Consider the following 60,948-nt stretch of genomic DNA (forward strand, 5'->3'; position numbering starts at 1 on the left):
AGTATTAGAAATTTTTTTTAAATTTTTATTTTATTTTTTTTAATGCAATATATGTTTTTTAATGTTTGTTAATATTTGTGAAGGCAAGAAAGAGACTTGGAAGTATTTTGAAGGAAATAATTAGTGAGAGGAAGGAAAAGAATTTGGTTGAAAGTGAAAGAGATCTTTTGAGTTGTTTATTGAATTGGAAAGGTGAAGGTGGAGAAATGTTATGTGATGATGAAATTGGAGATAACATTATTGGAGTTCTTTTTGCTGCTCAGGATACCACAGCTACTGTCATGACTTGGGTGGTCAAGTACTTGCATAATGAACCTAAACTTCTTGAATGTGTAAAGGTATGATCAAAAAAAGAAATTAAACCAACTTTAACCTAAGCTTTCTTTCTTTCTCTTTTTGGATTCTACTATGGACCACCTTGAAATATGGTTTATAGTGGATCAATAATTAAAAATCATTTGAAACTCTAACAATACGACGTTTTTCGAAAGTAGAAGCTCTGGTTCTTAGGGGAAGGGGCTCTGATAATCCACAGTTCGGTCGTGAGGTAAGTTAAGTCTGGCTAAGAATTGTTCTCACCAGGAAACGAACTCGGGTTCTTCTGAACGATTCGTCCTAAGGGGGCTCATTAATCACTTGAGTACAATATCTTTGTTAAAATGAATATAAATATAGTTTTGTTAATGTTTAGTTTTTGTTTTTCTTCTTGTTTTTGTTAAACCGGCATCAATCAAGTCCTCAACTCACTTATGTGGACGAGGAGAATTGAGAACTTCTACTTTTGAAAAGTGATGTCTTCGTCGTTAGAATTTCAAATGATTTTCAAGTATCGGTCGACTGTGGTTGAGATATTTATGTCAAGTGACACTATAATTTGTGGTAATGCTTGCTTTGTAGGCTGAGCAGAAGGCAATTCACAAAGAAAATGATGGTAAACTACAGCTGAGTTGGAATCAGACTAGAAACATGCCAATTACCAATAAGGTATAAGCAGTTAATGAAATGCTTCAAATGTCATACTATACTATGCAAAAACAATTTATCGGTCGATGTCAACTCTTTAAATGAATCTTAGACTCTTAGTTATTAGTCTTTGTAATTTTGCTTGGACGATATCCTTATAAAACAAGTAAATGAACAAATGCAAGAAATTTATGAGCTGATTCTAGTGTTTATTAATAGAATAAGCATATTTCAGATTTGATTTTGTGGTGACTAAGAATTAAATAATGTGAATTTGATCAGGTTGTGTTAGAGAGCATGAGAATGGCAAGTATTATATCATTTCCTTTTAGAGAAGCAGTAGCTGATGTAGAGTACAAGGGTAAGAGTAGAATACTTGCTACATTTCCAAAGTATTTAAAATGAGAATTTTTATCTTTTTGCCAAATTATCCACTATGAAAAGTGACAACTATTTTAAGCCTTCCTCACAAAGGTTAGTTTGATCTGCAAAATATAAGTTTTGGATAAAACAGTACATGACAGAACAACACAAAACAAAATTTAGAATATTGAACAAATTTTGTTTTATACGATATTTGATGGACAAAATATTATTTTGGTATTTTATATAACTTATGCATATGATAAAAAGTTGTATGGTGAATCAATGGGGACAAAAATTCCAACTTTTGTCCAGTCCGTTGACCCTCAATATGTCCAATCTCAACAACAGTTTTAAAAACAAACACAGTACAATTGAAATTGTCATGTAAAGTCCCTTATTGTTTAATAGATGAAACGCGCAGAAAGACATACTTTACTAAAAAAATATGATCATGCACATGAAAAAGATGACTCACATGCATAAGAATATTATGAAACAGGATTCCTAATACCAAAAGGGTGGAAAGCAATGCCATTGTTCAGAAATATTCATCATAATCCAGAATTTTTTCCAGACCCTCACAAATTCAACCCTTCAAGGTTTGAGGTATAAAGGAGTCAACACTCTATAAATTTTTTAAAATGTAGTTTTCTCACACTCTTTCAAACATGTAAATATTTTGTGATTTTTTTTATACAGGTTTCACCAAAGCCAAATACTTTCATGCCATTTGGCAGTGGAGTACATGCTTGTCCTGGCAATGAGCTTGCTAAGCTGGAGACACTAATTATGATCCATCATTTGGTCACCAAGTTTAGGTATTCTTGATTATTCAAGAGAAAATAAAATGTTAAAAAAAAGAAAAGACAAAAAGAATAATGAATGGATTATAATTAACAACCTAAGGACAGTCTAAAAGCATGCTAATGATGCTAGTAATTTTGTGAAATGTGATTAGTGAAAATTTTATTTTTGGTGTGTATAGGTTGGAAGTGATAGGATCACAATGTGGGATTCAATATGGCCCATTTCCACTGCCTTTGAATGGACTCCCAGCCAGGTGTTGGAGAGAATCTACCAGCAGCTAGAAAGAGTATCTTGTGAAGAAATGATATGACATCATTGCTGAAAAACAATCCACTTTCCAAAGTCACAAATTAATCTTCTTTTTTTTTCTTTATCATTTCTATATTAATTAAATGTATAATTTTTTTCATAGGTGGGCACTTCAACTTTTGCCCCCTCTATCCTACAAAGTCCCCTGCAGGCATCCATAAAAAGTATTGGAAAAGCCTCAACAAGGGATGTAACTTTCATTTACTCTGCAAAGCATGAGAATTTTATCACCATTATGAATTAATTAAGGGTTATTTTTTTCTTTCTCTATCTCTGTTGGTGTTTTTTTTTTCCCCTTCTTTTAGTAATTAGACTTGCATATTTTAAATTTAGAAAAATATGAAATACTGAATTCAATCTGGGAATGTTGTATATTAGAGTATCTGCATCTACTAGTTGAACTGTACTTATGAGACCTTTAATGAACAAGATTTATCAAATGAAAAAGAGAAAGAAAAAAATAAATAGAAAAGGAAAAGAATCAAAAGCATTATAAACATAAGAACATATTACAAAAATAGGATAAAATAAGTTTTTTACTTTATAAATATCTCAAATTTTATTTTTAGTTACTATAATTTTTTTTAGTAAAATTTGGTCTCTCGACTATTTTCTGTCACAACTTTTGCTCTTTACTTTTAAGTCAATTTTGGGAATACGTTAATGTTCCTAAAGTCAAAATGACTTAATATAAATAATAGATTAACATTTTTAATTTTTAATTTTTTTTAACAATATTCGTATAATATATATAAAATCTTATACACGGGGATGAACATTTTACATGTAAAGAAATGAATGTTTAGTATAAATAACACATGGGATGAATAATTCAAAATATGTTTTAATATATGAGGATGAATATTTTACAAATAAAGAAATGTATTTACTATACCATAGTGTTTAAGTTTTAAAACTCGAATGCCTCTTATCTATGTATAAAAGTTTATGATTTTACACGTTCAAATTATAGAATTCAAACACTCATTTTATATATATCTAAAATTTAATGATTTTACATGTTCAATTTCTAAAACTTGAAGCCATAGAACTTGATTAAAACAAGTTTAAGGGTCCGTTTGGTGCACAGGATAAGAGACAGGATAGGATAACTGTATCATATCTTGCCGCAATCCAGTGTTTGGTGATACAACAAGATATGATAAGTTAATCATGAAGCTTATCCAATCCTGTCTCTCTAGTTATAATTCTTATCCTGAATTTGAGCTGGGTTACCAGCAGGATAGGATAAGAAAAAAAAATTATTGATTTATTTTATAAAATATATTTTAAAATACATAAAATAAAATTAATAAAATATAAATAATAAAATAATTAATTTTTAAATATATATGTGATTTTCTCACAGGAGTAATTTTGTAATTTATATATTCTAAAAAATCAAAATTTTACTAAAATTATTAATATTTTAAAGTAAAATGATTATTAAAAAATTGACAAATAGGAAACTGATTTATATTTTTTATTTTAAAGTAAAATGATTATTATATAAAGTTATTTGATTACTTATTTATATTTTTTATTTATAAAATTCAAAGTATTACAAAATAATTTTAAAAAAATAACAATTGTTTTACAAGAGTAATTTTGTCAAATGAATATGTTATATATCTTATCATATTATTATGAGTTTAAAAACAAAATATAATAGTTATCATGATTGTTATCCTGTGTGCACCAAACACAGGATATGATAACTGAGTATAACTGTTATCCTGCTGTTATCCTATCCCATCCTTATCCTGTTTTATATCCTATCATGTCACTATGCTATCCTGCGAACCAAACGGGCTCTAAACGTATAATTTTCATAAACACCGGGTCCACCGCCATTGCTTACGAGTATTTACTATATAAGTTTATTTTATCTTCTGATTGTTTTAAAAAAATTATATTTCCAGAAAAAAATAATCAACTTTCTTCTCTCTTTTTCCTCTTATTTCACGTGTTACATCAACAAACCCTCTCTTCACCGCATTAATATGCTTATGACTGTTTTGCTTCTTATGGAGTACTTAACTCTTGTTTGTGGTGCAATAGATGAACAATATGTTAAAGTCACTAGGGTATCTCATGGAGGGAACATTTGGTTTTATACGTTTTGGTTCATCTATATTATTTTGTTATTCAACATCATCGTTTTCCAATTTTGTAAATAGACGTGTTTGTAAATTGATTCGAAGTATTGTATGACTATTAACCGATGTTTTTAAAACTTGATTTGAGATAACTATTCAATCACATAGTTTAGGTAAATATATTAAACTATTAATTATGACTATTGAATTAACGTACTTTAATGAATTCATTATTTCCAAATTCAACTAAAATATTAATGAGTTTGGTTGTTAATCCATGTTTGTTTTACTCTTTATGATATTGATTGATTGATTTTCAGGATATTTAAATTAGGTTTTTATGTGTATTTTACTCATGAGTCAAAAAACAAAAATATGTATTTCACTCTATTTACTTGGTCTTATATCTTATTAGATGTCAACAATGAAAAATACACAACAATTAAAGCTGATCAAACAAAAAAATACACCACAATTAAGATGGTTTCTCTCCCAACCCCCCTCAATTCTTTTCTACCCCCCAAAAATCCAAGTTTGCCCCTTGCGGTTTGAAACATTTTTGCCAAAAAACTTCGGTTTGTATTCACCGAAGCCAAATATTAGACCATTTCGGTAACTGCAAACCGAACATTAGCGTTTTCGGTACACAAAAAATGAACGTCAGTTTGTTCGGTATCTGCGAACCGAAATGTCATAGATTTTGGTACGTTGGTCGCTGGAATTAGGACATTTTCGGTAGAAGTTTACCGAAATAATTGTTTCGGTACCTGCGAACCGAAATGTTCTAGATTTCGGTAAGTGGTTACCGAAATTTATCAGAATGTCAGCTTATTTCGGTTCGTATAAACCGCAGTACCCCCCAGGGGCAAAAACGGAAATTCAGGGGGTAGAAAAGAATTGAGGGGGGTTGGGAGAGAAACCATCCACAATTAAAAACTTGGTAGTTGTAGTATTTTCATTTTGCAAATTGATTTTATGAATGGGCTGCTTCATGTTCCTATTGGGCTTAAAGTGAAGGTGAATATGCTCAGGCCCAAAGCACCTCAACTCATACATAAGATCTTGGATAATTCTCTTCCAACCCCGTGATTTTTTTCAATCTCTCAATTTTCTAATTTTGTCCTTGTAAAAAAATTCGGTTTGCAAAAATAAAAATTTTTCTTGGTGCAAATTCAGAAAAAATTCGGTTAATAGAAACCGATTTTTTTTTTCAAGTATGGGAAGATATGGTAGGCACATTGAAATGTGTGTAAGGATGAGGCTCATCCTATGGGCTATGTCCACTTCCCCTCATCCAATTCATTTTTCTTTTTATATCGCTCATCTAATTCCTATAGCATTGGTTGTTGAATTCAATTTATCATTGATTGGAAATTATGATCCAATGCTAAAAGACTATGAACCTTAAGATTGCACGAATAATGGAACGAGTAAATAGGAATCGGGGAGGAATTGAACCTCCCGGCCGGCTAGCCCGCGTTCCAACCGATTCGCTGTGAATTAATATTTAAAAAAGTTATGTTAACATTTGAAATTATGCATTTAACTTAAAGTTGAGTGCATAAATTTTAAGACTAGCTTTCTTTTCTACTATAAAAATGGGGTAAATTCTAATATGGACGACTTCATCAAGTGATCCATGGTGGACCAGTCATGAATAACATTATAACGATTACGAATTTTACAAAATCCACCGTTGGATTGAAAGTTTATATCATATAGACCATCCATAGAAAAATTAAAAATCATTTGATATGTTATTGAGACACACCAAGATTAACAGTTTATTAAATAACGTAAATCTTGATGGGTTTCAATAACATATCAAATGATTTTCAAAAAAATTTTAAAAATTTATGGATAATCTAAACGATATAAACTTTTAATCCAACAGTGAATTTCGTAAAATTCATATTCGGTAGATCATTTGTCCACAGTAGACCACTTGTGAAAGTAGTCCACCGTAACATTAACCTAAAAATGGAGAGAATTCCAACTCACCGTTAACTTTCACCTTAGTTTTTAACATGTGTCTTTAGTTTAGATCACATATTTAAGTTTTTCATTTACATTTCTATAAGCTTTAATGTTAACAATCCTTATAAATTGAATTAAAACATACAAAAAAGTATAAATATATAAAAGAAACAAAATTAGATTTCATAATATAAATGGTTAGTTGGTTCAATGATGATTAATACTGAACTTGGTACGAAAAACCACAATTTGATTCTCGCAACTGTGATCGGGAGGGACTAGAACCGATTGATGTCAGAATTATCTCCCGAACCATATTAAGCGATCAAATAGACTAGATGAACCTGAGATATGGGTGGTAAAAACAAAGATCTTGTAATAGTATTTTTTTTGGCATAAATCGAATATCTCTACACTTCGAACCCCAGACATGATTAAGTTTAAAAAGACTCGCTTCATCTAATCTAATTGATTTATAATTTTTCCTTGAAAAGATATACTGTAGTAATTTTTCATTACTGTAACAATTACAACGATTAAGTTTTTTTTTTCCTACGTAACGTAACGGGAAAGAACGAAAGATTATAAAATCAATAAGTTATTAATACTGAAGAACAACCGAAACCAAACACATTCATTCTCTCAACTAACCAAACCAATTCGGTAGATTTTGTTTCATTCTCTCAACCATGGCTGATTCTTCATCCAACCTCAAATCAGAAGCTATAATCGATTTGATGAAGCAACACTTTTCCACCGACGCTGGCAAAGAACTCGTTAAAAAAATTGGACTCGTTTATCAATTTCAAATTGCTCCTAAGGTTCCTTTTTTCTTCTAATAATCTCTTTGCATTTTAACCTAATTCCCAAATTATAATATTGTTGTGAATTTTGTAGAAAATTGGAATCGATGAAGTTATCTATACTGTTGATCTCAAGAAAGGAGAGGTCACTAAAGGTTAGTTAGTATTTTCAATTCAATTGTTCCTAATTTCTTATGTATTTGCAATAAAATCTCTATCATAAACATGGTTTTCAATTCTGTTAAGATTTTGATTACTAGTATTATTGATAATTGCAACCATTATGTCAACATTTTTGGGTCTTTGTGTGTGACTGTGTTGTTATTGCAATTGTAATTACAGATGCATTGGTTGCAATTAACAGTAAAATTTTAATGATGTTAAGGCTGATGATTTAGCCACAACCGTTATGTTAATGCATGGTTTGTTTGGATTGGCTTTTTGAGGTTATCTACTGACATAAAACTTGTGAAACTGTTTGAGAGAACTTATGAAATGTATATAAGTTGTTTTTAGCTTATTTCCATAAGTTCTCCAATATATCTGATGAAAATAGCTTATACGGAAATAATTTGGCTTATTTTGTTTTGTGTAAAAGAAATAGTTTATTTATAAGCGCTTATATGATAGACGCTTATGGTATAAGCTTGAAATTAAGCTATTTATCCAAACAGGGCCTGGATCTATTAACATGCAATTAAGTTAGTAAAGATAGAACAGGCATTTGAAATTAAGTATCTCATTTTATGCTGGTTGGTGACTTCCATATCTTCTGTGGTTACATGCTTCCAAACTTTTAGATTATAGATTGTTGTCTAGGTAGCTGACTAATCAGTAACTATTACAATTTTTCTTTGAATGAGATGCTTGCTTGCTACAATCTTTTTACTATTTTTACTACAATTATACTTAATTTGGCCAGTTTTATTGTTTTCTCCTACAATGCCGTCATATATGATTATTTGGGTTGTGTCTGTTTATAGGGCCATATGAAGGTGGAAAGGCAGATGCAACTTTTTCATTTAAAGATGAGGACTTTGTTAAGGTTGCATTAGGGAAGATGAACCCGCAAATTGCTTTCATGAGGTTCGACATTTCAACTAGAGATTTGTTTCCCTTTCACTTCCTTCGCTATGGCTTTTCTTTGTTTATCCGTTCACTTCCTTGTATCTGTTGTGGTTGTGTGCGAATACAGGGGTGCAATGAAGATTAAGGGAAGCTTGAGTGCTGCTCAGAAATTTACTCCCGATATCTTCCCAAAGCCTTCCAAAATGTGAGCATAGATGTCTGTCACTACAGCGATCAAGCAAAATATATATCCTCAGAACCTGAGGAGTATGTCTGTAGTTAAATACATCTATCATCATTCCTAAGGTTGTAGAGGGGTTCATGAGAAAATACATCTATCATAATATAGATAGTGTTCTGCAAATCTTCCAAATGAATTTTATAATAATGTAATTGAATGTTTCAAGTTTGAAAATTTATCATCATGCATCATTTTCATATGTGTCCATCGTTTTTTCCTTTAATACTTGGATCAATGCATCGTTACTTGAGCCTATCGTTAAAATCTGTACTTGTGAATGCTGGGAATAGTGAATGTCTGTGAATGCTCATTTCCCAGTGGAACTATAATGTAATTTCACAGCTGAAACATATTGTTGGGAATGGGATTATGAGAACTAACTTGTGTTTAGTGTGTTGGGGAAGTACTATTTTTGGGAAAGTGCTCAGAATTTTAATCAATTTTTTTGAGCAAACTAGGGTGTAGTTAAAGAAGCCTATTCATAGGTTGAAATTGAAATCTGGGTTGTTATTACTGTAAACCTATCTGTCATGGTCTGTGCTGGTTTGACGTATGTGATATGCAAAATTTTAAAATGTAAATTATGTTTATCCTTCTGTTATCAAATGCATATCAGATACTACTTAATGTCATTTATCAAGAATTTAATTAGTACTTTACTCTTTTTAGTCAAAAAAAATTAGTACTTACTCTTTGTGCTGGTTACATGTGATATCTAGAATTTTAAAATGTAAATCGTGTTCATCAAATGGATATCAGATATTATTCACTTTAGCATAAAATGCATATCAGTATAACTTAATGTCATTTATCCCTTTACAAATACTAACAGACAAACTTAATTAGCATTTTATAACTTTAGAAATCACTTTCTTTCCATTTTTTTGACCAAACTTTAGAGAGATAACCTTAAGAATAAGAATAAAATCTAGCATTTTACTGTACTCCAATTCTTTCATAATCAAGGCAGTTGACGGAGTACGATACCCTATGAAAAGTAATATATCATTAATAAAAAGTATCCATTTTAATTAATTAATACTAATGGGAAATAAAAGAAACAAAGCATAATCTGGGGATTTGATTTCTCATTGGATAAGACTTTGGATGCATTTGCAGTGGATCTGACTACTTGACTAGCTGACAAATTTTAAGCTTTCTCAAATGTGAAACTTTGACTCTCTTCACTTTGTTTTCCATCAGAAATGAATGTCCTGAATATTATGTATGTACGTTTCAAAAAAGTTACCATGTAATTTTGGACGTTATGAAATCCTCATAATTGTGAGTCTTTTTTTTTGACAATCATAATTGTGAGTCTTTATCTCTAATAAACCCAATTTCCTTTTTCATACCTACATACATACATACACACTATTCTGATCCTCTATATAAGTCACAGCTGCACACACACTTAGCTCCAACAAACACATTTGAAGCAATGGATTCTCTTCCTTGGCTCAGTCTTTTCTGTCTTTCATTTTTCCCTCTTTTAGCTTCCTCTGCCTTGCTCTTTCAGGTATGCATAAACGCTTCATAAACAACCTTAATTTAGATATGTGCATGTATATAATATAAATATTAATGTTGTTATAGGGATTCAACTGGGAATCAAGTAACAAAGGAGGGTGGTACAACTCTTTGAAGAACAACATTGGTGATCTAGCTAATGCAGGAATTACCCATGTTTGGCTCCCTCCTCCATCTCAAAGTGTTGGTCCTCAAGGTAATACATATTTACTGTTCTATGATGATCATTGTCTGTTATTCATTTTCAAACGCATGATCAAATTTCTAGCAGTTGTATGATCATATAAGGTTGTTTGTGGTACCGTTGTGATTCTTAACATAGCAAAGAATCAGAGTTAAATATGTTTGATAGATCACAGCCAATTTGAAGTCCTAGAGACATCAAATAATCTTATAATTTGATTTTAGTGCAGATTGTGATGCAGTCACTGTCGTTCTACAATAGAGGCCGTTTGATGAAGATTAGACGGCTCACATTCTTCGTCTTTTGAATTAAAGTCAGATATTTTTTTTGACTATGAGCCGTTTGATCTTAATATAGTTGTTTTGATCCCATGATTGCATGGAACACAAAATTCAAAAACCTTGATGTTGCAGCCCACACAGTTTTTTGTGAACTTTATATTTAAACCTTATATCAGATAATATGTTGGGTATGACTTATAGTTTCTGATAAGTGGGTACAATTTGGGTGTAATGTTGTAATTTAGGCAATATTATTTAAATACAACCTATACATTGCTCGAAATAATAGAAAGAAACATGTGTGCTCACTGCTCATTGTTTGCGTTTTTCGTATCTTTATTCTTTTGAACCAGGGTTACTTTACTATTCTAACATATTATCATATCCTTGTTTATTTGAATTCAGGGTATCTTCCAGGAAGGCTTTATGATCTTGATGCATCAAAATATGGTTCAAAAGATGAACTGAAGTCACTAATTGCAGCTTTCAAAGATAAAGGAATCAATTCTGTAGCTGACATTGTGATCAACCACAGAACAGCAGACAGAAAAGATGGTAGAGGAATTTACTGTATCTTTGAAGGTGGTACTGAAGATTCAAAACTTGATTGGGGTCCATCTTTCATTTGCAAAGATGACACTGAATATTCCGATGGCACTGGAAATAATGATAGCGGAGAAGGATACGGAGCTGCACCTGATATTGATCATCTTAATCCTCAAGTACAAAAAGAGTTATCTGAATGGATGAATTGGCTCAAAACTGAAATTGGATTTTCTGGTTGGAGATTTGATTTTGTCAAAGGTTATGCTCCTAGCATAATGAAAATTTACATGGAAAATACTAAACCAGATTTCGCTGTTGGAGAGAATTGGAATTCCCTTTCTAATGGACAAGACGGAAAGCCTAACTATGATCAAGGTGAAGCTAGAGGTCAACTTGCGAATTGGGTTGAAAATGCGGGTGGTGCTATTAATGCTTTTGATTTTACTACCAAAGGAATTCTTCAAGTTGCAGTACAAGGTGAACTTTGGAGGTTGAAGGATTCAAATGGAAAACCACCTGGTTTGATTGGTATAAAACCAGAAAATGCTGTGACATTTATCGATAACCATGATACAGGTTCAACTCAGAAACTTTGGCCTTTCCCATCTGATAAAGTCATGCAGGGCTATGCTTACATTCTAACACATCCCGGAACACCATCAATAGTAATTTCTCTAACCTTTTACCTTTTAATATTTTCTTGCGTTGGTTATTGAATATGTGCATGATTATATATGGTTGTCGATTTTCTTTTTACGCAGTTCTACGACCATTTCTTTGATTGGGGACTGAAGGATCAGATAGCAAAATTAACTGCAATTAGAAAGCGGAATGGCATCAACGAAAAAAGCACGGTGAACATTCTAGCAGCAGATGCTGACGTTTATGTAGCAAAGATAGACAACAAGGTTATTGTGAAGTTAGGACCAAAGACTGACGTTGGAAATCTTATTCCTCCAAATTTCCGTGTTTCTGCATCTGGCCAAGACTATGCTGTATGGGAATGACTTAATTGAGTGCAATTAATATTATGCACCACTGATCCACTCCTTCATATTAGACATGACCTTATCATAAACTATATACATAATGTCTTAACTCTTAAGTAACTTTAAATTTGTATTTCCCATAAAATAATAATTGTATGCTGTATGACTGGTTTTTGTCCATGATGTATTATTTCAGTAATAAGAATTTACTTAACAACTCTAATGAAAGATGTGTTAGAGATGCTCTTTGGTGGCCCTATGATCATATATATGATTGCTGTATAATTGTTTTTTTAAGACAGTCCATGACTATTAATATCACATAATAACTTGTTAATCACATACTGTGAAAAAAACAGACTTTCCAAACGCAGGCCTAGGCTTTAGACTTTTCTTTTTAATCAGCACATCATTTAGACTTAATATTAAAAAATGGGTCATGCTAAACAGTGCCCCAGAGCACATGTTAAGCATACTAAAAAAAGAAATTAAAATAAAGTTTATATTGAAAAGATAACTTTTTATACTTTTGATGCATTGAATGCACGCATTTCAAGACAATTTCTATTTTAATATTTTTAACCAAACCAGTGCTCCGGGGGCATTGTTTAACATTTTCCTTATAAACACATAAATAATATTAAAAAAAAAAAATCATTATCATCATCAGCCTATTCCTCCCTCTGTTTATTATTTGCTACTTTTTTTTTAGTGCTGCTGATTGAAGATAATCAAAATGCCATATACTGTTGATTATAGATTATTCTGATATTTCTTACTTTTTTTTTAGTCCATTTGAGTATAATAAAAATGTCATATCATGTTATATATTCCTTACTTTTCAATTTACTTTTGTTTTCTCATTTTTTCAGTTTTGATGAAATTAGGCAATTCCATGTATTTAATATATAAATAATATGCTGATATTCCTTACTTTTTTTTTAAGTATATTTTGAGTACTTCATATGATATGATGATATTAATTAATAAACACATGTGCTTAAATACATTGAATTAAAATTGGCAATGATAGCAATAACAAATGAGAGGTTCAATTGGTGTTTTTGTGAAATTATTGAGAGAATCCTAGAAATCTCTTGAGTTCAGATATAGCATTCTCTTTATTTTCTACACTTGAACTCCATGATTCTCTCGAGTCAATTTTCAATTTAAAGTATTGTTTTTTTCCATGGTAATATATTATGCCGGTATGGCGCGGTGGGTACTAAGCTACCGTATCCGTACACATATCTACTCATTTTTACGGGAAATTACCTATGCTCGTACATTTTTTTCCATCCACTAAGCTCGAAAACCGGTTGGACCAATGTAATTTACCTTTTGATTTCCGGCCATTGAAAAGCTTACTTTTATGGTGTCAATTAACTTATGTGTTTCAAATATGCAAATATCATACCATGACAGATTTAACTTATTAAGTAATGAAGAAATCAATTGGTGATTTTCATATACCAACACATCAATGCTTATTAAAAAATCAAAAAATACTAACATATCAATGGTTTATTCCAAAGTGGATTCCTTACCTTATACTTACGTTTGATTTGCTGAAAAATAAAAGACCGGACATGAAAACTTCGGTTGTACTATGTTTTTAAAACTATTCCACCATTCATGATATTCAAATCTCAAACTCAAAAAATACCTTTGATTTGGTAAAATCTCACACTAATCTTTACATAAAGTTGTTCAATATATCAAAAGGCTATAAACAATAAAGAAACATATTATTTTTATTTTTTTTTTTTGTTATTTTCTCACCAAGGGTGATGAACTTAACTTCATGTCCTCAAAAAGCACATAGTAGAAAATCATTCATAATATTGCAAAATCACTAACATGTACAAGTATAGTAAACTCTTTGAATAATCTTTAAAATGCTCTTTGAATACATAACAATGCATTGTAGTTTCTCAAAAAGTGATTACCCTGAATGAGTTTAATGTGTTTTTCTTCTTCCAAAGAACATAAAAAACCGTGGAAAAAACGACTTTTTCTTCTTTTTTCCACTTCTCGCATCCGGTGGAGATCCATTTTCATTGTTTGCATGAACATAAGATTTTTGACTTGAAAAGTAACTTACAGGAAAAGTTGCACTATGATTTGGATTAAGTTTACCGCCATGACTTGTGTTCTGGTTTACCGATCTTTGGCCTACTTCGCCCTCTTTTCTGCGTTGTCCATGTTCTGATCTCCACTTTCTTAATTTTTGTTCTGCACCTAATTTTCCTTCCCTTGCCTTCTCAGCTTTTCCCATTGCAATCTTCAAAGATTCTCTTCTTGCAGCCATTTCTTTGTTCACTTCATTCAACTTCTCCAATGTTTTCAGTTCATTCTCCTTAGCTATATCAATCTCAGAATTCGCGGTCGCAACTCTCACATTGGCTTTTTCTTCTGCATCATGAGCTTGTTTCGTAAGATGATAGTACTCTTCAACCGAAAGTATCACACCATTCGATGGATCCACTTCATTGTTGTTGCTTCTAGCCGATTCACTCTCTTGCAATGCTTTAATTGCTTGTATTGCCAACCTTTCAGAAGCTCTTGCAGCTTCTATCTCCTTTTGAGCTGCAAGTAATCTACTATTCATTGTAATTGCACCGGCCTTGGCTCGTTCTGCTTCTTCCTGTACTCTCCGAAGCACTTCGCGAGCTTCTTGAGCAAGCGAGTTTGCTTTATTAGCCTCTTCGTCCGCTTCTTTTAGTTTCTTTGGAAGCTCAAGGATAGTGTCTTTGCCTTCTTTTTCCTTCATATGAACAAAAGTGATGTCCGATTTAATTTTGTCCAGATCGGCTTCAATAGATGCAACTGTAACTGAGGCCATTCCCTCTCTTTGCCTCATCGAGTTGAGCGATGATTTCTCTTGTTCGAGTTCTGATCTTAATGATGTTGCAGTCACCTTTAAGTAACTTACCTCAGAAGTAGCTTTCTCTATGTTAAGCTTTATTTCCTCAAGTTCTTTTCTGGCTGATGCAATTGCTTCTTGTATTTCATTGTGTGATTTCTTCTCTCGTTTCTCTTTCGTTACTCCTTCATCGCCTTTGTGGTTTGACTTTGATTCCATATAGGCATTTAATTCGGCTTTCAAATTAAGCAACAATGTAAAGGATTTCCTAAGTTTAGATTTAAGATCCTTAGAAAACAAAATTTTCTGGTTGAGTTTTTCTAGTTCTTCTTCTTGTTGTTTAAGTTCCTTCTCCCAATTGAGAAAATCTTGATCTCTTGCCATGACTGTTCCTATTCTGTGTTCTTCTGCTTCCATATGTGCAGAATGTGCCGTTTCCAAAGACTCCTTGGTGGCAATTAACTCAATAGTCAAATCTTCTACTGCCTTTTCTACTTGTTTTGATGCAGCAACAGCTACTTCGGCTTTGTTGATAGCTTCGCCTTTTTCATCAACTAAGGAAGCATATTCCACACGCAACGCATCTAGCTCCTCTTTCACCGATGTTAACTCGGTAATTGCAGATGTATACCTTGCTTTAGCAACCTCAAGCTGAGCCTTGGCCGCCACGCTAGAATCTTCGGCAATACCTTGCTCCATCTCTTCCACTCTTAGCTTTGCAAGTTCTGAGTCTTGTTTTGCTTGACGCTCTTCGGTTTTTGCCCTCTCTAGGTTCAGTTTTAGTTCTTCTATTAGTCTTTTTGTACTGTCAAGCTCCTGAAGTGCTTCGACTTTTTCTTTTTCAGCCACCTCTGATCTTTTCCTGTACTCCGGAATCTCATCGTGCGCTTTTTCAAGCTCTTGTTCTACATGCTTGCGTCTCTGAAGTCAAATAATAATGAAACAATTGAAATTGAAACGACAAAAAAAATAAAATATATTTCTTCAAGAAGAAGTCAAGTATTCAGGAAATTTTGAGCAAAAGGGAAATAAATTATAAAAGCAAGATTGATATATACCTCTACGGTGACCATTCTATGAGCCTTCCAATCTACGATTCCTCCGAACTTAGAAACAGCTTCCTTAACAGATTCAAATGGAGATGCTGTATCGATTATGCCTCTTTTTTCAGCAATTTGCTTAGCGTCTGTAGGCGAGTCAACAGCGCCAACAGCAACATCAGAGCCCTTGATTGTAGACACAATAGCCTTTAGTTCTTTGAGATCATTCTCCAACTCTTTTGTTTCAGAATCCGAAGCCGATAGTTCCATCTGATTATCAACAGCAACATGCTTCAGAATGTTCTCTATATCTTCTTTTTTTTTTGACAAAATGTTCACTATATCTTCTAAAGATTGTTCAGAATCTTCAACCACAGGTTCCTGATGTTGACTTTGTTCTGTTACATGAACTTCAGCATTTGATGATGAAGCTAAATTTTCTTGAGGTGCATTAATAAGTACGGTCCGAGGTGAATCTGTTAGAATTAATTTATTTAATAATTAGTTACACACAAGCCATTCTCAATACACATATTTTAATTATAATGATCATACTTTAGCGCGGAAGCCAAATAAAACATGAGTATGCATATAATAAACAACCTTTAGGGTCAATCTGCAACCCTTCTGTTACAGAAGAGGATGTTGAGAGTTCCATATGATTATCATCAACATCGCCGCCGCTAGCAGTAACAGTTGAACCAACATCTTGTTGTCTGTTAAAGGTATCTTCTAAAGCTTCAGGTTCAGAATCTGCAGCTATTGGAAGATACTCATCTTGTTCTTGAACTTTTTCTTCTGGAGTTGAAGTTGAATTATCATTGAGAGGATGTTCATCTTCTTGTCTTATAGATTGATCATCAGAAGCATTTGCATTTGTTGACTTTGATTCTATTTCAGATAAATTATTCGCTTGAAAATGAGTTTCATGTTCCACGATATTGTTATCATCAGAAGAGTTGATGGAAGCTTCATTGGAAGAGTGATCAATTGTGGGAGTTATTATGATATCAGTATTTTCTTGAGTAGTTTCAGCTAGCGAATTCGGTTCAACATTTCTCGAGGAGGATTCTGAGGAGGTTGGTTTGTTATCAACTTCCTCCATTGGTTAAAAAGCAATCCGAGAGTGCCAAAGATATCTAGAAGACAAGTGAAAAACAAAATCAACGCGCGTAGAAAAAGTCATCATGTAGAAGTTTCAAATTTAAAATGAACGAATCGAAGCAATAATGACTGAATGGCTGAAACTAAGTGAATCGGCTACCCTGCCAATTACAATACCTCGACAAAATGACAATTAGTTTACCTAAGGATCCATACCGGTTGAACATCAATTAATGGAAAAATAACACAATCTTATAATACATGAAAACCTAGTAATTCTTCCCTATGTATACATATTCAAATTGAAACCAAAATTACTATCACTATTCACGACGAAAACGAAGAAGACATAATATATTAATATATAAGATCATGAAAAATAACATTTCAAATAATAATTACATACAATAGAAGCCAGATTAATTTTGCCATACCTATAATAATTCAGACATATATATTAACCCTTCCTGCAAGCTTTCAATTCTTAACCATGCAGGGAAAATTCTTCAGGAAGAAGAGTTTAATCAATTTTGATCTGAAAAATTATTAAACCATATGAAAAATAATTATATGATTTATAAACACTAATCCAAACTTTGCAAACCAGAAAAATTATGGCTATAATAATTATGAATTTTTTGCAACATGGACATGCAAAGAGTGGACAAGGGGAGGAATTAAAAAAAAACAAAGAACAAAAAAAAAAAAGATTAAGCCTAAACTTGGTGCCTTGAAAAAGAAGCACAAAAATAAAAAATCAAATAACAGAAGGATGAAAAGCAAACAACATACCCTGATTAAGCAGAAAGGAAATTGATGATTGATAGTTAGCAGATATTAATGATCAGTGAAAAATTGAAGGAGGAAAAATTAAAATTAGCTTATGGAAAAAATGAATTAAAGGAGGAAAAATGTTGGAACTAAATTTAGAAAAGAAAGAGTCAATCAAAGATGCATGACATGTATGTACAGTTAGTGGAGCCTACAAAACCAAGTTGTCACATAAACAAAACAAAAATGCTGCTATTACCTCATTCTACAATTCTATTGAAATTATTTGGTTTGGTTTCTTCATCTTTTGTTGTATAACATTGGCTGCTACCTGAAAAGTCAACCTACTCTTATATAATGTGCTTTGGATATTACTAATATTATATAATTTTTTAGAAAACAATATATTATTTTTTGAAGCAAATAATATTATATTTTTAAATTATTTTATAAATAAAATATTAAACTTTAATTACAAGTATAAAATGAAAGTTAGTTTTGTTGTGTCATCACCTCATTGGCCACGCCACAGTAGCTGCCAGCCACTATTTGACATCTTAAAAATTTGATTTTTAAAGGAAAAAACTTAATTGGTGTCTGTTACACAGTGATGCAAAATCAAAAACATTATATTAGGGCTAACATAAAACTTTGAGGCCTATGGAAGAGTGTGAACAACAAATTTATTTGTGTTTTAATAAAATTATATTTTATTAACATTCAAAAAGACCCATAGGCTCGCCCTGAGCCAGTAGCAGTGTGTGTATGGGTAGTGAGTGTGTGCATCAAAACTATAAAAAGTCTTACACCACAACCTCTAATATGTTAATTTCATTTTAAACCTAGCAATCCACCTCAAACACATACGTACTAACTTGAGCGTCAAAACATTTGCAAGTATATTCTCTTCATCAGGGTCGAAGACGACGATTACAAACAATCATCATTGTAAATCATCATCATCTAGTCCTTTGTCGTTGTTGTGAACTCAAGTTTCAAAACAACTTTGCAGAATAAGTACACATTAATAACCTTCTTCGTGTACCTAATGTAGAGCTTTCATAATTTTGATAGTAACTTTAGAAATACACTTAAAGAAGATGCGATAATTTACTTCACGGACAAAATCTCTGGATGAAGACATAATGTTGTAGTTAATAGTCTATTGAAGTACTAAAGTGGAATATAGAAATCTTTTATATTATAAGCTTGTATACACAAGCAAACTCTAAATCCTAATTTGTTTTTCCTGTTTTCCCTCCATTTTATCTTGCAATTTTTATTAAAAAATAATATAATTTTGTCTTGACTAGGATTCGAACCTGCAACCATTCAATGCAAGGCAATATTTCCAACCATTATGGCAAGTATACCAATTGTAATTAAAATTATGTGCAATAATTGATAAGCACCATCAATTTTAAAAGTATATCATATCAAAATTATTGTTGACTATATTATTCATCACGAAATATTTTTATGTCTTTCCTGATCAATGATTTTTTTTCTACCGGATCATAAATTTAGAGAATAATTATCATGTGAGATTTGGAAAGTTATTATCACGTGTAATTTGAAAAGTTATTATCAAACTCAATTCTACTAAATCAATTTTTTTTGCAATACAACCAAACACAACCATAGTCATGTCACTAATCACATTCATTATTTTGTTTTTAATATTGCAGATTTAATATTAACCGATGATCAATTGATATAATATGCACTAGCAGACCAATTGTGATTTAAATTATGTCCACAAAGTGTTAAGCTCCATCAACTTTCATAGGAAAGATTTCATACGACAATTAAGCACCATCAATTTTCATTGCACAATTTAAACAATTAAAAACCGATAATCTCTTATATTATAAGCTTGCTAACATAAGCTAACCCTAAACCAAATTTTTTCCCCTCATTTTCTCTTTCTTTTTATTGCAGCTTTATATTAAAAATATACAGATTTATCATCGAACCTGCATCTCTTACTTACAATAAAACCTTTCAACCGCTAAAACATGTGCTTCAATTATGAAAGAATTTAGGAATCCTAATATGTTAACCCTGTTTTCAATAAATTTGAACGGCGGAATTAATCACAATTTTTATTTATTTATGGATGTCTACTTAAGTTTATGTTCTTGATTACGTCTTTAATTTTTTTTTAACCTTTAATTATCATCAATTTTTTAACCTTTATGTGAATATATGCCTTGACAGGAATATTTTTGTTTTGATGATTGACAAAAGAGTCCGAGAATGACAAGGATGCAAAAAGCGGAAAAGAGGGTCAAGCTTTTCAAGACATGAGTTATATACTTATTAAGTTATAATTCATATATTTTTAGGATCCTTATGTGAGTAGTAAAAATAGCTCTCATGAAAATATAACACACACTAAAATTATTTTTGCATAAATTGTCTTTGGAAATTGCATATTTTCTTATGGCTTTAAAAATATTTGTGAGCATGATTTTGAACAAAGTCATAATTATATTATAGCAAAGGAAATGCTTTTCAACGTGCTACTAAGCAGGATGATATTTTTTTTCTGGCACACAAACATTTATGCATTAACTGTCTCAGCATGATTTTCTTATATGGCATTATTTGTTTCCTTTCTTAAAAGAGACCATCGATTTTACAATATGCATAATCGTTTTTGCAAAGAGATCAATTGGATTAATTTCTTTCTTTTTTCATAATATGACCGTTGCATATCATTCATTTTGGCATTAACCAAATTGTATCATTTGCATTAAAAGGTTTCGTTACCGTTGGAGGAATTCTTTATGGATTTTGCATCTCTCATTTTTCTCTTATAAATAGGTGCCTTATGCTAGCTTATTAAAAAACTTAATTTGGCATAAATATTCTATAAAAATATTACTCACCACTCTCATTATCGTTACACTTGCTAATATATTTACTTGAGAGCTCTTTTATACTACATAGTTTATCTTGTAGTACTTGTGCTTCAATTTGTTATATCTACACATTTGGTGTAATCTTTCAATCTTGTAATTTCTATTGTATTGGGTGTGATCCCAAGGTTTTCAAGAGAGGTGATATCTCTTAGTTTAGAGGCTCTTGCACAAGGGAGGTGATATCCCATTGTTTGTGTTGAGAGTTCTCGATTGTAAAGGTTATTAGCTTATCCTGTTATAAAAGCTTGGTTTAGTGAAATCTCAAGGTGCTTTCCTTGGGGACTGGAGTAGGCCCTTTGTTTTGGCCGAACCAGGATAATTTCTTTGTGTTTTTCTTCTTACCCTTTCATCTCTTTTATTTCTCGCTGCAAGTAATTTTTTATTTGGTTAAAATATTTTAAGTGCTTATTTTTAATCAATTTTTGAGTACACAATTCACCCCCCCTCTTGTGTCGTTTGGAGTCACTTGACTAACACTTTAGTTATCAGCAATTTTTTTTTAATAAGTAAACAAAACGATGAGATTCAAAAATTATTTCAAAAATATATAAAATATAAAATAAGCACATAAACAAATATAGAATAATTAGTCCATGAAATTCTCTATACTACTCTTATTGAAAATGCTCTTAGAATTTTTGTATTTTATTTTTTATTATTACATATTACACCTAATTAGACCCATGCACCGCATGGGTCAAAGTTCTAGTATAATTGAAACTTTTATTGTCTAGAATACTTAAGTATCATAAAGAAAAATATCATCTAAATAATTCAAAATCTATTAATGTATGTGAAACACTAGATCATGTTATTGGTACATAGAAACTTCAACATTCAAAACAAGCTTCAAAGTAATAATCTATCCAAAGTTGAACTACATCAACTAGAAGGAGTTTACATCAAATCATAGTGAAGAGATCACAAGAAGCATTCTTGCTCCTTTTTTCTTCTTCAAGGAAACTCTCCGGTTTGGTACCAGGTTCAATCTTGAAAAGCGACAACATCACCAATGTGAGCCCATTTAGATTAATTTTTTTTTGAGATTATGAAAAATAATTTATGCGAATAAATAAATTTTTATATTAATTTATAAATTTTTACTAGCAAAAATTGTATGTTCATAAACTATTATTTCATAAAATAATATATTAATTTTTTTTATTTGTTTAAATTATTTTGCATAAGTTCAAAAAGCTCAAATTTGAAGGGCAAAAGTGGAAATAAGCTTTTTCCATCTCCTTTCTTGTCAAGTTTGAGAAAAGTACTTCTCTCTCGCAGTTGCTTCTCTTCTCAAATACCAAACGCACCTTAGTCAATAATCAATTACATAAAACTTTAGCCAAAAAATTACGTGTTTGCATTATACTTAGATTCATTTTAAAAATCATGTGTTAAAAATCTTGATGGTAAAAAAGTCTCTGTAAAAAAGTCTTTAAAATTTCACAAAATCAATATAGTCCAACAAAATCTCATAAAATCATCAAGACTTTTTTTTTGCCAAAATTGTCTCATGAAATCCCAATCCAATACACCCCCTAAGTATAAGATTATGTATGATCTTATTATAATAATTAAGTGATTGATAAATGTGATCGATCGAAACCCCATTTTTGTATAGAATTCCGATTCCAATCGATCGATCATCGCGATGTATCAGTGGAGGAAGTTCGAATTCTTCGAGGAGAAGTACGTTTCAAAATGCACGATTCCAGAGGAAGAAGATGAAGATGAAAGAGAGAAAGATAGGGAGAGGAAAATCGAGTGCTGTTCGAGTGGAAGGGGTAAGGTGGTTACTGGTTTTGATGATGGAACCGTTTGCTTGTTCGATCGAGGTCTCAAATTCAATTACGCTTTTCAACCTCACTCTTCTTCTGTTCTCTTTCTTCAACACCTCAAGGTTCTTCTTCTTCTTTCAATTTTTCAATTCCTTCAATTTGAATAGCTTTTGTGGATGAACATTGATTTTGGGAGAGGTGGGTAGTAAGTTGTAGAAAGTGGAAATCAAAATCATAGGTTAGAGGTGAAATTTGATTCATTCAATTGCTTCAGTTTTTGAATTGTTTGTTTTGGGTAAATGGGTTTTTCATTTTGATTGGTAAATAGTAATCTTTACTTGTTTTAATTTGATCATCTTTTGGTTGCTTCAATTTTTATTGTTGTTGTTGTTGTTGAGAATATTGCTTCATTTGTTAGAATTATTATCCTAAATCCCATTTTTCGTTGTTGGCATTGTGAAAATCGGTGAAAGGATTCTAGGGTTTAGTAAGGCTTGTTTGGAATTGTCTTATTTGAGCTTATCTATGGCAATTTTCATAAACTTTTTTCAGCTTATTTTCATAAGGGCTTGTGCTATAAGCTGAATATAAGCTGTTTATACAAACAGGGCCTTAATACCATATATATATATATATATATATATATATATATATATATATATATATATATATATATGTATGTATGTATGTCACACGAGTGTTTATATGTTGGTTTAAAAGAAAAGGTTGGTGTAGGACTTTTGTAGTTTAAATGCTTTCTATACTAGTCTTGATTTGAACTTAAAACAGTGTGTTTTTGTCTGTTGATTAACCAGCAACGCAACTTCCTGGTAACAATTGGGGAAGATGAACAACTTACTCCTCAGCAATCAGCTTTGTGCCTGAAGGTTTTTGACTTAGATAAGATGCAATCTGAAAGTACAAGCACGGCGAGTCCTGATTGTGTTGGGATATTGCGTATATTCACTAATCAGTTTCCTGAGGCAGTGGTAATGACACTGTTATGCACGCTTGTTACTCTTTATCTTTAGAGAAATTATATTTATATGGTAATGGTAAATCTGGTTAGCAACACAGTTTGATTACTTCTGCCCCTCTTTTTAATGATTCTGGAACTACGATATATTGCAGATTACATCTTTTATTGTCTTAGAGGAAGTGCCTCCTATACTCCTCATAGCTATTGGCTTAAACAATGGTTCTATTTACTGCATCAAAGGAGATATTGCACGGGAGCGTATCACCCGTTTCAAGCTTCAGGTGGAAAACCATTCAGACAAAACTCATTCCTCAATCACTGGTCTTGGGTTCAAAGTGGATGGTCAAACACTTCAGTTGTTTGCGGTAACCCCAAGTTCTGTGAGCTTGTTTTCATTGCATGATCAACCGCCAAGGAGGCAAACGCTTGATCAGATTGGATGTGGTATAAACAGCGTTGCAATGAGTGACCGTTCTGTATGCAACCTTCGTTCCTTTCTCTCAGTATATTTTTATATGTTATCATATGCATATCCTTGCCGAATGCTAAATATTGATGTATGTTAACATGAACAGGAGTTTATAATTGGTCGGCCAGAGGCAGTATATTTTTATGAAGTTGATGGACGCGGTCCTTGTTGGGCTTTCGAGGGAGAAAAGAAGTTGGTAGGATGGTTTCGTGGATACCTTTTGTGTGTTATTGCAGATCAAAGAACAGGAAAGCATACTTTCAACATATATGACCTGAAGAATCGTTTAATAGCCCACAGTGCTCTGGTTAAAGAAGTTTCTCATATGCTCTATGAATGGGGTACCATCATACTCATAATGACGGACAAATCAACCTTATGTATTGGGGAAAAGGATATGGAAAGCAAGTTAGACATGTTATTCAAGAAAAATCTATATACTGTAGCAATTAATCTTGTTCAGACTCAACAAGCAGATGCTGCAGCTACTTCTGAAGTTCTGAGAAAATATGGAGATCATCTATACAGCAAGCAAGACTATGATGAGGCAATGGCCCAGTACATAAATACCATTGGTCAGCTTGAACCTTCGTACGTGATACAAAAGTTTTTGGATGCTCAAAGAATCTACAACCTCACAAATTACTTGGAAAAGCTACATGAAAAGGGGCTTGCTTCTAAAGATCACACCACACTTCTATTAAACTGTTACACCAAGTTGAAAGATGTTGAAAAACTAAATCTATTTATTAGAAGTGAAGACAGCATTGGGGAACTTAAGTTTGATGTGGAAACAGCAATCAGGGTTTGCCGTTCTGCCAATTACCATGAGCATGCAATGTATGTTGCAAAGAAGGCAGGGAGGCATGAATGGTACTTGAAGATTTTGCTTGAAGATCTTGGTAATTATGAAGAGGCCTTGGAATATATTTCTAGTCTGGAATCAAGTCAGGCTGGGATGACAATAAAGGAGTATGGTAAAATTCTAATAGAGCATAAGCCATCAGAGACAATTCAGATTCTCATTAGGCTTTGCACAGATGAGGGTGACAAAAGAGGTCGGTCAAATGGTGTGTATGTGTCTATGTTGCCATCTCCTGTTGATTTTCTCAGCATCTTCGTTCATCACCCTCATTCCCTTATGGATTTTCTTGAAAAATATACCAATAAGGTCAAGGACTCGCCTGCTCAGGTGGAGATTAACAATACCCTTTTAGAGTTGTATATATCCAATGAATTGAACTTTCCTTCAGTATCACAGTCTAACGAGGGTGCAGATTACCTTAATGTAGCATCAGGAAAAACTTTGAATGCGAGCGCCCAAACCAATGGAACTATTGCTGATCACAAAAGTTCAGAAAAGGAAAAAGGCCGTCTTGAAAGGCGTGAAAAGGGTCTACGCATGCTTAAGAGTGCATGGCCTCCAGAAACAGAACATCCACTTTATGATGTTGATCTAGCTATTATACTATGTGAAATGAATGCATTCAAAGATGGGCTTTTGTATTTGTATGAAAAGATGAAACTCTATAAGGAAGTAGTTGCTTGCTATATGCAGGCGCATGATCATGAGGGCTTAATTGCATGCTGCAAAAGACTGGGTGATTCAATTAAAGGAGGGGATCCATATCTCTGGGCAGATGTACTCAAATATTTTGGTGAGCTTGGAGAAGATTGCTCCAAAGAAGTAAAAGAAGTTTTGAATTACATTGAAAGGGATAATATTTTGCCCCCCATAATTGTCCTTCAAACTCTGTCAAAAAATCCTTGCCTCACACTTTCTGTGATCAAGGATTACATTGCTCGGAAACTTGAGCAGGAATCAAAGATAATTGAGGAGGACCGACAAGCTATTGAGAAATATCAGGTTGGATCTTTTTTCTTAAACATGGTTTGATCTTAACTATATATATATTTTTTTTGAAAGGTGACCTTAACTATATCTGATAGCTTATGTATTGTATTTGTATGTCCGTCCTCAAATAGCCGTTTTCCTTGCTTTTAGTCTATATATGTAGCCCTGTTCTTGTGACTAAGTTATATTTTTAGTTTATTTTCTTTGAGTAAGCTTTTGCTTGAGAGATATTTCTTAATATCATCATGGCATTTTAGAAAAGTTAACAGTATCATAGGTAATCTCTTAAGGGTGGTTTCCTTATTTAATTATGATTTAGAGTATAAGCAAGCATACACAGATTGTTCGTAAATCATTCAACATGGATTACATCACATATCTCACATTTTTTCTCTTCCCTAAACAGTTTCTGCTACTCCGGATAATTTCCTCATAATTAAACATGAACAAGAATTTGGATATTGAACAGAAAATGGAGAAATTGGAATTTGTCATTCTTGAACTCTCTGAGCGAAGGAATGAAAAACACTTATTTGAAATTAGAGCGTTGACCATTAGGTGACTTTGGTCATTTAATGTGAAGCAGACATATGTGCTTTGCTATATATCTGTTATGGTCAGCATCTCCATATATGTTATAAAGCAAGCCACATGTTTATAATTTGTGTGTGAACTGAATTTTTGTCACCTATATCTCTTTTAGTTCCTGTTGAAGATACAGATTAGTGTTTAGGGATGATAAATTTGTAAATACAAAAGATTAGTTTTATAAGAAGTGATAATTTCTTTTAAATAATTCTTGCCTAATGCAAGTTTGTAGTGGTAATTGTACTATCTTAGTCATTTGCTATTTTTACTGTAAACAGCATGGAAGGATTTTTATTAAGTATTCTCTCTGTGCAGGAAGACACACAGACAATGAGGAAAGAGGTTCAAGATCTTAGGACAAATGCGAGGATTTTTCAGCTTAGCAAGTGCACGGCATGCACTTTCACCCTAGATCTTCCTGCTGTGCATTTCATGTGCATGCACTCATTCCATTTGCGGTGCCTTGGCGATAATGAAAAAGAATGCCCCGAGTGTGCCCCAGAATATAAGTCTGTCTTAGAAATGAAAAGAAATTTAGAGCAAAATTCTAAGAATCAGGACAGATTTTTCCAGCAAGTTAAGAACTCCACAGATGGGTTTTCTGTCATTGCTGAATATTTTGGAAAAGGGATTATCAGCAAAACAAGCAACGGATCCACTTCGGGTCTCAGATCTGGAAATGCATCATCAAGTAGTGGCTTCTGAGGTTTACTATTTGCGCCCTTCCTTTCAGATTTTTGCTCCATTCATTACTAAAAAGTTGGTTTCTAAACATTGAATGAACCTGATTAATTTCCGGGTTTTCGACTTCTCCATTATTACTCCAGCAGCTTCAATTTTCTTGAGTTTATATTTTTTTCATAATGTGCTAGCTGTTATATGTTACTCCCTCCGTCCCTAAGTATAGGAACCCCTACCAAAAAACACAAGTATTAAGAAAAGTTGTTGGACTAATAATTTTGTTTGACTTGTGTTAAACTATTACTAATTTTCTCTTTATATTTAATGTATTCAATGTTGTTTTTTATATTTCATTACAAATCAGTGGTATTAATCAGGGTTATATTTGAAAAAAGAGTTATACCGAGGAAAATGGCTCACATAAAAAAAAAAAAAAGTTTCCAAATGGTCATTTTGTTGGAGGCGTTAGAATCTAGTTTTTACGTCAATTCGTTTTGGTTAAGTGAAATCGAAATGTAGATTAACACGTAAACTCTAAACTCGTTGAATTTACTTTATATTAAAATAAACATATAATACATATTTTAACTTATTAAATTTTAAATGTAATCTAAAATTAATAATTATTTTTAATTTAGAAATTTACGTGCTATGAATATTAATTAAAGAAAATATGACAAAATTAATTTTAAATATTACTTCCTCCGTCCCAAAATAAATGACCTAGTTGATCATTGTCACGTTTACCAATGTACAACTTTAATCGAAATGTAGAAATTTGGTGTTTGTGATATATATATATATTTTTTTGGCTTTACACCACCAGTTTAATCTGGTTCGGGGGTCAATTCTGGCATCAAGTGGTTCCAGCCACCTCCGAACGCAATTGTGGGGGATCGAACCGCGGTCCTCCCTACGAGTTCAGCGCCGATAACGATTGGTTGGTGTTTGTGATATTTGATTATGAAGTTTGGTGCTTGTGAATACAATAAATAACTGAGGTAAAAACGTTCTTAGAAGAAAATTACCTAGAGGTTCAATTGTTTTTGTGAGAGAGGAAGTTTCTTAGACGGTGTAGAAATTTGGTGTTTATGATATTTTTTTTTTTTTTTTTTTTTGACAAAGTGATATTTGATTACGAAGTTTGGTTCTTGTGATATTTAATTATGAAATTTGGTGCCTTTAATAATGTAGTTTCGTGGGTTGATGCGTCTCATATATGTTCACCGACTACCATCATTATTAGTTAGTAAAAACTGAGGAGTGTTGTAACTTAAACGTAGCCATTTCAGCCAACTCATAGCTTCCTATATGTTAGGTTTTAGGTTTTCTAGATTTGCCATTCACAACTAATGTGGTCAATCATTGTGCTGTTATCTTTCTCTCATGGTTAGGAAATCTGCTATATATGTATCGGGTGCATTGTTGTCAAATATCGGCTATGGTGGATTGCTGAATTTTTAACAACTGACGTATCAAATTTGTGATGGATGGTAGCTCAAAGTAACCTTTTTTTTGGCTTTGAGCCATGGTCTGCCATCCGCAATCGATAACATTGACGGGCTGTATGTTTTATTGCATTTCATTTTCTTTCCATTTGCTGTCGTGTTTTAGTAACTTGACTCTCATGCAAAGTTTCAGAAGGGTTGTTTGCAATGGAAAACACTTTTCTTCATGCTTCCTTAGCAGACTTTGCTTGTTGATCTGTTTTTTAGTTTAAAAAATTTGTAGGATCTGTTGTGTACACTACACGAGGTTGGAAAAAATTGTGCAGCATGGGAGCAATGTATAACTTCACCGGAGACAATTTAGTCCCCCACTTAACCATTTGCGCGACTGACTTCTGATTTTAGTGGCTAACAAAGAGGTTGTAGATCTATCTACTGGATGCTTGATCTTGATGTTGAAATATCAACCCTATATCAACTTCATGAGGCCCCTTGTGGTCCCTATTTTTTGGTAAGTCTTGTATCATTAGAACTACACAAATTGAACTCAGCTAAATGGCAATTTTTGACACATGTTAATCACACAACTAATCTGCCAAATTCCTAGCTGGAAATTTTTTAAAATTTTTGCTTCTTTTGGCCATGATTTTGAATTATCTTTCCCTCCAATTCACAAACTCGCTTATTGGGCCTAAGGCAAGAGTCCAGTCCAACCATATTAACCAAGCCCGGTCCGGATTGTGCAAAATAATAAAAAAAAACGCATCCGGCCAAACAAAGACAGCGAATAGCTCTCATATGTCGTTTTCATCTTCTCCTTTCTCACATGTGCTCTCTGAATTCATCTTCTCCTTTGGGCTATGAACTTTGAAACAATTTTGAAATCAAAAGTCTTCAATCCCTTATCCATGCAACATCTACTTCTCACACTGTCAAAGCTTCAGAAATTCCATTTTAATCCCTTATCTCTCTTCAAATCCTCCTCTAATTTGGGAATTTTTTCTCATGTCTTTACAAGATGAAAAACCCAATGTTGAATAATACCCATTTTATTGATTCATTCTCTGTTGATTTTGCAGGTTTGGTCAAGGCGCATGCAGTTTGGATTTCCCTCCAAAGGGATAAGATCAGATGAATAGGTAAAAGGTAACTTTGAATTTCAATTTCAGATTCTCCCGCCTTCAAATTCAATCGATTTATTCATTTTATAATTGAAATAGGGTTAGAGGTTTTGTCTATTTAAGCAGTTATGTAGTTTTTTGGCTTCTCCATCTGTTATTTTATGGATTTAATTTCATCATCTGATTTTTATGCTACCTGTTTCTTTTTTGTCTATGTTTGCAAATTTATTTTTCTTCTCAATCTTCTCAATCGAATCCTCCAACCTGTTTCAAGACCCATCCAGCAGGTAATTTCAGTTTTGTTCTTTTTCCAAATCCCTAATTTTCTTTTCGTTCCTCTTTCTAATCCTCTTTCTGTTTTTTTTTGTTGATGATTATCCTGTTTCTGTTGCCATTGGGTTTTATTGTTCATTATGATGATTTTGTTGTTTTTTTTTAAATACAGAGATTTTGTTGATTTCGAAAGTTGGTTGCTTTACTGCTCTAAAAAGTTAGACAGGGGTAAGAGCTTAATTGTTTTGCTAATGATAATTATTTTCATGTTTCTTCATCAAATTTTAGTTTCAAATCATATCATTTTTCTTGCTTTGGAATGTTTTATTGTTTGTCAGGTTTACAAATTAGGATAGCACATTAACCCTTTGGAATTTAACTGATTTCTAATATGGTTTTGTTTATTTAAATCTGCAGCTTAGGTTTCATTAAGAAATAAGTATGCTTTCAATATTTTATGAAATTTTAAACACAGCAAGACTTTTTTTTTTTGCTCATTATATAACTTATTTGAGGTCTTTTATTGAATTTATTTTGTACATACTTCTTGATGAGAATACTCTTTTATGCATTATATTGTTCAATGTGATGAATGTATTTTAATATTGAATACATTTATGATATATTGAAAATTATACTTGAAGCACACGAAAAGTGTGAATGTTAATATTCAACCAATGGGAAAGCTATTTTGCTAGCATTATTCTAATCCAATTTCAACTATTTGTTACAAGAATATATGTTTCAATTAATCTCCTTAATTGCGTATTTTATGTTTTCTTAATCTCATATATTAATCTAATCTCATATATTAATCATGATTTAATTTTTTATTTTAATCTTGATTTGCATGAGGATATAGCTTTTAACTAGACTACATTTGTTGACTGAAAGGCATGGACTGAAACCAAAAGGTATGGATAATAGGGCTCAAGCCATTTAGGAATTTCAGTGCTTTATGCCCATTGTTTGACCAAGGATTTGAGGGCTCAAGCCATTCAGGTTATTCTATGTTACTTGATGATAAAACTTTAAAAAAAGGATTGAACCATTACTTGATTACTCAACCTGAAATGAATTTTCTTCACTATTTCATGAGTATGTGATAGCTGCATTTGGTAAACACATGGCTACATTTACTAAACCTGAAATTGCACTGATATGTGAACTTGATATCTATTAATTCTATTAGCATTTTTGGATGCTTGAATTTTTTAAATTGTGATTGCATTTGGACTGAAATTGATTTAAAACTGCATAGTTCTTTCAAATTGCATAATTTTCTGTTCATGTTATTTTTGTTCAAGTAAAAATTGACTATTATCCTATTTGACTATTTAATTATCTTTCCTTATATGTTCATTTCTTATAACATGAATTTTTATGTTCTTTGATTTGACTATCTAATTATCGGTTCAAATTAGTCATTAGATGTGTTTGAGTTGGCCTTGCATTTATAATTTTTAAAGTTTAATTTTAGTTGATTTTACTCTCAACACTTTGAAAATCTTACTAACAGTGTTGTTTGAAAAACCTTTGCATAATTTAGATGCTTATAGTAGTTTGATCCCTAAACTTACTACCTCACAACACAGTTACAATAGCAAGTAACAGGGGATTATTGATCTTTATATCAATTTAATGTCAGGAAGTACCTTAACCATTCAATCGAACTATTGTGCATTCTTCTCTATATGCATTCACTTTGAGGTTAATCTAATTGGCTTAAATAAATTTGAGAGTCCCAAATCAGTTCATATGGACTACTTTTACTTAATGGTTTTGAGATTCTGATTTTTTTTTTTTTACTATTTTGTTACACTCCTAAACTGCTAAAAGAGGCTAAACTATTGAAGATTGTTTTTATTTTCGATATGAATTCATGTTTGTTAAATTTCATGGATTTAGGTTATCCATGATTGTTATGATGTGTGGTAAGTGTCTGATATGGTTGAGTTTCAAAATAAATATCCTTTAAATCTTTATCTTCTTATTCATACATGACATATTTTTATTGCATTTTTTGTATGATAAACATCAAAGCATTTGGAACTATTCAAAGGAAATGCTTATTATTAAATAAATCTCAATAATTGATGTATACAAGTAGATGGATTGTTTCATTTATCTACTTATTAATTTGCAGATTTTGATAACATGAATTATGAGATGATATTTGGGCAGGATCCCAGCATCAACAAATATTTGGTCTGATATGAACTTCACATCTATGTATATCTATTTGGTTTTGAGAATTTCAGAAATTGTCTTTTATAGTTGTTTATCTCTTTTCTTTCTCTACAAACTTCTCATTTGATTGTTTTGGATCACCAATGATATAAAAAAAGTGCAATTGTGTGGATTTATTGGAGTGTTTGTTATCATCATGGAGGGTTAGAGAAGGTCGACGATGAGTGACAGAGGTTGCAGGATGGAGGTCGCAGCAACTGCACACAATTGGTTTCAAGACAATTTCACCATTTTCTTTCTTCTTTTTGTTGCTGTTTTTTTCTCCTAATTTTGTGTGTATCATTATTTCTGATTTGATCTTCTTTTTTTTATAGGGGTGTACGTTTCTTGCAAGACAACAATTGGGGAAGAGAGTAACAATCATGAACTCTTGAATGTTTTAGGCTTTGGACAATTGTTGAATATAGTTTTAATGTTGAAGAATAGATGCAGTTACAATCACTGTTTTTTTGTTTTTGTAATATTTTTTATATTGTTAAGAGGTAGAGCAAAAATTGATCCACCAGGCTGTCTGTCCTAGGTAGCATGTGAGAGCTGCTCCTTCTTTTGGCGTGTTAGTTAAGATAGCATTGAAGCCGAACCTAACGTGGCTGATGCAGCTGTAGTTTTCCTTAGATTAAAAGCTGCATTACAATGTTGCCACTGCCATTTATCCTATCATTTTAGATTGAATTTTGAAGTTCATAATTTAGTAGGTGTATGTGGGAGTATTGGCTCCAAAATTTGGATGGGATCTATCCCCACATCAGCAGCTGACATGGTCTACTGTAGTATTAAGGCCATTGGAGAACAAGATATTTATTGGTGAAAAGCACTAAAGCAATAGAAACGACCCCATTGTCTACTAATATTACTAACGGCAATGAATGTTTATTTGTTGTTTCAATCTTTCTATTGTAATTATTTGTATTCTTCAAACTCAAATTTATTGTAATTATTTTTACCTTAAACGTGTTTAGTCTGACTGTTACCTAAACTCTTCTCTATTGTAATAAATAATTAATGAAGTGCAAACTTATGTCGAATAGTTTCTGGCCAATAATGTTTTTTTTTACTAACATATATATTGCACTGTTATTAAACTAAATATTGCAAGTTTTTATTAAACCAAATTGAATGTTCCCGTGCAACCCGTACCACAAGTTGGACCGGGTCAGATTGGATTCTTATAATTTTTAATCCAAATCAAATCAAATTGTGAGTAATTTTATTTTTGAATCGGATAAATTTTTGCCACAAAATCGATTCAATCCAACTTAAAATTTTATGCTTATCTTACACTCCAATTTCTTTAATATTTTATTTGCAATTTTTAGTATAACAAATATTTTAATTCCAATTTTATGACGTTCAACAAATCCAATTTCTTTAAACATCAATTGTTTATGCCTCATCATGTTCTTTACTTTTGTTTATAAAGATGTTTGTTTTCAAGGAGGTCAATGTAATTTCCTCTTTGTGTATTCAATAGGTTCGAAGTATTTACTTATATATTTGTTTTTTTACTAATACATTGATTTAATGAATTCGTCTTCAACTAAATTTATCTTTTAAGTTTTTTTTATCTAATGTATTGTTTTGATGAATTAGTATTCAATGAAATTTATTTTAGTTTTCTATTTTCCAAGAATATTAGAGCATGAATTTCACGTTACAAGTTAATGGAGTAATATTTCTCACTTAATTAGACTAACTACAATTTAGTAATTCTAACTTCTATGTATTATCGATTCAATCTTATCCAATTAGATTGATTGCGACTTAATAATTCCAATTTTAATGATAAAATGGTTCAATCTCATCTAATTACATTAATTTTTACTTAGATATTCTAACTTCTTAATACAACAGAGTAATATAATCTAAGTTTTAGTATCAATAAATTCCAAATTTTATATCTCCAAAAAACACACGGGATGAGTGACATTTCAACCTAACTCAAGGAGGTCAATTCACTTCCTCTTTTAAAGTTCGAAGTATTTACTTATAGATTTGTTTTTTTACTAATACATTGATTTGATGAATTGGTCTTCATGAAATTTATTTTAATTTTCTTATCTAATGTATTGTTTTGATGAATTAGTCTTCAATGATTTTTTTTATCTATTCCTTAAGTTTTAACATCAATAAATTTCAAATTTTATATCTCTAAAAAATGCACGGGGAGCTGAATGATTTTATGTAGTCTTTGATGAATTAGTCACCTCTATTTTTTCTTAAACCATAGTGTTCGTCAAATGATATTGTTCGTGGGTTCTCAACTTTTGCTTTTCGTTTTTCAAGATGTATAGCTATTTGCATAGACAAATTGAAACTTTAATTCTTTGATTATGAAAATTATCAAAGAAAATTTATCCTTAGTTCCGGATAATTTTTCACTATCAAGCATTTCCTTACAAGCATAAGTAGGATGTGTTTGGGACCACAACAAGACCAAATTCTTATGGTTTTAGACAACACAAATATTTCCCCGAATTGTACCATCAAAACATCTTCAAGAAATAGGAATGAGGGGTCTATAGATGGTTTGAATTTGTTCAGAATGCTAACATACAACATGGCGCAAGAGTTCGGTTTACTGTCTTAGATCCACCTGATTATTTGAATGTTGATATCATTAATCAACATCAATAATTATCTTCTTCAAAAACAATTATGTTTGATGTGTTGTAGTTTATTATGATTTTCAGTTCTAACTCTATCTATATTAATTATCTGAATGATACTCTGAAGTTATTGTTTGTTATATTGTCTAAATGATATATTTAATCGGATAATTCAATCGTTCTCGCCCGTGCGTTGCACGGGTTCCTAACTAGTATAATATACACACAGGAATGCATCCTCCCATAGTCCCATTAAATAAATAAATAAATAAATCAAACACTTCAGATAATGGGACATATCATTACATCAATATTATGCCATCACATGTTGCTCACTTGCTGCTGTAGCAAGTGAATAGTTTTTCCTTTCACGACTCGCAAAAATAAAAAGCAACCATTTACCTGGTGCGCTGTGAACTTGATCACAAATTTTCATGGAGAAAACAGTTCATATTGCTATTGTTCCAGGTGCTTGGTATAGTCATTTAGTTTCTATTCTTCAATTCTCCAAGCTACTTGTTCAGCTCCATCCAGATTTTCATGTCACATGTTTGATTCCCACACTTGGGTCACCCTCAAGTGCCTCAAAGTCATTCCTTCAAACTCTTCCATCAAACATCAACTACATTTTTCTTCCACCTGTGAACCCCAAGGACCTACCCCAAGGGATTCCAATATTAAGCCAAATCCATCTCGCAGTCTCACTCTCTGTGCCATATTTACATCAGGCCTTGAAGTCCTTAACTTTTAGGAATCCCCCTGTGGCACTGGTGGTTGATTCTTTATCTGCCGAAGCACTAGATTTGGCTAAGGAATTCTACATGTTGCCTATGTTTACTTCCCTGCTTCAGCCACAACTTTGTCTTCCTACTTGTATTTGCCCAAATTGGATAAGGAAACATCATGTGAGTACAAAGATCTGCCAGAGCCTATTCAAGTACCAGGTTGTGTACCATTTCATGGTCGGGATTTCGTTGACCAAGCTCAAGATAGATCAAGTCAAACTTACAAATTCTTGCTCGAACGTGTTAAAAGATTTTGTTATGTTGATGGGATACTTTTTAATACCTTCCTAGAAATTGAAAAAGGTCCTATAGAAGCACTGATAGAAGAAGGAAGTGGCAACCCTGCTGTGTATCCTGTTGGACCTATCATTATCCAAACAGAAACCAAATCTGGTGATGATGTTAATGGGTGGGAGTGTCTAGCATGGTTGGATAACCAACAACCTTGTTCAGTTTTGTATGTTTCTTTTGGGGGTGGTGGTACACTTTCACAGGAACAAATTGTTGAGTTGGCTTTGGGTTTAGAGTTGAGTAATCATAAATTCTTATGGATTGTAAGAGCACCAAATAGTTCAGTCGATGCCGCATATTTTTCGGCACAAGATGATGTTGATCCTTCACAGTTTTTACCATATGGATTCTTGGAGAGAACCAAGGAGCAAGGAATGGTTATTCCATCATGGGCACCCCAGATTCAAATCCTTAGTCATACTCATAGATCAGTTGGTGGTTTCTTGAGTCACTGTGGCTGGAACTCAATCCTTGAGAGTGTGATGCATGGTGTGCCACTAATCACATGGCCTCTGTTTGCTGAGCAGAGAATGAATGCGGTTTTGCTAAGTGAGGGACTAAAAGTGGGACTGAGGCCTAGAGTTCATGAAAATGGCATTGTGGAAAGGGTTGAGGTTTCTAAGATGATCAAGTGTCTCATGGAAGGAGAAGAAGGCCGAAACTTGCGCAAAAGGATTAATCAATTGAAAGAAGCTGCTAACAGTGCACTTAAAGAAGATGGGTCATCTACAAAAACTATTTCTCAATTAGCACTTAAGTTGAGAAATTTGGCTTAGGAAAACAAGTTTTATGGAATCTTAATGTCAGAATCTTTGCAATGACAGTCGGTCATTGTGTCGATTCTCGGCACCAAAGGTTTACTACGTGTGATTTTCTGATATGGAGTGAGATCCTGAAACTGATGAAAATATGCAATTAAGATTGTCTTATCTTCAATATGTATTGTGCACCCATTATTTGATATTACATGATTACTCCTCCCAAAGTACTTTCTATTGGAAATTATATCTCTGGTTTTGTAATGTTATGATTTATCATATCTAAATTTCTATGCATATTATTTACCTGAATTAGGACACTTATCTCATATTTATGTCATTTATCATTGCCTTTACCAAAAACGAAATTTTGATTCTGGTGGGAATAATTCTTAATCAGGTTTTACATATCTCGTGGTCGAACTCTGGATTACCGGGGTCCCCTTCCCTTGAGAACCAGAGGGTTAATACAACAAAAAACGAAATTTTGATGAATCAAATTTAAACTATTCACACATATAAATAATCTACACGAAAAAGCTCTTCACATGAATGTTTCTACATACCATATGAAGGCATAAGATATATGGAAATTAAGGAAAACAAATTAAGCAAAAGAAGGAAAAAAAACAAAAAGGAAAGAAAAAAAATGTTGCATAATAATCTAATCCATCAAAAGAGATCCTGATTTTCTAGGATCAGTAACATTAATCTTCCAATGATGATCAAGTGATCCCATCTTACTAGATCTTCTTCTTTCCCAATTCAACTCAGTCCTACGTTGTCTTGTCAACCTACAAAAACCTTGTAACTTTTTGTCCATTCCATCATGAAAATTCCACCAACGTTGGTGTGCTACATCACTAGCATAAACCCTTTGATCCACAACATCCCAGTTGCAATCATAGTCTCTATAACAATGCCAAGGTTTCAAACCAAGATAATGAATTGCATATAGTTTTGGAGGGTCAGCACCAAATAGTCCATTTTTCACACTTGCTTCAATTGTTGTGTTTGCCCAAAAATTCTTTAAATAGTTTACTCTTCTTGGAAGTCTATGCCACCATACAAATATCTCATTTAGAAATCCTTGATCACCTCCATTGTATGAAACGATGTCGTAGCGCCGGCTCATGAGTACACTGCAATGAAGTAACATTTGTTGGAAGATGAGTTACAAGTTCTAATTGTACTTTTTTAAGTTTATCGTATATTTAATCTATGTGGTGTGTATTTAAATTAAACACTCTAACACACTAATTTTTTTTTGCTATATAAAACTGTATTTTAAATTTGAACTGTTTGATCTCAAATCAACAGTCATAATTGATTACCACGTGAAAATGCGTTAATGGTTGATTACTACTTGATTAATAAAAAATTACCTGAAGGTGCAATTGGAGGGCTCAATAACCATGATGCCAGAGTTGAAAATGGATTGATCATTCCCAGTGGCAGACATTTGAGGAAAATTGAAGAGAATATCAAGATTTCGAAGTACAACAATGTCGGAATCTATAAAGATAATCTTCTCATAATCAGTAAGTTGCCATAACCTAAACTTACTATAATTATACTCATTGTAAGTTCCATTCTCCGCTCTCGGGTTTCGAATTCGGGTGATAGTTCTAGTCTTCCAACCGGCGGAAGCCAATGCGCGTCGTTTGCGGACGGAGATGGAATTGTCGATGAGAAGTATAAGGTCGCGTTTGGTTCCGGTTTTTAGAAGGCTTTGTGCTAAAGTTATTGCTCCACAAACGTAGCTTTCTGAAGAGTGTAGTACTGTTGCATATGCTTCACGTTTTGCTCTTGTTTTGCTTCTTACGTTTTGTTCCATTTTGGTTATGTCGTATACTTTGTCTGTCCCTGCAAAATTCAAACTATTTTAATTTTATTATTCTTGTTCTTTTTTTTGGTACAAATTATTCTTGTTCTTTATTCTTTTAAGTAAATTCTTTGGTACATTTAAAATTTGGTTGGTACTAAAATTCACTCAAAATATTATTTAGGTCTTGTCTCAAACCTTGCATGAAGTGTGTCTCGTGAATTTAGATTATATGTGGTCACATTTTTTTATTAAACAGTCTAGTGACTAAACTCGCATGCCCTTTTGTCAAACAAAAAAAAAAACTCGCATGCCTTATAGAAGTGAGGACTTTGAAGTTCGAATCTCGATCCCTTCATATTTCGATTATATGCGGTCATAGTTTTTTATCAAGTAGCCTAGAAACTAAACTCAAATGTATTATAAAAATGAGGAATTCAAGGTTCGAATTTCGGTCCCTCCATAAAATGTCATACAACTATCTACTAGGCTGAATTAACAGGACATGCAGTCACATGTTAATCGTAGAGAATTCAAATTTTGGCCTCTTCTAATTTTTCTTTTCTATAAAACAATTGAAAAAATAGCTTTGGTTGTAATGTAAGGAAAGGATTTTATTTTGACCAGGGTTTAGTTTATTCCAATGACAATAATTTGAACACAATCTAATCATATAATGCAATTAGGTAAAGATATGACACTCTTGCTAACAAAGATATGGAAAGGGTTGCTTAAAAAACAATACTTTGGGTAGACAAGAATGTTGAATTGATATAAACAAGCTTATACTGAGACAAACACCAAATTCATGTTGGTGACACAAGAAGTACCTACTAGCATAACAAAGTCAATATATAGTGGTTGGTTAGGGTCATACATAATTTAGTGGTTAACATGTTATCATTTTTCCTTAAAAACAAAAGTTACTGTATCAGTTTTCAAGCACAGGTTAAATATGCTCGTACTAAAATTTTAACTGTCCTCTGTTTTCCCACAAAAAAAAAAAAAAAAAAAAAAATTAACTACAAAAACGAAGTTCAGTGTATTTAAGTAAGGTGAAAACAGAACAATTGACACACAAGCGCCTGTAGCTCAGTGGATAGAGCGTCTGTTTCCTAAGCAGAAAGTCGTAGGTTCGACCCCTACCTGGCGCGAATATTTGATTATTTTTTGAAAATTTTACATTTTCTAATATTTTGTTCATATACTTTTTAATCATAACTTAGGTAATAATAATCATTAATCACTCTTGATTTTACCAGTTTAATGCAAAATCAGCATTAACAAAAGATGAAAAATTACAATATTTTGTAAGATTACATACCTTGTTCCCATAGAGGCAAAGCCAAGTTACATGACCCAACAGGCAAAGAAATTTTTTGTTCCAATCTCTTTACATCAACCTCAAAAAACCACCAATCACCTTCATGTTTAACCAAATCATCACATCTAAAAATTTCCATCATTGGTCTACACTTACTCCAAAAAACAACTCTACTCTTCCATTTCCAATCTTTCTTTCCCTTTTTCACAACCATATTTGCTACAATAAGATGAACTTGTAACCTTAAAACTTCTCTCCCCCACCCTTCTAATGGATACTTGCATGGTAACTTTGCAACTATTAAATCCATTTTTTCATATGTTGTGAATTCGGGCATTGGTATTTCGGGACATGTTGGAACATCGCTTTCTTCTTCTTCGTCTATCCATTCGGGAAATAAATCCGTCCAATTGAAAAATTGTGATACTTTGTCGAAATTAATTGGTATTGTTTCACCATGTAGGTTCCATTCGCTTACATCATTGTCATCTTCGTTCATGTTTACCATTCCAATTTTCATTCCTTTACCGATTTTTTCGCGTAAAAAACTTGGTACTTCTATCTTTGTTCCGTTCTTCTTTGGATTCCATAATTTTTTTGGTTTTGGTAATTCCTCTAACACCGCTTTCATTTTCATGCTTTGTTCTCCCTACAAGTTTGGAGGAACATACAAGATTTATCATATGGTAAGGTAGCATTTCATAATACTAAGAAAAAATGGACAAAAGTACTAATTTAGTCCCTCAAATTGTAGGACTCAGATAACTTGGTCATAAAATTAATGAAATTCAAAATAAAATATGCTCAATCACGTTCCAAAAAATAAAATAAATGTTCAATCACATTAGTTCATTAATTTGTGACAGTTTCACGGACTAAATTGATTGGCCTAAAAGTACTAATGTTTCTGATAAAATGTTTTCAATTTTTGGACCATTTTGAAATTTGGTTAACTCTAGAGGTAAAACTAAAGAGAACAAAATAATAAGATTTGGTCATATAGTAAGGTGGAATTCAATGAACAAACATGAGATATGTTCCATGTTATGCTACACATTAAAATAGAACAATTTAAACAAAGAGTGCTGCCATTAGAATAGGCTCACCTTACCTGATGATGACATTCTCTCAAAGAGCATCTAACAAGCGAGGCTGCATTATCGAAATAGACCGAAGAAGAAGGACGGAGAAGAAGAGTTGCATAAACAATAAGAAAGATGGCAAGACAGAACAAATTGAATCTGACAACCATAGCTTTGGATGGTGCTGTCTTCACCAGCTTATTAATATTTGAAACTTCCATCCTTTAAGAACAATGTTAGTTGAAAGAATAGTCCCTAAAATGGAGGGGACTACACTATATATGTAAAAAAGACCCTATTTCATTAACTTGGATGTGTTAGTTGTTAAATATCATATCATGATTAGCTTAAGTAGCAAGGATTAGGAAATAGTTGTTAGAGAATTATATTCTTAAAGCAAGTCTAACCATTTATGTAGCTCCATTTGTCCTTTCCTTGTTTATTAGACAATATTGGAGACATGAGGAAAATGGAATTGCTTTACTTATATTTCAGGTTAGTATACACCTACAATTTTTTTGACAAAATTCCAAATATCATAATATAAATATCATTTGGAAAAAAAGTTATCATTAATTGTATTTTTTTCGTAAGCAAAGACTAATTCATCGAGTCTTGCAGGACTCAAATGGGCGGCAAACTCTCCTTAAGAGTTTTAACATTGTTGCAAGCCCAAGACAGAAATCGAACTCATGATTTTGATTAAGTTAGAAGAGACACATGTCTTCTCATCTAAGTGCTCTAAGGTCATTAATTATAAATTTTATTTTAAATCACAAGTTACATTTATTTCAAAAAATTCCAAAAATGTGTGATAATTTATGTTTTCATTTGTCTCTTAAGGGGAAGGATAGAGTAGTAAAACAGCAATTTCATTAATGATGGATTGTTGCATGGAATTTTTTTTTGGGAAAATATTGTTGAGGGCAGTTGAGGAGGTTCACCAACAACAACCAATTAGTTGCCCTGTCAATTTCCTACGTGTAAATAAAGATGAGGTTATTTGTTCATGAAAATATGAAACTCCACCAATTCATGATGTTTAATCATAAATTCCTTTTAGTTATCTTTTTTTTTTTTTTGGTACAAAGTTATCTTGTTTTTTTTATTAATGCATAATATGTTAATAGGTTGCACGTCAGTGTTTCATAAGTCACCAAATAATTTCATTGGCATATTTTATTTTGTAATGGGTACAACCATAAAAATATGGTAAACTATCACAATTCATGTTCCTGTGTATTCCCTTTGACGATTATACTAACTTGGTGGGGGGTTTGGATTAGAAGTAGTAATTGTGAATCACTGTTGTCCACTTGATCTCATATAAATGGTAAAAATTATCCAGTAATAATTTAGTGAAATGTTTAAAGGAAATTTGTCGATCTTCAATCAATATAGCCAGAATCAATGAACTATGAATTTCATTTACTATGGTGGATCCAATTTTCGACCAGAATATGATGCCAATGTCACAAACCAAGTTATTGATTATGTTCATCAGATATCATATTCATATCAATGGAAATGACATAGTAAATTGGTTGATTTCAAATCAATGGCTAGGATCAATTAACTGCAGATTTTATTTACTACGGTGAATCCATATCTCTGCCGATATACGAGGCCAATATAAAGTTATAATATCAACATTCTTCCCAATCTTTCAATGAAATGGAGCATGTAGTAAGTCAACTATGACTTATCTTCTAGAACCATGATATGATACTTTGTAATGAGTCAAAGTAACTTCATGAGCCAAAATCCCAAAAGGTTGGTGAATTAATTTTGACAATCCTCCTTCAACCAAATTGAAAGGAAAAATAAAAAGTAAGTGAAAAGGAAAATCAATCAAATCTCATCCCATCTTCACAATTAGTAGAAAGGCTAGTACATTTTTTGCTTTATTAACAATAATTGAAATGGATTATAGTCTTAAGGTCCTCAAGACTAGCCTAAGGTAAGATAAGGCCTAAACCTGAATATAAATTTTTAGCGTAAACAAATAGTGAGAAAAGATTCATATATGCAATTTTTGTTAGGTATGTCATAAAATTAGTGAGATACGTAGAGAGCTAAGTAGAGTTAGTTGGGATCTAAACCAAATAGTATTTGTTTTGCTTTATGCTTTGACCAACTCTGTGGTCTCTCTCACACACACACATCTCTAAATTTGCATCCACATTCAGACACCTTAAAGCACCATGAGTATCAAAAAATCATTTCTATCTATAGGAGAAGACAAAGAGATGGAATAATAGCACAACAACTGAGACAAGGATCCTGACATGTTACCATTTGACTTAAACCTGACAACAATAACATCAATTTTTCTAATGGAAATCATTTAGAACAATGGTTAGCTTAACTTTGAATCCTAGGTAGGGAAACATGCATTAATTTCTGTTTTTTTTAAAAGTAAACTTTTCCTAGGGGGTAATAATAAAAGTAAGCCTACTAGTATCATCAGATTGCAATAAAATTAATAATCTGATTCCAAATCTGTTTCTAATTCATCAGATTAAAGCAACTCAGAATCATTTTTTTCATACTTGCTTAAATTCAGACCCTACTCCATGTTTGAAATCCATTGAGGCTTCTAGTATCAGTTTTCACATTTCTCCTGATATGGCATCATCATCTGCAGAAAAATTGGAGGTATTCTAAGTAGGTTTTCGTGACACTAATGTTCAGAATCCAATAAAACTGAAGCATCAATGAAAATGATGTCTTACACTGTTCTAAGAGCTTGCATGGCTTCTTCACTTAGACTTGGAGTATTTGTGTCATTGAGAATCCTTACAGATTCCACTGAATCTGAATAAGTTCCTTCAAGAAGTTAAAATCTCTGGTGTATGCAGGAAGAAGTGTGAGGTCTAAATCTTTCAAGGATGTGCATCCTTTTGCATGGAATGCTCCTACATGTGATGAATTGTTCTAATTTCTCGAATAACGTTACAATCATTCAAATGAAGTTTCTTCAAAAATAAAATATCTGTGATGATGTATGCAGATATAAATCCAATATATGAAAAAACAGGTCTATCTATTTTACCTTGACCAACAAAGAAACACATATTTCAAGTAAATCATCTGACATATTGTAGAGACTGAAATGAAGCCATCCAATAGTCGAAACTAATTCTCTAACTGCACTACAAAGATCTGATCAACTGTTACAACATAAAAAAGGACAAATCAACCCACATGTATATATGCTAGAACTTCAACATGCATGTTTAAAGAACTTTACAAATTATAAAGGGAAAAAATTGTAAGCTGGCCATTACATTAGTAACCGTAATAAAGGTTTAAGATGAAAATAAAATCATCCATATGAATTTTATTCACTCACCGTATTGTCTTCTAAAACTTCAACTATATCTTCAGGGCACCATAACCTGCTGCGCTTTCCAGGCTCTTTCGGTGATTCTTGTCTAACTATTTCTTTTCCCATGTCCTCTATCACGTCATGTAATGTTACCATACGAGACTCTGTTATCTTTATGAGAGATTTTTCCACCAACACCTGAATGTGATCTTCCATGTTGTCACCATGATGAGCATGAAGCATTTCATTGACGACTGCCAAATCATTTCCTTTGAAGCAACAAGCAATGTCAAGAAAAACACTTTTTTCTTCTTCTTCCAAAACATCAAAGCTCACTTTTAGGATCGTTTGCATCTTTTTATCAGGAATCCTTTCATAACGATCTAATGTAGATTTACATTGTTCTATTGTTTTATTAAATAGGTGAGAACCTATTACTTCTAAAGCCAATGGAAGGCCAGAAGCATAAGTCAAGGTACGATTTAAAACATTTGCATAATTTGGACAAACTTTGTTGGTTTTAAAAGCTTTTTGTGTAAGCAATTTAAAAGCATCTTTCTTGCTCAACTCATGCACCTCATACGTACTTTCAACCCCGTGACATGTTAGCAACCCTTTGTCCCGAGTTGTGATTATGACTCTACTGCCGAGACCAAACCAATCACGTCTTCCAGCAATAGCATTTAATTGTTTCTCCTCGTCAACATCATCTAGAAGCAAAAGAACCTTCTTTTGTCGGAGCCTTTGTTGTATTACTGACATTCCTTGTTTAACACTTGTTAACTCAATATCTTTCTCTCTGAATTTTCCCGAACGTTTTCAAGAAAACAAGAACCTTCAAATTGATGGACAATCAAATTATAGACTTCTAGAGCAAGAGTTGTTTTACCAATTCCACCAATTCCATGGATCCCTACCATGACAACTCTATCATCACACCCAACATTCAAGAGCGAAAGTACATTTTGTCTTTGGGGCTCCAGTCCAACTCTATATTCAACAACAGGTAAAGTAACAGGTTTAATCTCTCTTGAGACTTGTTCCACAATCTTCCCAATAAACTCATGCTCATATCCATCCCTACCCAATAAGTGAACAGAAGTCATTCTATTGCATCATGTCTATATTTTGACCACTTATTTGTTATAACTAAAACTATAAGAGTTTAACTTTAATAAAAAGCCTTAAATTTTTCCCTTTCATACCATTAATTTTTAAATGCAGTTGCACAATTAGAGTGATGTGTCAAAATAGTGGTTTTTTATTGGATGTCATGTCACTTTATACTTTTTTTTTTGTGTTAACCCTCCAACTGTCACTATAAAACTAGTTTATACTAAAATGGAATTTCCATTACATCCAAACTATAAAGCTCGGTTTGGATAATAAACTTAATTAAGTCCTTATAGCATTTGTGTTTATCATATAAGTGCTTACTGCTTAAACTATTATAACAAAAGATAAAATAAAGTCAAACTATTTTCTTATAAGCTTTAAGCAGTTTTCATAAGCTATCCTAGAAAGCATATCAAAATAAGCTAAAAACAACTTATGGACATGTTATTAATCATAAGCTATTAGAAACAATGTTTATACTGACAAGTAGTTATACCAGTAGATAAGTCAATCCATATAAGTCGATCCAAACAAACCCTAAGAGTCTCACAAAGTGCTTATACTCATAAGTTCAAATAAGTCAATCGAAACAAACCGTAATAGTAATAATCAGAAAAATAAATAGAAAATATAAGAATTTGGCTAACCCCTTTTTGTAATGAAATCCAGCTAAATAAGCAACTTGTTTGAGAGCTTTCTTCCATTTCTCCAACCTATCAATCTCACCATTATACCTAACCTCATGTACAGCCATTGCTTCTCCAAAACTCCCATTCAACTTCCTCACAATCGACGGCTCCACATCATAAAAAACCGGCCAAACCAAAACCCCATTTTCCGTCACACAATCAAGAATTTTACAAAGTTCTTGTAAGCAAAATGATGAAGATGCGTAATTCTTTGAAAGTACGACGATTGCGATTCTGGAATTCTCAATAGCTTTTAGAAGTGAAGGTGTGATTTGGTCACCTTTTTGAAGGTGGTTGTCGTCGATGAAGGTGGTGATTCCTTTGTCGTGGAGAGCTTTGTGGAGATAGCCGATGAAAGTGTAGCGAGTGTCGATGCCTCTGAAGCTTAAGAAAACGTCGTAGGTGAATGTATAGGTGATTGAAGAAGCCATAAGAAGAAGAAGTTGAATCAATGAAGTGTGTATATTATCGAGTTTCCAAATTCATTGAAGAAGATGATTGAAATTTGTTGACTTTCCAAAATAAGTGCCGTAGTAAATATCTTAATCAAAGCTATAGATTATACTCACTCACTCCTTTCCAAAACAAGTGTCCTCTTTTTCTTTTTTTTTTTTTTTGGAAAATGCTAAACAGTGCTCCCGGGCACTAGTTAATGATACAAATATAGAAGTTTTATCTCGTAAATTGTGCATTTAATGTTTTAATGATGTAAAAAGTTATTCTCTCTCATCATTAACTTTATCATTTGTTTCCTTTTTTAGTATGCTTAACTAGTGCCCCAGGGGCACTGTTTAGCATGACCCTTTTTTTTTTAAGAGAAAAATATATGAACTCGGGGTCGACCAATACCAACAATGTTTTCTGCCACGTCATCCCACTTCATGCCACTTTCTTAACATGGCAAAATGATAGTTATTTATTGGATGATCTTGTAAAATTATTTACACCGTCGGTGCATCTCCATTAAAGACATCTTCGTTAATTAGATTGGTCCCTAAAAAAAGGTCTTAAGATGATCAAACTGATTAACGAATATGTCTTCCAAAAACCTATTCAGACCTTTTTTTTTTCTTTAAGGGACCAATGTGAAACCAAAAAAATCTTTGAGTGACATTTTACCAATTAAGCCTTTAAATTTACAATCTTTAATAATACTCTAACTAAATATATTAATGATTAAAATTGTGTATCGGCGGTGTTAGAAATAAAAATCAATATTTTGAAACAATTCGGCTCATAAAAAAAATACAGTAAAAAAAACTTGATATATTTAGTTCAAAAAAACTTGATATCCTAAAATATAAGTAAAAATGAGTCAAAAAACTTGATGTATTTAGTTCAAAATTTGGTGTAAATACATTCAATTTTATTGATCAGATTTTGCTTATATTTTATGACGAATGGAGTATTATACTTAAATGATTTTTAATTAATTAGGGTTGCCAACCAAATAGTATTTGTTGACGGCTGACGCAAATAGGAATCTATAAATAGGAAGAAACAAAGCATTCATCTCATTACACACTCTTCCTTCCTTCTTCACTATATATATATATATATGCTTTGTCTCTCTGTTGCTTAATTTCACATTTCATCCATAAAGCACGAATTCTGATACGGACACTGCTAATGTAAAAATGATAGGACATCGATATCACTACATATTTATAAAACATATAAATTGATAATCAAAATATATACATATAAATTTAATTTGAGCAAGTTATTTATCCATATACGATCGAAAAAACTAAAAATATCATAATTAAAATGTAATGTCTTCACTCTCTCATTGATCAATATTATTGTTTCTACACATCTTTAACTCTTGTAGATATGTCTGATATGCGCCTAAGAAGAGTATAAGCAAAGAAATAATAATTATTTTTGGGACACTTGTCCGACACGTGTTATACGAGTATTTTACAAGTGTCGGACACTGATCATAGGAGTGTCAAATTAAAGAAAAAATTGAATTTTTTCCGACACCGATATGAGCTATCCGACACGTGTCGAACGAGTGTTATACGAGTGTCGGACACCGATACCGCGACAAGCCTAATCATAGTCTAATCATTGTCGGTGCTTCCTAGCATTTCATATAAACTTAATAATAGTAACAAAATTACACTCTTTTTCACTTTTTCGCACTATTCCCAAACAGAGATAGATGGACTGCTATTTTTTGCATTTAGCAATGGCGGCGCTCGTCGGAGCTTTTGCCGTCGTCATCTCTGCTTACTTTTTGCACCGTAAGACACTCTTACAACTTCTTGACTTCGCTCGTATCGTTGCCGAGGAGAAGCTGAATGGACCTGTTACAGTTCGAGGGATTCCGGCCGGGTTGCCTCAGCTGCATGCTGTCCATGAAGGTATGTATATTTATGAACGAACTGATTTATAATAGAGTCAGTTAATATCTGATATATGATTGAATTGAATTCATGTGCTTGTTTGATATGTGCTATGCTATGCTATGATACACTTAAACAAACATGAACACCGAACACCACACCGACACTATCCACCAACCATTAGTAATTTAAGAAAATTGAATTGATTGAATATAATAGAAAATGTTGGTATTTGTGTCCGACACTATACACACCTTGTGTGTGTAAGTAAATTGAAATGAAAAGATTAAGTTTTTACCAATGAAACATAGACACAAACACCCGACACATGGACAACAATGATAATAATTTTTTAGAAAATGACATAATTCAGTCTAATTTTATGTTTCGATGTGAGATGCTGACATGTGTCAGACATTAGGACACACCTTTAATCAAAAGTGTCTGTCAGACATTAGGACACACCTTTGATTAGAAGTGTCGGACATTAGGACACGCCTTTGATCAGAATTGTCGGTGCTACAGATGTTTTTACGTTTTGTACTTGCTTTCTTCTTGTATGGCCTTACTATCGATGCACGACCCACGTAAATAAATTAATTGTCTAGTTTGATCTCAGCATTGTTTTACTGGTTAATTAGAAAAATGTATGCTGTGTACAGCAAAATCAGCACTTTTAGGTACCCAGAAGAGAAAAGTTATGAGGCCAATTTCTCCCAAGTCTCCTGTGGCAAGTGCTAGTGTCTTTGAGAGTGTTGAAGAATCAGATGATGATGATATTGTTGACCATACCAAACTAGATACTACATATCTTCACAGCAATGGAGATGTTGTAAGTTGCTGTTTAGCATTCATTCATATGATATTCTATAATTTCTGTAAATGAAAAATGTTTGCTCTTAAAATAATAAGTTGCTATCCTAATTCTTCTAAAATCAGTATTTACCCAATTGTGGAAATGCTAATAATGAAGACCGGATGCCGGTTGTAGTTTCAAGTATGATCCATTCTCATAGTTTTTATAGTGACCTACATGGTGTGCAGTCTGGTCCAATTGCAGCTGATATTCTACGGAAAGAGCCAGAGCATGAAACCTTTACTAGACTTATAACTACGACTATTGGTACGGAGTTTTGGTCTTTCTCTTGAATGCAATTATTTACTTTTAAAATGGGGTTTCTCATAGCATGCACAACAAAGTCCTCTTCCTTTATCACTTATGCAGATTGTAATAACGTTTTGGAAAGACATTTATTAGTTTATACTTCATTTCTATTTTTTTGGTTTAGAGGCTCCATCACCTGATGAAGCGAAAGCCTACATGATGCTTCAAGAATGCCTTGAAATGAGAAAGAGATATGTGTTTAGAGAATCAATTGCTCCATGGGAAAAAGAAGTTATATCTGACACTAGAGCTCCAAAACCTAATCCAGAGCCATTCTTTTACGCCCCTGAAGAAAAATCTGATGTGAGTATATTACTTTGTTTTTCTAGCGAATACTTGGTTATCCTAAAGGTATACACTTTGTGAAGAAATGAATGTTATACATAATACACTTTGTGAAGAAATGAATGTTACTTCTGTTGTGATGCAGCACTACTTTAAAATGCAAGATGGGGTCCTTCATGTATATCCAAGCATAGATTGTAAGTATATATGTCGGGAATTTGTATTTGTTCTGTAACTTTTTTTTTTTATTTTACCATTCCTGTAGGGATTCTTATGCAACTTTTCTTGTTATCTGCAGCAAAACAAGAACTTTTTCCTGTTGCAGATGCAACTACCTTTTTCACTGACCTCCATCATATAAATCGAGTCGCAGCAGCGGGGAACATACGGACATTATCTCATCACCGGCTTCAACATCTAGAACACGTAATTATAATTTTAAGTTTCTGATTATGAGTAACAAAGTACAGGATATGTTTGTATTTTAGTCACAGGCAAGGTCAGCTGGTTTTTGACAATTTGTGTATGTACTCAAGCTGTTCATTCTTCATTCGAGGCTAAATGCTGATAAGGAATTTCGTGCCCAAAAGAGTACTCCTCATCGAGACATCTACAATGTTAGGAAAGTTGATACTCATATCCACCACTCAGCATGCATGCACCAGTGGGATCTTTTAAAGTTTATAAAAAATAAGCTGAGGAAAGAACCTGATGAGGTGAAAATTTGTGTTTATTTTTGTGTTATCACTTGCTTTAATTTGCTGTATATTTATTTTGTGGAGTTACTATTCCAAATTCCTTTTCAAGATAAAACAATTTTTTTGTCATAATTTTCTATACTGAGTAAATAAATACTGTCAAACCGTAGGTTCGTGTATTGTGCATGTTTTAATAAACATTAGATGAATATGGTTCAGCTTATAACAGCTTATGGAAATGGAATTATGTTAGTTTAAATATTATGAATCATATTTTGGGATGATGATATTCATTGCATATTATTGAAACCTTGAAAAATTCTAACTTCATTCAGGTCGTAATATATCGAGATGGAACTTATCTGACCTTGAAAGAAGTTTTTGAGAGTCTGGATTTGACTGGGTAACGAACATCTCTATAATTTCTACTATAATTATAATTCAAAACAAAGCTTGGTTGGTAATAAAGTACAATACTTTTTTTTCTTCCAAACAGATACGACCTCAATGTTGATCTTTTGGACGTTCATGCAGACAAGAGTACATTTCATCGCTTTGACAATTTCAATCGTAAGTACAATCCATGTGGTCAGAGTAGGCTCAGAGAGATATTTCTGAAGCAGGATAATCTCATTCAAGGTATTCCTTCCATTGCTCTTAATGGTATTATAGAAAAAGACAAATCATTCCGTCAAAAGTACCAAAATTTATTAGTTTTCTTGGTATGTATAAATAACTCTAAAACGACGACTTAGAGAGAATGGAGGGAGTAATATTTTTAGGTATAGTGGGATCTCTTTGCTTAGTTGTTCTTTGTTGTTAACTTTACAAAAAACTTCAGGATCTGAAAGGAAGAGTCAAACATTATCATAATCATCTAATCTAATAAATATCTGTACTGTAATGGATATACTCTTTCCTACCTTGTCTATTTGTCACATTTGTTGTTAAAGACAACATAAGTTGGATGGATAGCTGAGTGATTAATAGCATTAGGTACTGATGGAAGATAAAATTTATTTTGTTCAAGATGGATGTGCCTCAATTCAATGTTCTGCGAGATTATGTCATAATGTCATTAATTTGTTTTGGAAAAGAAGTACCATGGGTTCTCAAAATGGAACGTTTAAGGTCTTTAACTAATACATGGATGGATAATTCTTTAAGGATGGTGAGATTGATTGAAATTTGTATTATTTATAAGGTATGGATTTTGAATTTGAAATGGCCAGTCGGCCTCTAAAAGCAGTTTACGTATACGTTTTTCAAAAGCAAAGTAGTAGAAGAAACAAAAAAGCAAAACATTCCCAGATGAATTTAAAAAATTCATAGAAGTCATTTGGGAGTTTACTGTTATGATTTGTGTTAGTTATCTTCAATTTTAAGGCATCTTTTACATATGCTTATACTATTGTGTTGCACTGATTAGGTCGTTACCTTGCCGAGATGACAAAGGATGTAATTGCTGATCTTGAAGCCAGTAAATATCTGGTGATTGGCACCTTGCATTTTTTTTTCCCTTTTATATTAAAATACCTGCAATATAATACTTAATTTTGGCTGCCTATTTGATTCACAGATGGCTGAGTATAGAATATCAATATATGGTAGGAAACAAAGTGAGTGGGATCAACTAGCTAGTTGGATAGTGAATAATGGACTATACAGCCAGAATGTTGTTTGGCTGATTCAGGTATTCTCCCGTTATTTGCTTCTCAGTGTTAATTTAATATTCATATGCATAAATCATCATTCCTGTAGTACATACTTTTGTACAATGTCGCAAATTTCAGCTTCGTAAGTTATTCTCTTGATGTTCTCATTAGAAATGCTAAGTGTTGGTTGTTGATGGTAGTTCTTTCAAAATTTTCTTGCAGCTTCCAAGGTTGTACAATGTGTACAAAGAAAATGGAATTGTGACTTCATTCCAGAACATCCTTGACAATATCTTCATTCCACTTTTTGAGGTTACTGTGGATCCCGATTCACATCCTCAGCTACATGTTTTCTTGAAACAGGTGTGATACAATTTCAATTAATTTTTATTATGTTGGTTACCTATGTTGGCTGTGCTGCTGATGGTAGTATTGCATTTTATAACCTATAACTTGTTAAACAAGGTAAAACAGTTTAAACGACTGCAAATATGCACCGCACAAGTTGAATTTTCTGCTATTAGTAAAATGGTTTTATACATATGTTAACAATCACATTTTATTTATTTTGTATCTTCTTTGTGCAATATAACATCCATTACCCAGTTATTAATGTTGTATTTATATTTACATTTTTAGGTTGTTGGTTTTGATTTGGTGGATGATGAAAGCAAGGGGGAAAGACAGCCAACCAAACACATGCCTACACCCGCTCAATGGACTAATGAACATAATCCAGCATATTCATGTTGGTGTAAGCCCTAGAGGCCAATAAATGTATTGAATAATTTACTTATCAAATAAAAGGCTTTTCTTTATTAATTTTATATATGTTAAAATGATAAAGTCCCTAGAATAGTCAGTTCACTTATGGAACGTTAAGTATGACTTAAATCGTGAGATTCCATTAAATATAAGAACACTATTCTTAAACATATCCATAGTCAAGCTTTATTGTGAAATGGGATAACGTTAAAGCATAAAGACTATTATGTTGGTAGACTGATGATCATATCTCACTGATCATGGATAATGAGTTATCAAGTCTTCACATAGATATAAATGTTAAGGGTAACTTTATATCGGATTGACCCACCATGAGAATACTACATAGAGTGTTATGAAATGTCATAAGTTTTCTCATAGTGATAAAAGGTGTATTCCACCCTTCGACCTGAAACCACTATGTACCCTAGATGCAGGAGTGTAATACCTTGTTGCCATTCAAACGTTATCCGTAACTGGATAATTATAAAGTTGGTTGATGGGTATCCCACGAATCATGCTGAGGGACATGAGTGACCTAGATGGAATTTGTCCCTCCTACATAACGGGAGATATGTCTATGGGCCCAATATTGAACTAGACAAGGATGACATACTATGCCTTGTGTTCAATATAGACATGAGGGCAAAAGGGTAATTGTGCACAAGATATTTATCACGGAAAGGTTAGTCAGATCACGTGACATTCCTGTGACTTGGGTAACAGTGATGTGTTGCTAGATACCGCTCACTATTTATAATATTACGATTAATATTATTGCCAACGTCATAAGAACCTACAGGGTCACACACATAAGGACAGTTAAGAAGGGAAAAATAAGTAAGACTTATTGCGGGGGTGCAGTTAGTGACAAACGGTTATTGGGCTTGAGAAGCCCAATTTCGTGTAAACTAAAGACCTCATAAGAAACTCTATAAATAGAGCTTTATGAAGTTCAGTAGTGACGTTTTTACAAACCCTAACCGAATTTAGAGAAATTCTGAATTTCTTTAAACCCTAAACCGCACAAAATTCCCTCAGCCTTCATCCAAGAACAGCTAGCACTGTGAGATCGAAGGTTCCTGTTCGTGTGGACTAAGTGGAGGTGCTGCAAGTGCGGTGCTTGTGATCAAGAAAGGCGGCCACAAATTTGTTCTTCAAAGGTAATATTCTAGACCTGATCATGCTCATTCACAAGAATCCATTGATGGGAAATTTTAATTTTAAAATTCCGCTGCGTTTATAAAAGTGTTTATGAATCGATTTCCCAACAATTCATACTATGTCTATTACTGTTATGCCAATCTTTACACCTTAAACAAGGTATGTAACCTTTTTCCAAGATAGTAAGTTTACCCCCAACGAAATCAACATTGTTTACTGATAAGGGGAAATACAAGATGGAATTCATGTTAGTATTAAAAGTGTCACTTTATATTCTATTCAGTGCCTGCTTCTTTCCTCAATAAACAATAGTCTGCCTTAAATATGGATACCATAATTTCTTTGCTTCTTTCTTCATAACTAGTATCTGAATTTCATGAATTTGTTTGATGCCAAAATTTGACCTAATATACTTATTTCTCAGCTTCGTGAATCGAAGGGAATGACAACAATTAAACTCCGTCCACATTGTGGAGAGGTACTTATTGGTATATATTTTCTTTGTTTTGATATTTGTTAATTTGTTGTATGGTTAATTGATGTATCATACTCTATTCAGACTGGTGTTACTGCTATTGAACATCTTGCTGCAGCCTTTCTTACGGCTCATAACATTTCGCATGGAATTAAATTGAGAAAATCTCCTGTGCTTCAATATTTGTATTATCTAGCTCAGGTATGGTCCATGTTTCAATAGATTGCAAAATTTTGATGTATATGCAGTGACTAATTGGTCGCGGGTATTTATTATCAGATTGGGCTGGCAATGTCTCCCCTCAGCAATAACTCCCTATTCAAAGAATTACATCAGAATCCTTTTCCAAAGTTCTTCTCGAGGGGTTTGAATGTATCACTTTCCACTGATGATCCGCTCCAATTTCACTTGTTAAAGGAACCATTGGTTCAAGAATATAGCAATGCTGCTTCTGTAAGTACCAAGATCTCTCTCTCTCTCTCTCTATCCATGGCTTAAAAACAGTTGAAGTTGACAGTCAGGAAATTTCTTCCTCTGCAGACATGGAAATTGAGCTCATGTGATTTGTGTGAGCTTGCCCGAAATTCAGTTTATCAGTCAGGTTTCTCACATGCCTTAAAGGTAAACATATCTTGACTTTGAGCCTTCTGTAAAGAAAATTCTCTACTCCTAAGGCATAACTGTTTTCTTACCTCTAAAGATCCCAAGTATGGATGACATGTGTACAACTTTAGAAAAAAATTCAGAAAGTGCACTGTTGTCCACTCTAATTCGGTATTTTTTATTTGAGATTTAGAAACTTGTAACTGACATAATTATTTGTATTGAAAAATTAAAAAGAATATTTTTATGCACTGTCTATATTGAGGATCTAATGTGTTGCCAAACAATAATAGCTCATAACTGTGAAGTACTTGCCTACTATTTAAATTTTTGTTATAATGATCAAACTATCTTGTACTCAACTGATTAGCTTTTCTTGTGTTGTTAGTCACACTGGATTGGCAAGGAGTATTACAAGAGAGGGCCAAATGGAAATGACATTCGCAAAACAAATGTTCCTCACATCCGGATGGAATACCGAGACACGGTATGAGATCAATGCATGATTAAATTACCATTTGTAAATTGAACACTGCTCCAAACATGAATTTGGATCCAATTATTTATACTAGATTCTCTTCATGTTTAGTTGAAATATGCCATTTCAAACATCAACAAGCACAACTAATCAGAATTTGAAATACATTGTAATTAATTTAGTTTACTCAAATACCTTATTTTCCTTACTTTGATTGCTATGCTTGCAGATTTGGAGAGATGAGATGCAACTGGTTTATTTGGGCAAAGCTAGCATTCCTGAAGTTTTAGACATATAATATAACATGCTGGCATGTGCTTCATCCACACTTGAAAAATCAAGCTGTAAACAGGTTATACTCCCTCCGTGCCATAATATAAGAAAAAAATGGTCATATTTTTTTAGATCGAGTAGTATCACTATTTTTCTCTCTGATGATGACTGTCTGCTTGTGGTTTTAGTGTTGTTGGTGTTTGTATTTTTCCCACAGCCTCCACAGATGATTGAGCCTGTTCCCTTGTAGGTTGAAAATGAGTTCCGCATATCCACTCAACCTCGAATGATGGCATCTGAGGGCCGACCCTATTTAATGGTTAGACTCGGCACATACGCGATACTAAGACTGAAGATGTTATTCATCTATATTCCATGTGATCAATCAGCTTCAGCAAGACTAGTAGAACTTCAAATCATCATGGAAAGTGTTTTCTCATATTGACATGGCTAATCTCTTCTTTATTTTCACTTTTAGCATTATGCATAAGGTTCTCATCAAATGGTAATACTAATAAGTACAAGGTTTCCATAGCTAATCTCTTTTATATGCCTAATCTAAAATACTTTATCAATAACTGGGGAGTATGATATTTTGTATCATTTTAAAGGTTATGTAATTATGCTCCTCACAAAAGATTGAATCTTAACTTGAGTTTGTTAAACTTTAAGCAACAGTCCAAGCAAAGAGAAGGAAGTGCGACTCATAATCAATCCAATTGATGATTGTTGGTGCTGCGTCAAGCCTTGGGACCGAGTGTGTCTGTGTCTCTGTATCGTTGGATTTGTTTTATTAAGATATTTATGAGAAGACAAAAATTAAGAGAAAGGGTGAAGATAAATAACATTGTTTTTCACGTTGTCACGTGTCCGCGTGTTTTGTGAAAAGAAACCTTCGTCCTGTTAAGCATTATTCTTATCGGATTGGTCAATTTGGACGAGATTTGTTGTTCTTTTACAATTACCCTTCTTCTTGCTAGAGATGTCTCTTCCCTTTTAGGACTTGATTAGAAGAATGTTCATATGTAATTTTTTCCTCAAGTGTTTTGGATTTTTCATTTCTTTTATCCAATTTTGGATAATTTGGAATGTATAGAGGTTATTTGAACACCACCTAATATATTGCACTATCATCAATTCACTTTGAGTTAAAACAAAGCATGGTTAAACATGTTAATGCATTCCTTAATTTGATAAATATGTTTATCTTGAAGTAGACTCAATATTCTTTGCCTAGCTCTAGCTCATAAAAAATAGGATAATTTCCTCAACTTGTGGCAAGATGCTGTGGACACTTGTTTCAATCATATTTGCTTAGTAGCTATGGAGCCACAACCACCCTTTCATTGAAAACAATAATATCCCAACATAAGCATATATTCATATGGAAAAGATTATAATGCTGCATATATATACCATCCAAAAAAAGTTATCCAAACAGAGAATTGTAGATGAAGATATTAGAGATTTAATTATTTGCATATAGCCAAATATATTATATGGAACAAGATTCTCTTTGATTTGGAATGGATATACACTTTTGGCATTTCAGTTAGGGTAGTTGTGTCGTTTAGCGGCTTTCCAAACTTTTATATCATCGGAAAGAAAAATTATCCCCAACAGAAAGTATATATTATATAAAGGATGATCACTTTTTGACCACCATATATTGATAATATGCATTTAGCATCTCATACTTTTACCAGATTAGTAAAAGTAATTTTATTTCGCTTCCATTGACTAGTTTGTCAAAAAAGAAGTAATTCACTTAGTTGAATCATACTTAGATGCTTTCACCAGTTATCAGCTCCACACTTGGCTACCCAGCGTTTACGGTTGGCACGATAACTGATGACCAACCAATATACTTTTGACTTGATTCAACACTCACCTTGAATCTTGACTAATCCACTTTTCATTTAATTAAACACAAGTGTATAATCTAAGTATTAGAGAGCATAATCTAATTTAGATATGAATCGAAGATACAAGACCTTTTTGCAAGTATATAAGTTCTAGCATTTTCAAAACCATACTCCAACTTAGAGAGAGTAAATAATATACTTACATAAGATATAAATTAAAAATGCCTGTGTTCATCCCTATTAGAGATCCGGAGTTCAAATCAAAGGGTCTTCCACAAAATATAGCCATGACAGAAAAACAAATAAGGGATATATTGATGAAAGCAGATAGTAATGGAGATGGTAGTTTGAGCAAAGATGAACTTAAGAAAGCTTTCAAGGAATTTGGTTCAAGGATGCCTTGTTGGAGAGTTTCTTGTTGTCTAAGAAAAGCTGATACCAACCGTGATGGGAAAATCAGTAAGGAAGAAATTGATCTTGTTGTTGATTATGTCTTAGCATGGATTGAGTCCAAGAATTAGTTATGCTTTAGTACTTACTAGCTATAGATGCAAAACTAATTACCTATGCTATTTTTCTTTTCTTTTTTTTTCCTTTCTGTTTTTACCTATGTTATGTACATATAGTGACTTCATGTAAAATTAATCTTGAGTTTTTATGAGATTAATGAAACTGTTAAATTTAACTTTTGATCTTCTCATAGTATATACTAGATATTAGCCAATTAGAGATTGATTTTACATATGAAAATATGTGTTTCAAGTGTTTGTTTTGGAGGTAACATTGATTTTGAATGAATTGATTATGTAAAATTATTTTAGATAAAAAGTGAATTCATTTATATTCGAACGGTTATACTTGCTAGCGCTGAACAAGGAGGTGAGCGTGGCTGAGATGAAAAGAGGGGTGGGGGAAACCATAGAATGGGATTTTCGGTGGCGTAGAGAGTTGTTTGAGTGGGAGTCGGAGATGCTTCAATATATGATGGATGAAATTGGGTCGGTGTCATTTCAATTAGGGAACAGAGATCATGTGGTTTGGCTAGGCGATCCTTCGAAAAGCTATTCTGTTAAGTCGGCATACAAAGTCTTAACGGAAGACAGCAATTCGGAGAACCAGTTGCCATTTAAGAAGCTATGGATCAAGTTTGTGCCATTGAAAGTGACGATTTTTGGATGGCAGGTGTTTCAGAACCGCATTCCCTCAAAGGAAAATTTATGTAAGAGAGGGATAGTAGAGAACTCGGCGATCAACTGTGTTTGGGACTGTGGAAAGGTGGAAACAACATCACATATACTCTTTGAATGCACTAATGCCTACAAAGTTTGGATGGAATTATGTAGATGGTTAGGGGTGAATTCAGTGATGCATAATGACTGTATTGTACATTTTAACGCGTTTACTGAAGTAATGCAGGGGAGAAAAGGCACAGAATCAGGACTTCGAACCATATGGCTTGCGTGTATATGATGCATTTGGAAGGCTAGGAACATGAAGATATTCCAAGATAAAATCATTTCAGTTACAACGATTGCGGAAGATTCCAAGTTACTGTCATGGAATTGGCTGAGAGTAAAATCAAGAAGCTTCAATTATGCTATCTCGGAGTGGATCACATCGCCGAGAGTTTGCCTAGAATCTGTCAGGTGAAGGGCGGTATTGGTATATTTGCATTGCAGATCTGGTTGTGATTGCAGGGACTCAGTGGTGAAAAAGTGAGCTTGTTCAGGTCACATTGTGCTGGTGCGCAGAGCTCCAGCTGCAGTTCGGTTGTATCTCAAAATCTGTGTCCGCATGGCCACGGGCTGAAGGTCTGATTACTGCTTATTTAATCTCTACCTTCGAATATCTGCGGCTTATTTGTGACTCAGTCAGAGATCCTGAGCTGTTTGCCGTGTAATTCTGCGTTGACAACATGTCTGGTTCCATGTAAATCTTGGCATGCCTCATGCCCTTCTTAATATAATTTTCTTGGCCTTTTCCAAATAAAATCATTTATATTCATATTTAGATACATCTATATAAAAGTTACTTGAAATTGCAACAAATATTGGACACTAAACTAAATGTATGTTAAAAATAGAAGCCAAAAATTGCGAGGATCGAACCGTGGTCCTCGCTAAGTTTAGTGTCAATCACTACTAAACCAAAAGATTAAATGAAAAACTAAAATTTAAAAATCAACAACCACATCTTAAAAGGGTAATAAATAATGTAAAGTTCCCTATGTCTATGAATCACCTAACCATTGCACTTTTCAAATTTGCAAACACACAACACTCAGCACCAATGACACCATCACCAACGTTGTCACGTCAATTCATCACTAACAACAAAAGTTACTACATTACATTGTTTCCAACCTCGCTTATCACACCACCACTACCACAACAATGGCTTATTTAGGGTTTTATCAAGTTCAGGTACAAACACTGTCTTTCTTTCTATTATTACAATCAATGTCTTTTGTTTTTGGCTGGTATGTGTTAGTTAAAGGGCCATCATTTTGGGTTAACAGCTTAAAAACTTAGTCTTTTTCTTGTTTTGCTTTCTGGGTTTCTTCTGTGATCATATTGGTATTCTGTTTTGATTGATTTTTTGTTTGTAAAGTTTTTTTTGGGATAACAATAGTTGACATTGTATGATGCTCTGATGATTTGATAATGGTTTATCTGCATTTGTATTTTATACCGGTTAAAGCACGATAAAACTCTAGACGTAGTCTAGTTAAACCTTTCTATTTGTTGGATCATGGTTTTAAATTGCAGTCTGCAACCACAATATAAATGATTTTGAGGTCTCCACAACAGTATCAAATTGCAACTTCAACTACATTGGTGTATAAAGGATTGCAGCGTAGCCGCAATTTAAAACCATGATTAGGATATTATAACCTTTGTTTAAATCATGTCTTTATTCTTAAAATAAACATTATTGTTATTGCATTATTTTTGGTTGATTGATAGTAAATATGTGATAATTACCATTTATGTTTTAACTATGTTTTACTGGTTTTGGAACGATTTTCTTCCTTTATAGCTCCATCTT

The 60,948-nt window shown here is 32.8% G+C and overlaps 9 protein-coding genes, 1 long non-coding RNA gene, 1 other non-coding gene and 2 pseudogenes across 13 annotated transcripts in view; 10 read left to right on the forward strand and 3 right to left on the reverse strand.

Annotated features, from left to right (window-relative positions):
* Positions 1–2,709, forward strand: part of LOC123897786 (abscisic acid 8'-hydroxylase CYP707A1-like) — a 4,131-nt gene extending 1,422 nt beyond the window's left edge. The window contains exons 5-10 of the mRNA XM_045948571.1: positions 84–338; positions 898–984; positions 1,246–1,324; positions 1,829–1,935; positions 2,029–2,147; positions 2,315–2,709. Of these exons, the coding sequence (XP_045804527.1) occupies positions 84–338; positions 898–984; positions 1,246–1,324; positions 1,829–1,935; positions 2,029–2,147; positions 2,315–2,417 (750 nt within the window). The 3' untranslated portion in view covers positions 2,418–2,709. The remainder of the gene's footprint in view (positions 1–83; positions 339–897; positions 985–1,245; positions 1,325–1,828; positions 1,936–2,028; positions 2,148–2,314) is intronic.
* Positions 2,710–7,117: 4,408 nt separating this feature from the next.
* LOC123897804 (sterol carrier protein 2) lies at positions 7,118–9,009 on the forward strand. The gene is made up of 4 exons (XM_045948594.1): positions 7,118–7,342; positions 7,419–7,479; positions 8,308–8,410; positions 8,520–9,009. Exons 1-4 carry the CDS (start codon positions 7,211–7,213, stop codon positions 8,599–8,601), a joined length of 378 nt encoding a protein of 125 aa, XP_045804550.1. The 5' UTR covers positions 7,118–7,210; the 3' UTR covers positions 8,602–9,009.
* A 495-nt stretch (positions 9,010–9,504) lies between these two features.
* LOC123897797 (alpha-amylase) lies at positions 9,505–12,386 on the forward strand. Its single transcript, XM_045948581.1, has 4 exons — positions 9,505–10,152; positions 10,230–10,359; positions 11,034–11,839; positions 11,936–12,386. The coding sequence occupies exons 1-4, from the start codon at positions 10,075–10,077 to the stop codon at positions 12,179–12,181; spliced, it is 1,260 nt and encodes a 419-aa protein (XP_045804537.1). The 5' UTR covers positions 9,505–10,074; the 3' UTR covers positions 12,182–12,386.
* A 1,426-nt stretch (positions 12,387–13,812) lies between these two features.
* Positions 13,813–18,201, reverse strand: LOC123897814 (protein WEAK CHLOROPLAST MOVEMENT UNDER BLUE LIGHT 1-like). 2 transcript variants are annotated; one of them, XM_045948604.1, is made up of 5 exons: positions 17,966–18,201; positions 17,608–17,708; positions 16,673–17,208; positions 16,088–16,545; positions 13,813–15,950 (listed from the first exon to the last, which is right to left on the reverse strand). In XM_045948604.1, the coding sequence occupies exons 3-5, from the start codon at positions 17,172–17,174 to the stop codon at positions 14,124–14,126; spliced, it is 2,787 nt and encodes a 928-aa protein (XP_045804560.1). In that variant the 5' UTR covers positions 17,175–17,208; positions 17,608–17,708; positions 17,966–18,201; the 3' UTR covers positions 13,813–14,123. The 2 variants fall into 2 exon arrangements, with proteins under 2 accessions (XP_045804560.1, XP_045804566.1); XM_045948610.1 differs by lacking the exon at positions 17,608–17,708 and having other exon boundaries at positions 17,966–18,161.
* Positions 18,202–22,090: 3,889 nt separating this feature from the next.
* On the forward strand, positions 22,091–27,567 carry LOC123897831 (vacuolar protein-sorting-associated protein 11 homolog). Its single transcript, XM_045948619.1, has 5 exons — positions 22,091–22,771; positions 23,465–23,638; positions 23,781–24,104; positions 24,204–25,964; positions 26,856–27,567. The coding sequence occupies exons 1-5, from the start codon at positions 22,523–22,525 to the stop codon at positions 27,243–27,245; spliced, it is 2,898 nt and encodes a 965-aa protein (XP_045804575.1). The 5' UTR covers positions 22,091–22,522; the 3' UTR covers positions 27,246–27,567.
* Positions 27,568–29,439: 1,872 nt separating this feature from the next.
* On the forward strand, positions 29,440–33,199 carry LOC123897840. The gene is made up of 3 exons (XR_006805131.1): positions 29,440–29,815; positions 29,896–30,077; positions 30,236–33,199. It is a non-coding gene; the product is annotated as an uncharacterized LOC123897840 (long non-coding RNA).
* A 1,963-nt stretch (positions 33,200–35,162) lies between these two features.
* Positions 35,163–37,017, forward strand: LOC123897860 (annotated as a pseudogene).
* Positions 37,018–37,281: 264 nt separating this feature from the next.
* Positions 37,282–41,433, reverse strand: LOC123897845 (UDP-glucuronate:xylan alpha-glucuronosyltransferase 2). 2 transcript variants are annotated; one of them, XM_045948637.1, is made up of 4 exons: positions 41,014–41,433; positions 39,903–40,551; positions 38,139–38,619; positions 37,282–37,895 (listed from the first exon to the last, which is right to left on the reverse strand). In XM_045948637.1, the coding sequence occupies exons 1-4, from the start codon at positions 41,203–41,205 to the stop codon at positions 37,418–37,420; spliced, it is 1,800 nt and encodes a 599-aa protein (XP_045804593.1). In that variant the 5' UTR covers positions 41,206–41,433; the 3' UTR covers positions 37,282–37,417. The 2 variants fall into 2 exon arrangements, with proteins under 2 accessions (XP_045804593.1, XP_045804601.1); XM_045948645.1 differs by having other exon boundaries at positions 41,009–41,433.
* On the forward strand, positions 39,660–39,732 carry TRNAR-CCU. The gene has a single exon. It is a non-coding gene; the product is annotated as a tRNA-Arg (tRNA).
* Positions 41,434–42,840: 1,407 nt separating the features above from the next.
* Positions 42,841–46,687, reverse strand: LOC123897870 (annotated as a pseudogene).
* Positions 46,688–48,247: 1,560 nt separating this feature from the next.
* LOC123897878 (AMP deaminase-like) lies at positions 48,248–57,162 on the forward strand. Its single transcript, XM_045948679.1, has 21 exons — positions 48,248–48,492; positions 49,137–49,306; positions 49,519–49,597; positions 49,764–49,942; positions 50,070–50,121; positions 50,223–50,350; positions 50,461–50,640; positions 50,958–51,025; positions 51,119–51,261; positions 52,052–52,113; positions 52,202–52,315; positions 52,500–52,640; positions 52,917–53,025; positions 54,322–54,365; positions 54,631–54,684; positions 54,766–54,882; positions 54,961–55,134; positions 55,222–55,302; positions 55,673–55,771; positions 55,992–56,114; positions 56,286–57,162. The coding sequence occupies exons 1-20, from the start codon at positions 48,291–48,293 to the stop codon at positions 56,058–56,060; spliced, it is 2,265 nt and encodes a 754-aa protein (XP_045804635.1). The 5' UTR covers positions 48,248–48,290; the 3' UTR covers positions 56,061–56,114; positions 56,286–57,162.
* Positions 57,163–57,947: 785 nt separating this feature from the next.
* LOC123897886 (calcium-binding protein A-like) lies at positions 57,948–58,589 on the forward strand. The gene has a single exon (XM_045948693.1). It carries the CDS (start codon positions 58,122–58,124, stop codon positions 58,419–58,421), a length of 300 nt encoding a protein of 99 aa, XP_045804649.1. The 5' UTR covers positions 57,948–58,121; the 3' UTR covers positions 58,422–58,589.
* Positions 58,590–58,794: 205 nt separating this feature from the next.
* On the forward strand, positions 58,795–59,370 carry LOC123894168. The gene has a single exon (XM_045944084.1). The coding sequence runs from the start codon at positions 58,795–58,797 to the stop codon at positions 59,368–59,370; it is 576 nt and encodes a 191-aa protein (XP_045800040.1).
* Positions 59,371–60,948: the final 1,578 nt, after the last annotated feature.

Source organism: Trifolium pratense, linkage group LG1 (assembly GCF_020283565.1).
Source record: "Trifolium pratense cultivar HEN17-A07 linkage group LG1, ARS_RC_1.1, whole genome shotgun sequence".
NCBI lineage: Eukaryota > Viridiplantae > Streptophyta > Magnoliopsida > Fabales > Fabaceae > Trifolium > Trifolium pratense.

Excerpts from the sequence above, each read along its gene's own strand:
- LOC123897804 (XM_045948594.1), top strand. The coding sequence starts at position 7,211 with ATGGCTGATTCTTCATCCAACCTCAAATCAGAAGCTATAATCGATTTG. Across the intron at positions 7,343-7,418 it reads AATTTCAAATTGCTCCTAAG|AAAATTGGAATCGATGAAGT; the intron begins GTTCCTTTTTTC and ends TGAATTTTGTAG. Across the intron at positions 8,411-8,519 it reads CCGCAAATTGCTTTCATGAG|GGGTGCAATGAAGATTAAGG; the intron begins GTTCGACATTTC and ends GTGCGAATACAG.
- LOC123897797 (XM_045948581.1), top strand. The coding sequence starts at position 10,075 with ATGGATTCTCTTCCTTGGCTCAGTCTTTTCTGTCTTTCATTTTTCCCT. Across the intron at positions 10,153-10,229 it reads CCTCTGCCTTGCTCTTTCAG|GGATTCAACTGGGAATCAAG; the intron begins GTATGCATAAAC and ends ATGTTGTTATAG. Across the intron at positions 11,840-11,935 it reads ATCCCGGAACACCATCAATA|TTCTACGACCATTTCTTTGA; the intron begins GTAATTTCTCTA and ends CTTTTTACGCAG.
- LOC123897814 (XM_045948604.1), bottom strand. The coding sequence starts at position 17,174 with ATGGAGGAAGTTGATAACAAACCAACCTCCTCAGAATCCTCCTCGAGA. Across the intron at positions 16,546-16,672 it reads GTTGCAGATTGACCCTAAAG|ATTCACCTCGGACCGTACTT; the intron begins GTTGTTTATTAT and ends TAATTCTAACAG. Across the intron at positions 15,951-16,087 it reads ATAGAATGGTCACCGTAGAG|AGACGCAAGCATGTAGAACA; the intron begins GTATATATCAAT and ends ATTTGACTTCAG.
- LOC123897831 (XM_045948619.1), top strand. The coding sequence starts at position 22,523 with ATGTATCAGTGGAGGAAGTTCGAATTCTTCGAGGAGAAGTACGTTTCA. Across the intron at positions 24,105-24,203 it reads TTGCAATGAGTGACCGTTCT|GAGTTTATAATTGGTCGGCC; the intron begins GTATGCAACCTT and ends TAACATGAACAG. Across the intron at positions 25,965-26,855 it reads AAGCTATTGAGAAATATCAG|GAAGACACACAGACAATGAG; the intron begins GTTGGATCTTTT and ends CTCTCTGTGCAG.
- LOC123897845 (XM_045948637.1), bottom strand. The coding sequence starts at position 41,205 with ATGGAAGTTTCAAATATTAATAAGCTGGTGAAGACAGCACCATCCAAA. Across the intron at positions 40,552-41,013 it reads TGAGAGAATGTCATCATCAG|GGAGAACAAAGCATGAAAAT; the intron begins GTAAGGTGAGCC and ends CCAAACTTGTAG. Across the intron at positions 37,896-38,138 it reads CCCTCCAATTGCACCTTCAG|TGTACTCATGAGCCGGCGCT; the intron begins GTAATTTTTTAT and ends ACTTCATTGCAG.
- LOC123897878 (XM_045948679.1), top strand. The coding sequence starts at position 48,291 with ATGGACTGCTATTTTTTGCATTTAGCAATGGCGGCGCTCGTCGGAGCT. Across the intron at positions 49,307-49,518 it reads TTCACAGCAATGGAGATGTT|TCTGGTCCAATTGCAGCTGA; the intron begins GTAAGTTGCTGT and ends CATGGTGTGCAG. Across the intron at positions 50,122-50,222 it reads TGTATATCCAAGCATAGATT|CAAAACAAGAACTTTTTCCT; the intron begins GTAAGTATATAT and ends TGTTATCTGCAG.
- LOC123897886 (XM_045948693.1), top strand. The coding sequence starts at position 58,122 with ATGCCTGTGTTCATCCCTATTAGAGATCCGGAGTTCAAATCAAAGGGT.
- LOC123894168 (XM_045944084.1), top strand. The coding sequence starts at position 58,795 with ATGAAAAGAGGGGTGGGGGAAACCATAGAATGGGATTTTCGGTGGCGT.